Below are 70044 nucleotides of genomic sequence, written 5' to 3' on the forward strand. Positions count from 1 at the left end.
AGGATGCCAAATATCTCAACACTCGCTCCACCTATGCTAAGTTTGCGGCTGTGGCAGTGTTGTTTGTCACGCTCATCTTCTACGTGCGTTTCTGGTGGCTCTGATGTACGTCCAGACAAGGATTTCGACACGAAGCTGGAGTTTCTCCTCGAAGAGCACTTAAACTCATGTTACAGTCTGTTATTACCAGGGTGCCTTGAAACAGTCTTAAAGACTGTTTCAGTCTTACGGACCTGTGTTGAATGTAGACGTTCTTTCTGTGATTTACTCAGTCGTGGGTTATACAATAGAAGCTGAGCTGTAAGTCTTTATTGGGATGTTTAATGGGCTTTTGTGTGATAGAAAGGCTTTTATATATAGTAAATGTGCATACTGGAAACATTAAAGGGGACCCATCAGGCTCATTTATGGTTTCATATTTATAGCTTCAGAGCAGTTTTGCATGAGTCAAAGATCAAATGAAGCTTCTTGATCTTACGCTGGGCCTCAATTAAATTTCATGCAAGCTTCACCTTTTTTAGCTGACTTTTTTCTCATTGGCTGCTGCTCATTAGCAGGTGGGTCTGTGCTCACAGGCAGAGCTGTGTGCCCGAGGTGACCAGATTAGAGATCTGCACTGTTATATATACAAGAGAAAACAAGCATGACAGGTGACCTTTAAGAGCAGAAAGAGTTCGTGTTTCTACACACTGATGTTGGAGATTCTGTTAGCGTGTTAGCACTGATGAGAATCCATGTAAGCATGTGCAGGGGTTAGAGTCTTAAAACTGTGATCAAATGTGAATGTTTGTTTACAAAGTTTACACAAGCGTGAGAAAGTGTTATTAAAAATGTTAAATATTTATCAAGAAATCAATCTGCTTGACTTTTCTTTATATGACACAATTTATGTGAAAATCTTCAAGGCTTCAGTGCTGACGTGAAGTGAATAACACTGATTATCTCTTCATCGTGGCAGCTGTTAGTGGGTGGGGATATATTAGGGAGCTAGTGAACATTTTGTCCTCAAAGCTGGAAAAATGAGCAGGTGTGAGGTGTTCTCGGTCTGCAGTGGTTAGTATCTATCAAAAGTGATCCAAGGAAGGACCGGTGGTGAACCAGCGACAGGGTTACTGATGCACTTGTGGTCCAATCCAACAGATATGCTACTGTAGCTCAAATTACCCAAAAAGTTCATGCTGGTCCTGATAGAACCGTGTCTGAATAAAAGGAGCATCACTTACCAGGGAACACCTGGCAGCATGATGCACAATGGGAGGAAGGCAAGCTGGTGGAGGCAGTGTGATGCTTTGGGCAATGCTCTGCTGGGAAACCTGTCATTCATGTGGATGTCACTTTGACACGTACTACCTTCTTAAGTAGAAGACCATGTGCACCCTTCATGTAAACAGCATTCCTTGATGGCTATGGCCTCTTTCAGCAGGATGATGCGCCCTGCCACAAAGCAGGAATTTGAGAAGCACAACAGTGAGTTTGACGTGTTGATTTGGCCTCCAAATTACCCAGATATCAATCCAACTGTGTCAGCCAGTGTGGTTGTGTTGGTCACTCTCATACGAACAACACGCCCGTGGTGATACTACGATCAGTTCGGGCAGGTTGTTCCATCTTCTTCACTCCCAATTCTGGAGGTAGTCTGATAAAATCCAGCTGTGCTTTTGTGATTAATTGTTGTGGTTGATTGATTTCTCTCTCCTCTGTTTAATTTTAAACAAGTTTTTGACAGATTCATAAACTGTACTTTCTTATTTTTAGGTCAGGTCATCTAATAAATTTCTTCAGAACTGTAAAGACTTTAACTGCTATTTCAATTGATCACATACAAGTTTGCAACTTGGTTTAAACAATTAACAAATTTCTAAAGTATTTGTGCTTTCTTGTTTTTAGTACAGAGCGTCTAATAAATTTGTTAATCCCTCTTTAGACAAACCAAGCAGCTCGTGTTTACACAAACTCAGAGCAAACAAGAGAAACAGAAAAAGCGAGTCGGACCAGCGAGGCTGAGCTGCTTTTTATGATTACTTTTATGAAAATCACTGAGCTCTGACTGTAAATGAAGAAAGACAACAAAGACTCTGTTCATTTTTAAACTGTATATAAAAGATATACAGCCAGCCACTGTGGCATCACCCTCTGGTTTCCTGTTCTTTAATTAGACTAAGTTGTAAGTTTGTGCCAACATAATATTAAGGCCTCGTTAATCGGTTGTAGAGACGTTTAAATATCCTCTTTTTATTGCAGAAAATGTTTTTGATTAATATGCTTCATTAATTTGTTTGAATTTATAAATAGTCTCATCTACTGTTTATTTGCCTGCTGTGATAGCAACGTTGGTCTTTCACCTTCTGAGTCTGTATGTGTGCCAAAGTACTTAAAACGTCCTGATATACTTCCTGTTGCAGTAGCAGGATGTCATTAGTTATGAGTACTTTGGTATGTGTTTACAGTACTGTGCAAAACTCTCGAGACATTCCTCATTTGTATTTATTTTGCTTCCAAGGAACCAACTTTAAATTATATCTTTAGGCACTTTGTTACAGCTTCCTGTTGCAAAAAAATATAATGAATAAATGAATCAGTGAAAAATATCAAAGATTGTCAAGACTGACAAACATAAAATAGTATTTTTGCACCAACAAGGTGATTCCTAAAGAGCAATTAGTTAGAAACTTGGCCTCAGCATGGTGTACTGTGTGTTCTTAAGAAATGTGAGGAAACTGTAGATAGAGAGATAGAATTTAAACAATAAAAACTAACAATAATAACTGGTGCACAGTGTAACTTTTTTCTCTTCTCCGCTGCTGGGTGATGGACCACCATCGGTACAGGTGATAAACCAGTTGTATCACATACTTTGCACACTGCCTCTGACTGACAGCAGAGCTCACTGCAGGCAGACGAGCCATCCCTCGATTTCCATCGGACAGTCAATACGCTCTCCCGGCTGGATAATAAACTCCCCTAGCTGACGGCAGATCCTCAACTTAAAACACCATGATTTTGCTGACAATGATCACTCGTGTGGCAGATGGACTTCCGCTCGCTGCGTCTGTACAGGAGGATGAACAGGTATGAATGAAGGCTGAGGACCCCAGTATGAAGATACCTGCACACCAAACTCCTCTTAGAAAAGGATTTGTTTCTTACACTTGGTGCTCTAGGGGATGATCCATGAGTTTATTGCAGCTTCAGCTCAAGTTGTAATTTATTGAGCAGCACTAGGTATAAGATGTTTTACAAATGAGAAGCGACTGAAAGTTGAGCTGAATATAAGATTTTCTGGTCCCAGAAAATCCTGCAAAAGTACTAATGTGATGGAATATGTGCTAATAACATGATGCGAAACTTAGGAGTCTATCTCTGCCTGTAACTGTGGGGATCATTTTATTACAAGAAATAATCAGATGCAATATTAACAAGGCTGGTTCAGATCACACCGTTACCTCTTTATAAAGTACCCCATTATCAGGTTTAATTATGCAAATAATCCAGATAGAGAGACTACCAGACTGTGATTTTCCAGTGAATGAGAGCAAATATTTTTGTAAATATTTTGTAATTTCACACAAAAAGCTTTAAAAGGAAAAGCATGAAAAAGAAATGTATCTCAGTTTTCCTCCACACAGACATTTTGCAGGTTCCACGTGTGAACGACTCTCTGATGAGAATAATGTATACATGCTCTCATCAGATAGTGTATTATGTACATGTGTTCAACTGCTCATTAATGTAAATATCTAATCACCCAAACACATGACAGCAACTCAATGCACTCTATGCATTTAGACATGGTTAAGATGACAACCGAGCATCAGAATGAGGAAGGAAGGTGATTTAAGGGACTTTGAATGTTGAATGATTGTTGTTGTCAGACAGGCTGCTCTGAATATTGTAGGAACTGATTATTTGTTGGGATTTCCCCACACGGGAGAGGATTATAAAGAATGACCAGAGAAAGAGAAAAATAGCCAGTGAGCAGTATAATGATCAGACTGGCTCAAGCTGACAGGGAAGGCGACAGAAACTCAAATAACAGTTTTTCAAATTCATAGTATGAAATAAAGCATCTCTGAATGCACAAAACATCATATCTTGAAGCAGACAGGCTACAGGAGCAGAAGACCGCATTGGGTGCTGCTTCTGCCAGCTAAGAACAGGAAACTGAGGCTACAATTTACACAAAACTTTCCCAAAGTCATGCAACAGAAGATGAAAAATGTTGTCTGGTCTCATAAATCTTTGTTTCTGCAGCAACATTCAGATGGTAGGCTCAGAATTTAGCATAAAAAACATGCAGGCATAGATCTATCCTGCTTCGTGTCAGTGGTTTATTCTACTGGTGGTGGTGTAATGTTGAGAATATTGGCACAGCTGAGCATCGCCTATCCCCTACCCAACCCTGTGGCTTGTCATGTCTGTCATAATGTTGTGCTGTGGCCATTCATGTGCTTTTTTTTGTGCAGAGGAGTTTTTTTGTTTCCTGTTCTCGTGCTGTCCTACCATGGAAGCACAGCATGAGTGGAGGTCTCTTTTTTTCCTCTTGTACCCTCCCGTTGTTGTGTACATTTCAGTGTTCTTTTCTGTAACGCTACCGATCTCCGACTTGTAACCCCATGTGATGTCTGTGTTATGTGTGTAAGGTCGGGGAGGGGAGGGGGGTCCCATTTTCACTGCACGGCAACCTGCTTGTGACAAATAAAGCTTGATTGATTCTGATTCGTTTAAACACCACCTGAGCATTGTTGCTAACTGCATCCACCCTTTTATTGGCACATTTACTGATGGCTGCTTCCAGCAGGATAACACACCATGTCCCCCAGCTCATTTCATATCAAACTGGTTTCTTGAACATGACATCAGATATTAATCCAATAGAGCAGCTTTGGGATGTGATACAACAGAAGAGTCACATAATGGTTGAGCAACCAACTGAGTTGCTGTCATGTCAACTTGGACCAAAATCTCTGAGGACAGTTTCCGGCACCTTCTGACGTTGCACCATAACGAATTAAAACAGTTTGAAAGGTAAAAGGATCCAACATGGTACTAGCAAGGTGTATAATAAAGTTTCTGAGTTTGTAGGCATTGCTTCTTGAATTTTATACTGTTTACACTGTGTGGGTACTTGGTGATGAATGCATAAATGACTAATCATTTTAACTTTAAGTGAGATAAGAATGAGCTCAAATCTGTTTTTATCTGCCTTTGTCAGTCAGAAAGGGACCTCCTGCTGTACCAGAGCCAGGCCAAGCAGCTGTGCCGTAAACTGGACGCTCAGAGTCCAGAACGTTGTACCCTTGATACCGGGGACAAGAACTTTCAGTAAGATCACACATTTTGTTGATAATTTTGGTGAGGTTTAACTTGAGTCAAATATAACTAATGGTTAGGCCTCGTTTCAGTTTTTTAATATCCCAGGGTGTGTGTTACATTATCCTCTGCGAGGCTTCTTTTCCCAAAACGATGGCTTTTGAATACCTCGAAGACCTCAGCAAAGAGTTTTATGTCCAGTATGGAAAAAAAGTACCCACAGTATCCAGGCCCTACTCTTTCATAGAGTTTGGTAAGACTGAAGTCCAACATCTTTTATCACACAGAGACATGGCGCTAATCCCTGTAAACAAATAAAATGAACATTTTTATAGCATCTTACATCTTGTTCCAGACACATATATCCAAAAAGTGAATAAGCCATCTGTGTCGATCAAACTCCGGAAGACCTTGGCAAGTACTAAAAAAGAGCTGGAAGATATTCAGAAAATAATGGCGGAAAATATTGCTGAAGTCATGCAGAGAGACCCTCTCTGTGGTAAGTGTAGCAGGCGTTGGTAACACATCCCATCAAATGGGAGGTGCTGATTCTATTCAGAATTATGTAGACAATTTGTTATTATTCCAATTTACAAATTACAATGTACATGTATTCAGAGATGTTCAGTTCATCCCAATGTTTCGATTTTATCCCCTCAGATATTGCCAAAAAAGTCAGCAACCTGAGCAGCTTTTCAAAAAGTTGTCGCAGCAACGCCAAAGATGTCAACACCTCCCCCGGCTATGCTAAGGCTGTAGCTGTGGCTGTGTTCATCACACTCATCATCTACATGCGTTTCTGGTGGCTCTGATAGACGCTGGGACAAGGACGTCTCCTCGACCGGCACCTAAACTAATCATACATTGTGTGCCATATACAGCCCACTTTGATGTGAAGTGAGCCGGACCAGTGATAAACATATAAAGTTACAGAATAGTTTCCTTTTTAGCCAACTTGCTTCACATTGGCTTTCCCTCATAAACAGGTTGGTGGAGCTTCTGGCAGCATTTCAGCACTGATGGAGAGTCCATGTAAGCATGTCCAGATGTTAGAGTCTTAAAACTGTGATGTTTGTAATTAAAGTTTAAACAAGTGTGAGAAAGTGTTATTAAAAATGTTGAATATTTACCAAGAAATCAATCTGTTTGAGTTTTATATATGACAGTTTATGTGAACATCATGAAGGTTGCAGGCCCTTTCTATATACACACAAAGAGGGTAAAATAAGTATTGAACACCTCACTAATTTTCTAAGTAAATATATTTCTAGCGGATCTATTGCTATGAAATTCTCACCATGTGTTGTTCAGTTTCCCCACACAGGAAGCATCTTGAAGCTGTAATCACCAACGAAGGCTTTTGTACAAAGCATTCAATTATTTTCAGTATGTACAACACTTTCCCCCCTCTATCATTCCCATTACTACACATAATTTATGACCATCTGTGGTTTGATGTTCTTGTGTGGATTGGACAGGTTTTTACTGACATATGGTGGGAATTTCATGTCAGTAGCACCTTTAGAAATGTATTTACTTAGAAAATTGGTGACATGTTCAACACTTATTTTACACACTGTTTATACAGTGGTGTGGAAAAGTCTTTTATCCCATTCTTGGTTTTCTTTTTTGTATGTTTGTCATACTGAAATGTTTCAGATTGTCAAACAAATTTAAGTGTTAGACAAAGATAACACAAGCAAACACAAAATGCAGTTTCTAAATGAAGGTGGGGGGATTACCCTAAGAGCACAGCGACAACTCATACAAGAGATTACAAAAGACCACAAGAGACAGAACGACATCCAAAGAACTGCAGGCCTCACTTGTCTGAGTTCATAACTCAAGCATAAGAAAGAGACTGAGCAAAAATGGCATCCATGGCACAGTTGCAAGACGAAAATGAAGAACAGGAAACCAAACGAAAAGAAGCATCATGCCAACATTAAAATATGGCAGTAGTTATGTGATGGTCTGCAGATTTTTTGCTGCCTCAGGACTGGAAGACTTGTTGTGATAAATGGAACCATGACTTCCTTCTACCAAAACATCCTGAAGAAATATATCCAGCCATGTGTCCGTGACCTCAAGCTGAAGCACACTTGGGTTCTACAAGAGGACAATGATCCAAAACACACCAGTAAGTCCGCCTCTGAAAAACAAAATGAAGACTTTGGAGTGGCCCAGTCAGAGTCCTGACCTGAATCCGATTTTAAGATCATGAGTGGATGACCTTAAAAAGGCAGTTCATGGTGGAAAACCCTCCAGTGTGTCTGAGTTAGAACAATTCTGCAAGGATAAGTGGGCCAAAATTCCCCCACAGCGACGTGAAAGACTCATTGCAGTTGTTGCTTCTATGGCTGAGCCAACCAGTTATTAGGTTTAGGGGGCAATCACTTTTCACACAGGGCCATGTAGGTTTGGATTTTTTTCCACTTCACACTAAGCATTTAGGAACTGCACTTTGTGCTTACTTGTGTTATCTTTGTCTGATATTTACATTTGTTTGATACGAACCCCCCCCCCCAGAATATCAGGAAGAGTACTGGTGATTCCCAAAATCATCTTTGATATGTTTGTTGTAACTTTTTATCCACCAGTATGCATAGGTGCATAAATATAACTAAACACATTTTCCAGTTCAATTTTACAAATAAAAATCAGAAAAAAATAGACGAGCACTTTATTTTGTGATAAAGATGTCAAATTACAGTTAATTACTTGCATTCCTGAACAAAAAATTCTGTTTTGAATGTTTGAGTGCATTTGCCTAATAAATAAAAATGTTTTGTCGTACTAAAAAGGTTTTTGTCAAATTTCTAAAATATTTGTAATTTGTTTTAGTACAAAGGGTCTAATAAATTTGTTAATCCCTGTATAGACAAACCAAGGAGCTCGTGTTTACACAAACACAGAACAAATAAGAAAAACAAAAAAGCGAGTCAGACCAGAGGCTAAGCTGCTCTTTATGATCCCCAAATGAACAAAGACGACAAAGGCTTACTGCTGTATTAAAGACGTACGTGTGTGTGTGTGTGTGTGTGTGTGTGTGTGTGTGTGTGTGTGTGTGTGTGTGTGTGTGTATGTATATATGTGACATGATCTGCTAGTTCGAAAAGCTTTTTTATTTTTTAAAATTCGAGCTACGCTTTTTTCGCCATTGCCATTTGCCCTTCACACAATAAAACTGAGGGATGTTGGACACCAACAAGGACCATGACTTACAAAATAAACACGCTGTATTAACTAAGGCTGAGAACTGGTGATTGAGTCCATGAACGCATCAGGGAATCATTTATTGAGGTTACAAAAAGAGGGCGCTAAGAGGCATTTTCCTATAAACTTCTATAAAACTGGCAAACACCATAGTCGCCCCCTGCTGGTCATTAGAATAAATGTAGGTTTAGGGTATGCCCATCTTTTTAAAAAAAAGTTTACAAAATCTTGTGGTAGTGGCGTTTCTGCAGCTTTAGTGACAACAATACAGACTCACCTCAACTTTTACAATCAGTTATACTTGGACACTCACTGACACACATTTTACAGCTGCCGTTCAAATACAAGAGCTTCTGTCAAAGTGTGACAATAGTAAAATTCCTCTTTGTTCTCCGGACTGCTCGAGTAAGTCCTGGGTTCTGGGGACGCAGGAGCACTTTTCACTTTTTCCCCAGTTTACATAATAAAAGGAACCCACACTGTAGTTTTTCCTCAGCAAAGTAAAAAAAGCAGAGATCTTCTTTCCATCGCTCAGTGTGATGAATGACTTTGGGAGAACAGATTTATGCCATCATATCAAAGTCGTCCCGCTGCAAAAGAAACACAGTGATGAGCTTCAAGGCATCAGAATTCGGATTCAGTCCTGAAAACTGTCGATTTAAGTAACAGATAATCATTCGTAACTGAAATATGTACATACAAACTCTGACAAATCACTCACCTCTTCATTGTAATTCATCACGTGCTGCTTGATCTTCGAGGAGTCCACCCACGTGACGAAATCTTCCATATTTCTTACATTTAAAAAAGTTACAGTAATAGTGTCAGCATTTTCACATGTGCAGTATAGTGAAGCATCTGTGTCAAAGGCCCTCTGTGTTGGTAAAGATATTGTGAGAAGACTAAATACCCGGAGACCAACCTTGTGACTAGAAACGCTGGGTCTGTAACAATATCCGGGCCAACACGCACATCTGTGACTGAGTCAAGGACAACACTGAATCTGTTTTAATCCTTGAATGAAGACAAATCTGAAGTGTTAAGCATAACAATTTACAGTAACACAGCAGTCAAGGATACGCCCTTGTTCGATGAAAGTAATTGCCGTCTTCAGGTTCTGAGCCATACGAAGATTCAACATGATGCTGGGCAGCCGCCTCCTGCAGGAATCACACAGACAAAGTATACATAGAGGCTTGCATTTATACACAGCACTGTATAAAAGCCTCAAGCCACCTCTCATTTCTTTATATTTTGCTAGGAAGATGAGAAATACATGCAGAGATTTAATGAAACATGTCCAAACATGCATTGAAATACAGTATATAATAAACAGTCTGTACAATTCTAACAAACTTGAAACTCAAAATTTGACCACCTTCATGCTTCAACATAGCTTGCTTGTCATTTCTTTGTGTTCAGGAATATTTCTCCTTGCTTCTGGAAGAACATTCAAAGCTCTTCCTTGGATGTTCGCTGACGTTTGTTCTGTTCTCTATCAAGATGATCACACACTGAGATCCAGACTCTGGGGAGGCCAATCAACGACTGATACTGTTGCATAGTGTGTTCTTCTATCCAGGTATGGATAGAAGCCTTGAATGGCAAATGAAGCCATTGCCAATCACCTGTTTTCCAAGTGGTACTGCATGGTGGATCAAAATCTGATGGTAGTTTTCTGTGTTCATAATTAAATGAAATTTGACAAGATCCCCAACACCACTGGCTGAAATGTAGCCTCAAAGCCAGGAGTGACAAAAGAGCCTTTATGCTTGAACAGTTCATAAGTCAGTTTTAAGTGGCTTAGCAAAACAAAATGATCAGGCACAAGCACTGGACTAAGAATGAGTGAAAAAGCAGCCAATCTCCAATAACGAACTTTCAGAAAGCCTGTAGAACTTTGCACAAGACCACTTTAAAAATTACTTGAAATTCTGGCGCCTCAGAAGCAAAATATAAAAAATGAGGAGCACCTCCAGACTTTTCCACAGTACAGTACACTTTATGAGTTTAAGATATACACATAAATGTACCTGCAGAATGAAGAAGCTGTGACTTTCTCTGTGAGGGACAAATTCTGTCTGGTGGGGATGAGACCAATGCTGTATCTGAGGTGAAGGAAGAAAAAGATTCTCTGTGTAATATCAACAAAGGTTTAGAAAACAATAAACAACACAGCAATCAAAATCTGCTCAAAACCACACAGGAAACAAGCGCAGAGTTAAAAGATGTCAGCTTGAATTAACATTAAGAGGATTTTATCCATATTAAATAACTGTAATATCCAAAACCTTACAGTTTTTCCAGTAATTGATGTGTGCTCTGTGCTCTGAAGCCATCTTTCTCATCCAGGTCTCTGATTTTTCTGGCCAGGTCTCTGACATTCCGACTAAGCTTGTTGTACCTGAGACACAGGAGGAAAAAATGGTGTCTGTGTGATTTGTAAATATCAGCTGAAATATGGTATAAAAATGTGTTTATACGTCTATACAGTGTAAATAACCGATGCTAAAAGCTAGCTAGCGGCCACAGACTCACTTGGTGTAGTCCTCCCTTTTCTCGATGTGATACTTCCGCAACACCTTGACCTCGTGCAGGTTGTTGTCTACCTCCCAGTTGATGAAGTCGACCTTCTTCAACAACTTCTGTTCGTGATACTTTAATTTACGAACCATTTTCACAGCGTTTCACGCCACTTCTGGAGAAACAGGAAGCACGTGCTGTTATTTTTCTTCTTCGTCATCGAGAACTGAAGGTGGTGGCCCGCAACAGCGCCCCCACCCCGCAACCTAACAAAACACGGTAGCACAGATTTATCATCTGTGCTACCGTGTTTTATTGTAACAGAAACCTCGTGGTTTTTTAAAATAATAATTTTTAATACTAATGTAATCGTAATCGTTTGCTTACTCACAAATATCAAATGTGATTGGAAAGTCACTCTAGGTTGTTATTATTAGAGTTATAGATAAATACAGACCATTTACCATTTATTTACCATTTGTAGAAATAACAGTAATTAAAGAATAAATGTACTTATGTAGCAAATCTGTTTTAAAGCAAGTTCCTTCGATGTATGAATTTTTAAATTACTGATAATATCTGAATTCTTTTTTTTTACAGCCCAGTAAATGTTAACAGATAGCTCTTGAATCAGAGGGGAATTGAAGTGCTTTAAATAACTATTCCAGCGAAATATGGTGTAAAGCTGTGCATGTGAATATCGTTTTAGTGATTAGCCTTTGTTAGGGGTATTTATTACATTTTATTATGTATATTTAAAAAATATGTTACATATGTTGAGGACAAAAGAGGGGCCTTTGGTGTGAAACTGTTCCCCCTTCGGTGTATTCTTGTTTACTTTGTCATATTTCGGCAGGTGTCACCAAACTTCTAAACTGAGTCCTTCTCAGCTACACGTGGGTTCATTCATTGAGTGTAGCCTCCAGAGGAGGAGGCACCGCGTCTGCTATATGCGTAAAAATCAAAAGCGTGCCGTGAATTACAGCTGAGACAGCTATGCTGACTGTTAGTTTAGCGCCATGAGAGTCAATCTTTAGTAAAGAGAAAGCGAGGACAGGACCATCAAGAGTGCGGGCGCCCACATCCTGTCATCTACACCCTAAGCTTAGCTCCAGACCCACAGGTAAGTTTCACCGAGATAAGAATTTGCTGTTTAAAAAAGCCTGTTAAACATTGTCTGCGGAGACATCTTTTGTGGCTAACTTTAACAGTGAACACCTTCTGCTTCCTTTTTAAATCTGTGAAGATGCCTTCAGAGACACCGTGTTTCACTATCAGCAACATTTGGGGGAACCATAACCAGCACATACGTCTTTAATTAAACAACGGGGCATTCACTCACTCTAACTTTCACACCTTCCCTTCACATGTGGGTTTGCCCTTCAACAGGTCCGCATCCTTACGAGTGTGATGTTTGCTCAGCTTAACTACCGCCAAACAAATACGTCAAAGTTTTCTGGTGATGGAGGTCAGCTCTGCTCCACGTCACTATATGTAATATTACTCCTTTTCTCAAGATATCAGCAGAGCAAAGCTCCACTTTAGACTTCATTTCTTCACACTGACTTGGAAGTTCTGCCAGTGCTGTGCTACCCTGTCCTGTTGTAGTGAATTCTCTGAAAATCTAAAAGCCCCCAAATGTGGCACAACGTCTCCAAACACTGTCCCTTTGAGTCCGGGTTTATGCGCTTGAGCGGGAGTAGTGCGTTGGCAGTTTCGGATTTCCCGTGAGCGTGCGGAGAGCGTTTGTTGTTTATCAGCTTCAGAATCAAATACGCGGAATAACCGGTTTGTGGATCACTCTTCCTGGTGCTGTTGTCGGCCTGCCCGTCAGTCCCTGAAGTGGGAGCGAGTGCTGAAAGGAATTAAAAGTGTCCACCGTCTGTGCTTTTTCGTGTTTTATTTTTTATGATTCTTGCTTCTCCCGAATTTCGGTGAACTCCGCTGTCGCTCCTTTCCGGCCCACTCATCAACCAATCAGCACTCAGACAGGCAAGCAGACGCAAAGATCATTCGCATCCAGAACTGTGCGTTTGAGATATTCGCCCCCAAACGAAAAAGCGCACGCACGTCTTAAACTGATAATGTGTCTTGAAAAAGTTAAAAAGTGCAAACAGCTCAGTTTGTAACTTGATCTCAATGCTGAGCTGAACCTGACTGTTGAGTGACAGCTTGATACTCAGTGATACTCAATGAGATGCTCTCTATGGCAGAGAAGAGCTGTTTATAAACTCATTTCAAGGAGCTGGCAAAAGATTTCCTGTTCTCTAGTGTGAATCTGCGTGGGTTGTTGATAAGTCTGTGACAAATTAATGTTGACGTCTCATTATTCTGTTGCAGATAACTTTAAATATAAATTTTTTTTTACTGTAGGAAATGTGTTTCATTAATGAATTTGTATTTCTAAATAGTCTCATCTACTGTATATTTACCAGCTGTGATAGCAGTGTTGGTCTTTTCACATTCCCAATCTGCATGTGTGCTAAAGCACTTAAAACTTCCTGGTGTACTTCCTGTTACAGTAGCTGTCACCAGGGTATCATGAGTCACGGGTACTCTGACATGTGTTTACAGTACTGTACAAAAGTCTTGAGTCACTGCCCATTTCTATAATTTTTTTCTATATATTTGCAGAGTTCATTCTAACTTTTAAAGGGGCCTTGAACAGCAGACCTCCAGGCTTTCTAAGGTCTTTCAACATCCATCTTTTTATTTTCAGAGAAACTGGTTTGTTAAGTCATTTTACACTGACCTATGCATGATTCAAGCATAAAGAGGCACCTAAGTTTAAGGATGAACCAGTGTTGTATCTACACAAAACAGATAGCGTAGAAAAGAACCAACTTTAAATTGTATCTTTAGGCATCCCCTTTTAAGAAAAGTCAACATTTTTAATTGAATCAGTGAAAAACACCACAAATAGCAGAGTTTGACAGAAATAAAATAATATTTTTGTACCAATAAGGTGATTCCCAAAGAACTATAAGCTGAAAACATGGGATATCTCAACATCGTGTACAGTGTGTTCTTAGAAAAATGTGAGACGATCAAACAAGTGGAGGACAAGGGAAAAAGCATCTGCCCTGAAAAACTATCTACCGCAGATCATCAGTATCTGAGATTCATGTCCTTAAGAACTAGGAAAATCCAGCAAAGACCTCAAACAGGACCTGCAAGATGCATCTGGCCCTTCAGCTGATCCTACTGTTCACTGAAGCCTCATCAGTAACATTTAAATATTTGATTTAAATGATCATCAAGGAGGAGAAGGTCTGAAGACACTGTAAGGCTCTGTTGGGAGTAAAGCTAGTTAGAAGTGTACAAGATCTCTTTTTGCCTTATATGTTGTATGTTCAGTTTGCATCTTTCAATAAATAGTTGGCCCTAGTTCCCATTTTCTATATAAAACACAAAAAATTAAGTGTGACTCGAGAATTTTGCACAGTACTGTAAGTATGTCTGTGGGCAGAATTTCCAACTCCTCCAAACTGCAAAGCAAAATGCAATCAGAAAGATTTACAGGTGTGTAGTATTGGTCAGAATAAAAGTGACGTCTGAAGGTTGGTAGGGTCTGAGTCACTCTTTGCCTCAGTCTCCAATTCTTTATCATTCCTTATGTATTTGTATTCATGTATTTATTGCCCTCCATATGAGATGTAGATACAACGTTACAAAGATAAACATGGTCCAGATCCATCGTAGGGGTAGCGCAGAGAGACAGGTAACAATTTAAGCTGATATTCATGAAGCACCTACATGCAAATTTAATTCAAAGAGGCTTGAGCCAACCAGCTGTTTCACAACCAGAACCTTCCTGCTGCTGCGAGGCGACAGCGCTAACCACTGCACCACCAGCCAGCAGATCAATATTATTTGCACGTAGCAAAATGCCGGAAAGGTGAACTGTTCATGGTAATTACATTATAGTTTTGTCTAAGTCATTCAAATATTCGAATTAAAATTAATATGACTTAGTGGAGAATAGTTTTCTTTATCTAGGTAAAAGTTTGCCTTTAAATTGGTTTGCATATAGAAATATAACCTTTCTTTACATCTTTTAAACCTTGAGCTGTAACAGTGAGACATTTTTAAGGTTGTAATACTAATGATGTTACTAATTTGAACGTGACACGATCACATACTGTATACTGTCCATTTTCTTTTCATTCATATGTAGGTTAAGCGTGAGCATATTTACATCTGTAATATTCGGGCTGCAGTGGTTAGCATCGTCACCGCACAGCAACATGGTCCTGGGTTTGAATGCACCAGCTAGCTGGTGCTCTTTTGTGTAGAGTTTGCACACTCTCCCATGTCTGGGTGGGTTCTCTCCAGGTACTTCCTCCCACACTCTGACGACATGCATGTTAGCTTTAGTGATTCTAAAGTGGCCATAGATGTCATCGGGAGTGTGAAGAGGACCATCACTTAAGAAAATGGATGGATGGACGTGAATAAGCAAGAACACAGATGACACTACCTAAAAAAAAAAGTTTGAAATATAGTTGGAGAGAGTTGGCAGAGTGTGTTGGGTGTAGACACTGCAGGCTGTAAGGAGGGCACTCACGCACACACTGACACACACAGAAACAGAGAGGGACTGTGCAGCCGTGCCCCTCTGCTAAGCAGAGCTCCTACATAAAGAGGTCACTGTGCTGAAAACATAGCACCTCCTTCTCTGCCACCACTTCAAGGCGTTCATCTTGGCTAGTTGTACATCCCTTTTTGAAAAAACTAAATAGAATTTTTAAACTAAATCCCTGTTCAAATACAACACATATAAATGCTTCACAGCATAACAGAGTCACAAGTTTGCTCTGACATTACTTTTGCTCGAGGTCCGTTTGTTTGAGATGATGTCATGAATCAGTAAGAACAAGAAGGAACTGCAAACTGTGCGTGAGTCAGATTCGGTGTGCGTAATTGTCTGAAGACAGTGGAGAAACAGAGGCCTCGCTGTTAACAGGGATTAACTAATAATCGTGCTGTGCAAACAGTCCACCTGAGCCGATCCCACACTTTCACCTTGTGAGAAAATGAGCAGTTCCTCCTACTACTTGAAGGTGAGCTGACTCTGTGAGTCTTGTGATGAAGGCAAGTGGACGATGCCTCAATTTGGAAATAAAAGATAAAAGAATGAGGACTGTTTCTCTTCAGACGCCCCAGATGCCAGAGTCAGGAGACGGGTTAGCAATTGTCTCATCACTGTCAGCTAAAGGTTCACACTTGTTTAATTCACTCATGTATAAAATCCTTCCTAATTTTAAATTATTTATTTAAATTTTAGGACTTTACAATTTGCTGTGCTTTTTCATCTTTAAGCCACAAACCTCTGACAAGTTTAGACGAGAAATGATTTGTATTTTTTTATAAATGACACCTGTGACAGCTGCCATCGAATGTTATTAGAATTCTGGTGCAAGTGTGGATAAGTAGTGCACAGCTATGTCATTAGCCAGGGTAGATGGAGGCTATGGTTTTCCAGCTGGTCGTGTAACAGTTTCAGCAATGGTTGACCGACACGTTCCTCTCCTGCACTAAATCTGCACTTGTCTTGCTGGAGGACAGATTTCCAATAACAAGACAAAGGAAAGGTGACAGCTGTTTCCGACATGTTCCCCATTACTTTTTATTGTTAGACTGTGTCTGTGAAGGACCAGTCACAGCCTGTTAATCCTCAGTCTCTTCCACTGTTGTCTCGTGCATTTCTGCAACTTCTTAAGTGTTCGAGGCAGAAGTCAATTTCTAGCTCAAGGACACTGCAGCAGCCTTGCTCAGCGTGTCAGGACGCTCTCTGTGAGTCCTTATGTTTGTGTGAACAAGCTGAATGAACCTTTCAGTTCACTCTTCTTTTTTTCATTTTCTTCCTGTCCACCCTAAAAGGCTCCTTCACTGTCTCTCTGCAGAGTCGAACATTCCTCCACAATGGCGCTTTCCTCCAGGCTAAAATACGTGTCTCTGGGGGTTCTGGTGCTGCAAACCACCCTGCTGGTTCTCACCATGCGCTACTCCCGTACCCTGAAGGAGAACGGTCCTCGCTACCTCGCCTCCTCTGCCGTAGTGTCAGCTGAAGTGCTCAAGATTTTTATGTGCACTCTCCTCATCTTCAGTGAGAACAGTGAGTAAGGAGGAAAATCAGTTTTGGATCCTACTTGGGTAGAAAATCCCCAGTCTAGTTAATAAACTTCATAGGTTGAAAAGTACCCCACATGATTTAGCAGGTTGCAGAACCACCTTTAACAGCACGAACTTGTAGCACTCGTTTTCTAAATTACTGACAGCGCTCTCTCTGTTTCTCTTAGATTTTAGCTTGACGGCAATGTACGAGCTGCTGAACAAGGAGATTCTGAACAAGCCCGTGGAGCTCGTGAAGCTGGCCGTTCCTGCAGGGATCTACACTCTGCAGAACAATCTGCTCTATGTTGCCCTGTCCAACCTGGACGCAGCCACCTATCAGGTTACATACAAATGAATGAATGTGCTTGTTCAAGCTCACTGAGTTTGTGTGCGTGAACTGGTTTCTTTATGGTTTCACATGGCTGGTTTGTATTGTGTACATTTCTGCATTCACAGTGTACAGTGGATATCCTGGTAAATATTTACATAAATCTATCTCACAGATGTCATCTGTTCTAATCTCATAAGGCTTGTTTGATTAATTTAAGTGGTACTAAAGCTATACCCTCTGCTATATTCTGTAAATATTAAAGAGGAAAATGCTAGTTATTGAGTTTTGGAACACTGGAAAAAATCATAAAACATATAAAATATGTTTGTTTAAATTAAAGCTTCACATCCCTCATTTCTAAAATGATATTTTTTATAAATAACATTTATAATTGGATGTGAACAAACTCTATAGTGATCTAAAAAAAAACAATAAACCAAAAAAACATACTTTGGAAAACAATTCAAACTGACTGAAACTGTTTTGTGAACTTGGAAAATTAATTTAAAAAATAATTTAAAAAAAATACAGACGACTAGCTGGTAAAAAGGCCATGTTCACTTTTCTTCTTTGTCACAAAGTAACCATTTTCAAATGAACACCAAGATTTATACGTTCATGACATCCAGTTCCAGTTTCTGTCCTTTTTCGCATATACGCAGTTCTTTACATAAATGAATAACGCAATAACATTTTTAAGTAGAATTGTGAGACTATTATTACCCAATTAATAATACTACCCATTTGTCCTTGAAGAAGAAAGTGAATAAGAGGCACTTGGGAACATTTCAGATCATCCTTTTAACAGCAACTCAGTGACAAAAACCTTGCAAATGAAGCTGTCCCAATAGGAATGAAGCACAACAAGTTCAATGTTTATTTCTGGAGTGCAAACACGTGTCCTCTTATCTATCACAGAGAGGATTCTTAGAAATGGCGTGTCTCTTCCATTTTTAAACAGATCTGTCCTGACCCCTGCACAGTGGGCTGCTGAATGAAAGGCATCAAAGTACAGATGAAGAATTAGAATACAGTAGATCTTCCAAAAGAACGAGAAGTAGCTGGAAAGAAGATTTCTGGATATGAATGCATTTTCTGTAACTGTGGCATTTCTATACTACCCATTATTGTGTGCTAAATAATAAATAAATAAAGTTTGTGTTTGTAACACTCTGAAAAATGCGATATGCTTTGAAGAGCACAATAAAAGATAGGAAAATATGACTGTAGCATGAAATATAATTGTGGACACAGTCAAAATGAAAAAGTAAGAGTGTAAATAACAAGAAAAATTAAATATGGCAGAGAAGAAATCGAAAGCAACAGGATGTTATTTAAGAAAAAGAAGGAGCATAGGTAGCAACTTGATCAACTCTACTGTAACTCAGACTGTAGCCAGTACTGTATCAATTTTTATGTGCTGTAGTGAGGATGGGAGTAATCCATCATTTACTTAAAGCATCACTTGTGTTTTTGTGTCTAACAGGTCACGTACCAGTTGAAGATCCTCACCACAGCTTTGTTCTCTGTCTCCATGCTCGGGAAAAAGTTAGGCAGCTACCAGTGGCTCTCCCTGCTCTTCCTCATGGCCGGGGTCACTCTGGTGCAGGTAACAGCGCTCGCCGTCACCACAATTATTACTAATGTTTCATTTCTACCTTTCTAATGGTTTTTTTGGAGTCTCAGTGTATTCATGTGTTTTGATAAAAGCCTATGCCTTTGCACACGCTCATCAGTGTTTCAACCTTCACAGTTGCCCGTCGAGTCTCTGGGTGACTCTGAACAGAATGTAATGTCTGAAAGCTCCCAGTTTGTGGGCCTGATCGCTGTGCTGATGGCCTGTGTGTCCAGTGGTTTTGCTGGAGTTTACTTTGAGAAGATCCTCAAAGAGACAAGCCAGAGTCTGTGGCTTCGTAATATACAGCTGGGTGAGTGGCTATACCTCCATTTATATGACAGGCTGAGCGAGGAATGTATGGTTCGTTACAAACAAACGTTTTCTCAGAAAGTTATGCAGTTCCTGTGAAAGTACACCGCATGATTTAGCAGCTTGCAAGAACTTGTAGCACTTGTTTTTAAAATGACTTTATCAGTCACTCACATTGTTGCAGAGTTACTTTTACTCTGTCTTACAGTGAGGTTTGCAGACAGTCATTTGTGCACAGCTCCCGCAGCACTTCAGGCAGGTTGAGGTCTGGACTTCTTTTATTTTTCAGCTGTTCTGCTGTAGATTCGCTGCTGCGCTAGGGATCATTTAGCTGTCAGACAGATGGGGTTGCATTTGACTCTAGAATACTGTGGTATGTAGAGGATGTCATGGTCGGCTTAATGACTACAATGTATCCAATAATAACATGACTCTAAGTAAAACTAAAGAGAGACTATTATAAGAAATTCAGTGCAAAATTAAATAAGAGCTGTAAGCATGAAAAATGGTGCAACATGCAAGACTTCTCTGTATCTAATTTAACATCATCTAACTGTTGACATTCAGTCAGGGAAAATCTCATTTTATACCAGGGGTTTCTGCAGAGTTTGGACAGCATTTCGTTTACAAGCCTCAGGCTCCATTTGTAAGTTAATGTGCTAACAGAAGGACATGTTATACCTACATACCTACAATACCTACAACCACGATTACCGACACTAACAAGCTGATCTACAGTACGGCAGCAGTGATCAGTGAGATGCTTGGCTACAAGTTGAACAGCCACAAGGGGCAGTACCCTCCATGGAGAAGGAGGCTAGAGGGCAAGATCAAAGTAGCACGGAGGGAGGTTAGCCAACTAACGGAGTTGCAGAAAGGTGCGACAAAGAAGGTGCATAAGAAATACAGCAAGCTGTCCATACCTGAGGCCTTGGAAACTGTCAAGCAAAGACTCACAGCCTTGGCCAGCCGCTTGAGGAGGTACACCAGAGAGATAGAAGGCAGGAGAATAAACCAGCTGTTTTCCACAGAACCAGCAAAGGTGTACTCTCAGTGGCAAGGGAACAATAATAATAAGAGAACAGCACCACCAAGGCTGGAGACGGAGCAATACTGGAAGAGCATATGGGAGAAGGACGCAACCCATAACGGCAATGCTCAGTGGCTAGTGGATCTGAGGGCAGACCACAGCGACCTCCCTGAACAGGGTCCAGTAACCATCACAGTGGCAGATATCCAAGAAAGGGTCTCCAGTATGAAGAGTTGGACAGCACCAGGGCCCGACATGGTTCACGCCTACTGGCTAAAGAAGCTGACTGCACTCCACGAGCGTCTGGCAGCACAAATGAACCAGCTGCTAGTTAACGAGAGACACTCGGAATGGCTAACTGAAGGTCGGATGGTCCTGATCCCCAAGGACCCCAAGAAGGGACCGGTCCCCTCCAACTACCGACCAATAACCTGCCTCAGTACTACATGGAAGCTCCTGTCAGGCATCATATCGGCTAAGATGAACAGGCACATGGGTCAATACATGAGTGGGACACAGAAAGGAATTGGCAAGAATACCAGAGGCGCAAAACACCAGCTACTGGTAGACAGAACAATCAGCCGAGACTGCAAGACCAGACTGACCAACCTGTGCACTGCCTGGATTGATTACAAGAAGGCCTATGACTCAATGCCCCACAGCTGGATACTGGAATGCCTAGAATTGTACAAGATCAATGGGACCCTAAGAGCCTTCATCAGGAACTCAATGGGGATGTGGCGTACAACACTAGAGGCCAACTCCAAGCCCATAGCACAAGTCACCATCAAGTGCGGGATCTACCAAGGAGATGCTCTGTCCCCACTGCTGTTCTGCATAGGCCTGAACCCCCTCAGTGAGATCATTAACAAGACTGGCTACGGATACCGACTACAGAACGGAGCAGTTGTCAGCCACCTCCTGTACATGGATGACATCAAGCTGTATGCCAAGAGTGAACGAGACATCGATTCACTGATCCACACTACCAGGATATACAGCAATGACATTGGAATGTCGTTCGGACTGGAGAAGTGTAGTCGGATGGTAACAAAGAGAGGGAAGGTAGTCAGAACTGAGAGGATTGAACTACCAGAAGGCAACATTGCAGACATAGAGGACAGTTACAAGGCAAATGGAAACCATGAAGAGGCTGCTAGGAAAGCTGCAACCACCAAGTACCTGCAGAGGGTCAGGCAAGTCCTGCGGAGTCAGCTGAATGGTAAGAACAAGATCCGGGCCATCAACACGTACGCCCTGCCCGTGATCAGGTACCCTGCTGGGGTAATAGGCTGGCCAAAGGAGGAGATAGAAGCCACTGACATAAAGACAAGAAAGCTCCTTACCATGCATGGAGGGTTTCACCCCAAGTCCAGCACCCTGAGGCTGTACGTTAAGCGGAAGGAAGGGGGCCGGGGACTGGTGAGTGTCAGCACCACAGTCCAGGATGAGACAACGAACATCCAAGAATACATTGGGAAGATGGCCCCAACTGACCGAGTGCTCAGTGAATACCTCAGGCAGCAGAAACCCAAGAAAGAGGAGGGAGACGAGGAACCATCATGGAAGGACAGGCCCCTGCACGGTACGTACCACCGGCAGATAGAGGAGGTGGCTGATATCCAGAAATCCTACCAGTGGCTGGACAAAGCTGGACTGAAAGACAGCACAGAGGCACTAATCATGGCAGCTCAAGAACAAGCTCTGAGCACAAGATCCATAGAGGCTGGGGTCTATCACACCAGGCAAGACCCCAGGTGCAGGCTGTGTAAAGATGCCCCAGAGACAATCCAGCACATAACAGCAGGGTGCAAGATGCTAGCAGGCAAGGCATACATGGAACGCCATAACCAAGTGGCCGGCATAGTGTACAGGAACATCTGTGCCGAGTATAACCTGGAATCCCGAGGTCAAAATGGGAGATGCCCCCAAGGGTGGTGGAGAATGACCGAGCTAAGATCCTGTGGGACTTCCAGATACAGACGGACAAAATGGTGGTGGCTAACCAACCGGACATAGTGGTGGTAGACAAACAGAAGAAGACGGCCGTAGTGATCGATGTAGCGGTTCCGAATGACAGCAATATCAGGAAGAAGGAACACGAGAAGCTGGAGAAATACCAAGGGCTCAGAGAAGAGCTCGAGAGGATGTGGAGGGTGAAGGTAACGGTGGTCCCCGTGGTAATCGGAGCACTAGGTGCGGTGACTCCCAAGCTAGGCGAGTGGCTCCAGCAGATCCCGGGAATAACATCGGAGATCTCTGTCCAGAAGAGCGCAGTCCTGGGAACAGCTAAGATACTGCGCAGGACCCTCAAGCTCCCAGGCCTCTGGTAGAGGACCCGAGCTTGAAGGATAAACCGCCCGCAGGGGCGTGCTGGGTGTTTATATATATATATATATACATATGTATGTGTGTGTGTGTGTGTGTGTGTGTGTGTGTGTGTGTGTGTGTGTGTGTGTGTGTGTGTGTGTGTGTGTACATATATGTATATATACATATATATACACATATATACCTTTGTACAAGCACAACGTTAGACTGATTTGGTGATTTGGCAAGTAAAACTGTTCTTGGCATATGGATGTGAGTTTCTTGGGATATTTTGTTCTATGTGTATAACAATAAAGATTGAACTGAGGAGGTGCACATTCAAGGTGAGTTTATGGGCTGTATATTGATAAAACTTGATGGCATCTTAGGACTGCAGTCTGCTTTAAGACAGCATGGCTATGGCTCATTTCCTTTTGTTCTTCTTGCCTTATATTGCTCCTTAGTTAAAACACCACCTTTGTCTTACTTGTCCCAGCAAGGACCTGATCTTTATCACTTTCTCTTGTCTCTTTCAGGTTTGTTCAGCTTTGTGTTTGGCTTGACAGGCATGGTGGTGTATGATGGCGAAAGCTTGAAGCAGGAGGGGATTTTCCAGGGATACAACACTATTACCTGCATAGTTGTCGTCTTACAGGTTGCGCCATCGTGTTTCACTACAGTACATCATTTGACTTCCATGAGTTTTATGGCAGTCTTTGTGGAGTTGTTCATGTCTGCCTTTGTGTTGTTTGCATGTCTTCAGGCTCTCGGCGGGCTGATCGTGGCTGTAGTCATTAAATATGCTGACAACATCCTCAAAGGATTTGCCACCTCTCTATCAATCATGGTGTCTACACTCATGTCGTATTTCCTGTTGAAGGACTTTAATCCCACAAGGTAAACACAAGCGCGCTTATGCACAATAAAAAAAATATTAATTTGCTAACACTTTATCAGTGGAAAACATGATATTCTTGAGGGTTTTTTTTTTTTTTTTAGATCTAGCAGCTTTACTACAGGCTGAAATACATTTAGGTCCTTAAGTTTCTGACAAAGAAACTTTGTTTGTAATTTTGCCTCTTGCCTCCACCACAGTCTATTTTACAGAAAACAATCATGATTTAAAATCCACTGTGGTGGTGTAACGAGGCGTGCTATTAAAAACTATCATTATCCAAAAACTTTTGGACCTACCTGTGTGTCAGCAATTGACACTGATTATCAGGAAACCAGTTAAAACAGAATCCAGATGTCTTTTAACAGTCACCTGACTGCGCTGACCACCTTCACATTTGTGGATTTTCATCAGGTTTTGTGTTGATTAAAAAATAGTTCTTCCATCACAAACTCCAGTTTAGCGTTTTTGGTTTTAACTAATAAAAATCTGCCTTATTTTAATACTAATCAGCAAGTCTTTGCTTCCAAACATGTTAAACTGTGCAGTGAAAAGTTTTTGCCACCTTCCTGATTTTGTAGTTTTTTGCATATTTGTTAAATTTAGATGTTTCAGATCATCAAACGAATTTTAGAATTAGAAAAGATAAGCCAAGTAAATAACTGGGTTAGTTATTAAAACGTAATAAGTGGCTGTGCCGCCTTCGGCAGAAGCAATCTGCAAGGACTGCAAGACATGGTGATGCCGCATAAGCCGAGAAACCTTGAGCTTCAGGGCATAAACTCATGGCCGGAGATTCTTCTTCAGGATTTTATGGTACAGAGCAGAATTCATGGTTCCATCAGGGAACAGCAAGTTGTCCAATTCCTGAAGCAGAAAAACAGCCCCCGAACATCACCACCACCATGTTTGACTGCTGGTATGAAATTCTTTTAGGAGATGCATGTAACAGGAATGAAAGCTTCCAAGAAGTTCACCTTTCGTCTCGTCACAGAATATTTTCTAAAAAGTCTTGGGAGTCATCAAGATATTTTTGGTAAATATAATATGAGTCTTTATGTTCTTTTGGCCAGCACTGGTTCTTGCCTTAGACTCTCACACTGATGCTATTTTTGCACAGTCTCATTTATGTTGTTCACTTGTGGAGTGACTTTAAGTCAGACAAGTTAGGCCTGCAGTTCTTTTTGACCAGGGGTAGGCTACTCCGGGCCTCAAGTGTCGGTGTCCTGCACGTTTTAGATGTGTCCTTGATCCAACACAGCTGATTTAAATGGCTAAATTACCCCCTCAACATGTCTTGAAGTTCTCCAGAGGCCTGGCACTAAACTAATCATTAAAACCTGCAGGACACCAGCACTTGAGGCCTGGAGTTGTTTAACTCTGCTTTAGATGGTCTTCTAGGTTCATTTGTGACCGTTGATCATCTTGGAGTAATTTTGGTAGGATAACTGCTGCTGAGAAGATTCACCACTGTTGTAAGTTTTCTGCATTTGTGGATAATGATTCTCACCGTGGTTCACTGAAGTTCTAAAGCCTTAGAAATGGCTTTGTAACCCCTTTCCAGACTAATAGATGACTTTTTGAGATCTTTTAGCCTACTTCACTTCACCATCCAGCTTCTGTTTAAGGGATTTCTCAATTCAGCTGGTCTGGCAGTAATCAGGCCTGCGTGTGATGAATATACTGAACATGTCAGCTTTCCAAAAACAATGTGGAAAATCAGAATTAAGTCACGTCATAACATAACAAGAAAGAAATCCTGAAGAGGGCAACTACTGTTTCGCTATCTTCTAATCAGCAGCAATGTTTTTGAAAGGCACTGTATTCAAAATCTTGGCAAAGCTCCACACAGAACTAGTAATAGTAACAGTGATAACTGTCATACACACAAGTTGCCTCACGTGTTGTGCTTCCAACTTAATGCATTTTCTTTTTCTCTGTGTCTCTCAGCGTATTTTTTCTAGGTGCAGTGCTGGTTATTGCTGCCACATTTCTTTACGGCTATGAGCAGAAACCTGCCAGCAGCAGCACCAACAAAGTGTAATCAGAGACTTGCGTGAATTGTGGCTCTACGAACTGTGACCAGGAATTTGCCACATGAACAATTTCATTACAGAAAAAGTAAAGACAAGTTACTGGGAAATACAGTCTTTTGGAAGTGGGCCTTCTCTGAAAAAGTGCAAAATGGATGTTAGCAGTGACTCATGTGAAAGCTATTGTTTTGAGCATATCAGGTAAACTTAACACTACAGAAAAGCAAACGGCGTAAGGCGAACAGGAGGACATGATAAGCAAACCATATCCTTGCTGGCAAACTAATGTGAAACTAGTTCACGTGTGTCAGTATTAGAACTGTGACGTTCCACCTCAGGAGGTACAGATGCTACATTTAAGCTTTGGGTTGCTAAAGAATTGTAATTTTAAAATGATCACGTCTTTTGAAGAAGTGGCACATAATTTTAGTGCAAATGGAAAGTCCAGCCATCCATTCACTTCCGCTTATCCTTTTCAGGGTCGCGGGGGCAAATGGAAAGTGTTTCTTTAGATATCAGCAGAGAAGTTTTGAAAAAGCACAACAGCATATTGCACTTACTAGATCCCCACAAGCACGTGCTAAAATAATAATAACAAAGGAGCGCGTCGTATCAGATTTTTATAATCTGTCTGGATCCTCCACCACATTGCCAAGGTGCTCTACTGGAGGCTGTTTGAGTACAGCGAGCTCTCATGTTCAAACAAACAGTTTGACATGATTTGCGCTTCATGATAGGGTCGATTATCTTGTTGGAAGCATCAGAAGATGGGTCGTAAAGGGATAGACAGGTTTAGCAACAATACTCAGGGCTGTCATACATACAAGGGCTTGTGTTCTGCTTAAAGCGTGCTAGGAAAATACCTCTAAAACTATCATGTATTAACTGTAACCCCAGTTTCTTAGCTGACAGCAGGTTCGATGTGTTATGCATTCAGAGATGCTCTTCTCCCTACCTTGACTGTAACAAGTGTTTATTCGAGTCGCTGTTGTCTTCCTGTCATTTCAAAGCAGTCTGATCATTCTCCTCTGAACTCAACAAGGCATTTTCACTACTGTGCACAGTTTTCTTACCTGTTTGGATCATTCTTTATGAACTGTAGAGATAGTTGTGTGTAAAAATAAACCAGCAGTTTCTGAATTACTCAGACCAGCCTGTGCAAAGTCAATGAAATCACTGTACTTCCACATTCTCACACTCAGTTTTCAGCATCTCATCCTGAATATGTCTACATGTCCTAATGAGCAGAGTTGCTGCGATGTGATTGGATGATCGTAGATATCCAACGAGCAGTCTGACAGGTGTACCTAATGAAGCTGCCGCTGAGTGTACGCTTAAGATGGGTTACATTTAACATATTCCAGACACTGCCAAGCACGTAGAAAAATTAAAATATGTTGCGAAGCGGTCAGACTGACTTCATCTTTTTTTGTTGTTTTTTTTGTTTCATACAGAACAACATATATATGGCAAACAATAAAGAACCTCAGTCATAAACCAGATGTTACATGCTGGATAAGACAGATAACGTCTTCGTTCAGAAACAAACAAACAAACCAAAGCATATATTGTAAATCACAAAGAAAAAACATTTGGGCACTTTGGGACCTTTCGTAAACTTTCTATAAGTCAGTCATTTAGTCTGTTTAAATAACCAGTTCTTGTCGTCCATGTGGTGTTCAGTTTGTTTTGAAGGGGCAAAAACATTTTTATTTCCTATGCTTGAACATTTTTTCTGAAAGGGCAAAAGAGCTGTTTGTATTATCAGTACGAGGAGCTCGTGTGGTTTTTGGTACTTTTCTTTCTTTCTTTGACATTAGTGGGAGGTTTTCTAAGTAATAATAAAAACATTGTTTGGGAACGAAAGAACTGCGATAAGAAATACTGTGTATTCATTTACAAAGCAAACGGGAGGCGAATCCTTGACAGCACTTCCATCTAGTGGTGGAAGGAGGAGTAAACGTGCTGCAAAGAGGAGGGGTTACCTCTGTCCAAAGATGCTGAATGTCCTTTTTTCCCTTTTTTTAAAAAAATAAGAGATGAAATTTCACATAAAACTGAAACGACTGCTTTGACCTTGTTACTCACAGTCTGAACATGTATATCAAAAGCGCTCGTTTTAGAGTTATTTAAATTCAGAAAAACAAAAAGAAAAGCTCTTTATGTAACAACAAATGAATAAATTAAACTCTTTTTTTATGCTGAAACAACCAGCGCTGCCTTGATCTCATCTTACATCAAAGTCTCCCTGCGTCTGTGTGTGTGTGTGAGCGCCCCCACACATACACTCTCTCTAATCCTCGCACACAGATGTCGGCACACCCATGAATATTTTGAACAGTTCTTTTCGTTTTCTTTCTTTTTCTTTTTTTCAGTTCCAGTTGCAGTGCACTCATGAAAACCAAACTGGTCTCTATAGCAACAGATGGCTGAATGAGCCGAGGTGCTGTGACCAATGAAGATACACTGAATTAATATGACCTATTTTAACCTCTGTGTACTTTTTAATTGGTAGCAACAATCATTTTTATTCAACATTGATCCCAGCAGATAAAAGCAGCATAAAATAAGATGGCAGGGCGTTGGTGGGAGAACTCATTTAGCCTATTTTCCTGTTAATTTTGCAGTGTTTCCAGCAGTTTTACTCCAGACACAGACAATGTTTGCATAGTTGTGGATCTCAGAAAGGATTTGTGACTTCGGTATGGCCCTAGCCTGCGTGTATGAGGTGTGCAGCCAGGGGAGAAAAGAGAGCGGGCATATGGGAAGGTGAGGCGTGAACCTGGAGAGAAGCACAGATGGAAGATGAGTCATGTGACTTGTGCAGAGTGGCAGGCAGGGACCTGGACGGAGGCCCAGGACGGGCCGTGGCCACGACGCAGTGAAAGTCTTCATCTGCGTGTTTATCTGCAGAAATCTGCCGGACAAATAATCAGTATGACGTCACAGAAGCAGCGCTGGCACGGATCCAAATAAAACCCATTTTTAAAATGGTGTCTGGCTTAGTTTCACACCGGCAAAACCATCACGGGTACATTTCTATTCCCTGGATTGTAGTGCAACATCAAATGTAGCCTCGGGACAGTTTGGCCTCGCTCCACCTGTGATATATGTGCCGACTGCTATCGCCTTCTTGTTTCAAATCTGTTGTCCGGCACTGCTCCAAGTCATTTACGCTGCACTTATTGAACGCATAGCTGACATTATTTATTTAAGGTAGCAACAGATCTGGCTCATCCCTCTGACAAATCTGACACCCATCCAAAACAAACAAAACAAAAAACAAAACAGCATCAGCTGCACAACTGAGGCAAGAAACTATGCTGGGTGCGTACGTTTGGTGTATTAGCAGAACTCAAGTGAAAACTACAGCAGGCTGTTTTTTTTTCTCTTCTCCCAGACTTTTATGCCAAGTGGGTGCTGTTGTTACAATCTGGTCGATGTACGAGTTTATTCTTCACCTAAAAAGATTTGTATAATACTTTGTCTCTTTTAAATGATCTGTATACATCCTTTAATACTGAGATTGCTGAAGGCCTTTGTTGGCACTGATGAGGTTTACCAGCCCTCTGTATTTTTTGTTTTCTTTTTGGCTGACTTTTCAATCAAAATGTCTTCAGGTAACAAGTTATACAAAACAAATGCTATTCGAAAGTTCTCCAAGGAGAGGTTTTTTTTGTGTGTTCCTCTCATTCTCATGCAATAGGGTCTACATAAGGATGCAGGATGCAGTTCTTGTTGTGGTCTAATACCTCTGCGATACATCTAAAAACAGCTTTTCCTTCTCAGCTAAAAGGCAGGCATAACTCTATATTCCAGTCCAAAGCATGTGAGGGGGTTCAAACAAGCTTTGATGCAGCTCCAGGTCCTTGACAAATAGTTTGCTGTGGACTTCTTGTGCTACGTCAGATCCCAGATGTAATATCCGTACCGGCTAATTGCGATAGTCCATTTGAATCATTCAGGAAGAAGAAGCCACGGAGGGGTGGAGGGGGGGGCCAACCATTGGGCTTACTTTCCTATCCATTTACACCCCCCTCCACTTATTTTTTTTCCAAAAGGGAACAATCATATTTTTGTGTGTGCAAACATTTCACTCTCTTATTTTGGCGGTATGACGACGAGCGGCGCCCCTCTCCGCGGCCTCCACATTAGCACTTGGGCATCGTTGGCGTTCGGCCTCCCCAGCGCGTTGGGAGGGATGGGTTCCTGGTAGTTGAGGATGTGCGGTTGCTCCTGGTAGGGGCGGCCCACCAGTGAGGCCCGAGAGCCCAGCGGCATGTCTGGATCCACGGCGATATCCACCCGCATCCGCCACCGCACCGTCTGCAACACTATACGCTCCTGGAAGAGGAGACAGAGCCACCGTGTTAATATGGTCGATGTGCTTGCTGATGATCTTTTAAGACCAAGCTGCTGACACAAAACTAAAACAGCTGTGCTTTCCTCGTGTTCTTTAATAAAATATCTCTTTCAAAAGACAACACATCCTGATTCACATGTTGTGCTGGACTGACTTCTGATGCCGCTGCTACATCAGGAGAGTTGAAGGTAATGATGAGATATTTTGTAACTTTACACCAGACTGGGAAAGTGCAGGAGAAAGTGATTACATCATAGCCAGTGTGAAATGGGAGAGTGGTTTCTGAAGATATACGGCTGTTTTTCTCCCCCCTCCCCCCATCTTATCGTGATGTGGGCCAAAGGCAGGATCGCTGTGTTTCGGGCCTACCTTCGTGACAGAGTTCATGGCCACCAACCAGGTGATGAAACTCTGGTCCCTGGTGATGTGGGTCAGCATGGGTGTGTTGCTGTTGCTGATGGGGACAGCCCAGGTCACACTGGGGTAGAAGTTGTCGTTCATGCTGACCGTCAGACGGGACGGTTTGGATGTAGGGCCGGTGAGGGTGACCGTCTCTGTGGTGTTGCCGTACCAGGGGTAGCTGACACCATCCGAGTCACTGATGGCCTTGACCCGACCCTCTCGCAGTTCTGGTAACTCCCAGCTGGACCTGCAGCAGCGGACAAAAGAGGACACAGAGAAGCAGAGGATGAGAGACTTTGTTTGTGTGTGTGTGTGTGTGTGTGTGTGTGTGTGTGTGTGTGTGTGTGTGTGTGTGTGTGTGTGTGTGTGTGTGTGTGGCAGTGCCAGGTACAGGGTTTTGGTCTAGATGTGTGTGTGTGAGAGAATCACATGCACACCTTAGAGGCCCACAGTAAGCAAGAGAGGTTTGATGGCGTCTTCTACACACTTACATGCCAATATCGCCATAGGTATTGTAGAACTCCATCTGGGTGCAAGCTTGGATCCAGCCCACCACCCAGGTTTCGTTGCGGGGCACTGGTGGCATCACGACTCCCGCTGAGGCCCTGAAGTAAGGTGTCTTGTAGCGGAGCACAATCGGTGAGTTCTCCTCAATGATGGTGGGACACTGGTCAATAGAGGCGGACACCTCATACACTACAATGTTCTCCCGTCTGATGCGGGGCTTGCATGCGATGCTCTGAATACAGCCCATAGTGCAGGCGACAAGCAGAATGAGCAAAGCCAGAGAAGACGGGAGCCGATGATACCTGGCCAGTATGCACATCAGTCCCCTCAGGGTTCCACCCTTGCCTCAAGAGCAGATCTAATCCTTTAATTGCACATAATCACTGATTGGATAAAGGAAGAAAGGGGCGAGAAGAAGAAGAAAAAAAGCTAGGGGAATAAGCAACAGTCACCATTGATGAAAAATGAAAACTTCCACCATAATATCTTTAGGATGATATGGAGGTGAGACAGCAGTGTTGACTTGGGGGGAAGTATCGCAGATCTTCGCAGCCTCCTCCCCCCGGTCTGCCTGCTGACTGCCGCACTGCCCTTGGCGCTCGTCCCCAGAAACTGCAATCCGGCCTCCCCTGGGCTGCTGCTGCTGCCTCTCCGCCGAGCGTCCGCAGGCTCCTGTGTTCCCCGTCGTGTCCGCACGTCCGGCCGCACGTCGGTGCCCCTTGATCCTGCTGCTCTGCTCCCGGCTCTGCGCTGTCATGTCAAGTGGCGACAGGGCAGCCAGGTGCGTCAGAGGAGGAGGGGGTCTGGATGCCTTTTGTTTGCTCGGCTTTTCCCGTACTAGCCCTACATTCGCGAGGCGCCCTCACAAGCCAGAATCGGGGGTCCTCATCACTTTAAGCCCGCCATGAAAAGGAAGCTTCAGTAAAAAACGAGCGAGGACGATGTCTTACGAAAGCGAGCCACCGGGGCCGCAGAGGGTTATTTTAATGTTTCTCTTTTTTTTCCCTTTCCTCGCAGCGAGTTTCCATTCTTGGGGATGCATGAATGGTGCAATATGAATGGAGGCAGCGAGGCGGCATAAACGTGCAGGCGGGGAAACAGCGACTATACCGTCAGGCTATCGATCTCGTTGTTGCCGCTCAGCCTCACGGGCCGGAGAGCATCCTCTTCCCGCGGAGGGTCGAGTTGTTCGGTTTCGAGGTGCTGATGCTGTGTGGAGGTAGAGGAGGGAGGGGCGTCACCCGACCTCTGCATTGAAAAAAAAATAACAAGTGCACGCGGGCGTGTCTACGAGCATGCGTCACGCTAGAGTGGGACGCCATTGGTGGATTTGCTCGATAGCGGAAGTAGTGTCGTTTGACATCAACTCTCACTGACACGCATACACCGGCCAGCTCGGCTTATTAATACTATCATTATATATCCATACGTCGCCGGGTCGTACCCGCAGCCGGTGGCGCTAGTTTATGATCGGCCGTTTGTTCGGTAACTTGTCGCAGAAGGTCCCGAGTTTGCTGTACCGGGTGTCGCTGGTGATGAAGCCGCAGGTTGTATTCGTGCTGGGCGGGCCTGGCGCCGGCAAAGGAACTCAGTGCTCCAAAATCGTGGAGGTATGAGAGAAAGGGCAATGAAAACGGCCCTCTTCATCGAGCAGGGTTGTGAATGACGTGGTGCAAATGTGGTTCAGGGGGATATGCCTCTTTTTTTTTTATTGTTGCGACTTCAGTAGGATCTTTTATTATAGGATAGTATCCCAGTTTTCTGTCACTTCCGGTTGTCCTCTAAAACGAACCTGTGCGTTAGCCAGGCAGCTAGCTTGTTCACCTCACAGGATATCCAGATTAAGTGCCGAAAGAGAAGCAGGAGCTATATTTTAATATATTTATTTCTTCAAGGAGACTCGATGAGAATAATTCTTCACAATTGAGTGAGAGCAGCAAAGAATAAGGTATTTGTGGAGTCCTGCGACTGGATGAATGGGCTAAATAATACCTGTTTACGTAGAACAAACAGGAGATAGTGTATTGACTTTTCTTCAGTGCTGTCATCCTATCTGTGCAGATGGGGTTATGTAATGTCAGTGCGAGTCTGGAGTGCACTTGGCCACACTAGCCTTGACTTTGAACGATCAGAAACAAATAATGACATAGACATAGACAGGTATTGGACAAGGAACTAATCACCCCATCCTGCTGATAAGGCAAGGCACACGTCAACACATGTCAGTAATATCTGTTGTCAGGAATGTAGTAAGAAAACATTTTTTAAAAGAATCAAAGTATTGGGGGAAAGAGGCTGTTGTATATTACTGGAAGTTTTCTTTAACCCATAATTTATTTGTTCAGTCGGGCCAGAACAAAAAGTTATTTTATTTATTTCATCAGATCATCCTGAAAGTCAGCAAAGCAAAGCCAGGACTCGTAATGAGGCTGCTGCTTTGATGTTTGTCTGAAGCTCCTGAAGCTGCAGCTCTACTGGGGGCCGCCGTGGATTCTTTGATGTGTGTTTGGCAGACACAGCTTCTTTGAGAGAGAGACTTTATAGCTACCCTTGTTCACGGATGTTACTGGGTGTTGGCTGCCATGCTTCAAGTGCAGCGATCGGGCCTTGTGGCAGCTAGAGGCATAGAGGCTCCTTTCATTCAGGACTGACTCTTTTTTTCTGCTCAGCCTGTGAGTTAGAAAGATTTATGCTGTCTGTAAAGGCTGTCGCAGTGTTCACAGAAATGTACACACCTGGAAAATAGTTTTCGATTCTCATCACTGTTACTTGATTCAATTTAGAAATTTGTGTGTTTCTTAGAGTTATGGCTACACCCATTTGTCAGCTGGGGATTTACTCAGGGAAGAGCGAGCCAGAGAAGAGTCAGAGTTTGGACAGCTCATTGCCAACTACATCAAAGAGGGCAAAATCGTCCCAGTGGAAATCACCATCAACTTACTCAGGAAGGTGTGTATTCAATACAGGTTGTAAATCTGGTTCGCCTGGAAAGAGATCCTGCAGGTCAGACCTGTTTTCAACTACACTTTTACACTATTTGTTCAAACAAAAAAAATTCTACAAAACTGAGTTTTAACTTTTAATATTTACATTTTTCTCCAAAACCCCGACTTTGATTCTGACATTTTAGTCATTTGAATGTAATGTGAATGATTTCTTTCTGTTTATCATTCAGGTTATACTGCTTTGTTTTTCTAAACTAAAGAGACAAAAATGTATTGTAGTTGTATGTTAGATACCTTCTGCTAGAGTTTACTGGTAGTGTTTCAGAATCACTTTCTTGGATGACTGTGGTCTGTTTGCTGCACTGAGAGACTAATTTTAATTTTAAGTATGTCAGCATCATGATATGAACTGTTACAGATGCAAAAAAAAAAATCTCAAATGCAAAATATTTCCTGTTTGTTCTTCCCGTTTTGTTAGGCCATGGAAGCGACGATGAAGGAAAACGAGAATAAGTTCCGGTTTCTCATCGATGGTTTCCCCCGAAACGAGGACAACCTTCAGGGGTGGAATAGTGTCATGGATGGAAAAGCTGATGTTAAATTTGTGCTTTTCTTTGACTGCAGCAATGAGGTAAGTCATGGACCTTTTATTGTCCATTTCACAGCAGGGATTGCTGTTTAAATGAGGATACAGAGAAATCATTTAACATTTATTTGCTTCATTCTCATCTTCTGTATTGCTACCACCTGCTGAAGTAGAGTGATGTCAAATTGTTGTGTAGTCACCCACAAAACTAAAGTGTAAAAAGAGCATGTTCTTACATCTGGCAAATCATCTTAAGTTTTTAGATTTCAGTGGGGAAAAAACATCCTGGAATTAAAAGTTCTTAAAAGTACTTTTGGTGGAAATGTGGTTCTGCTGTGCTGAGCTGATGTTTTGCGAGTTATTTTGCACTGATTTTGACTCTTCTGTCTGCAGGTTTGCATCAACAGATGTCTAGAAAGAGGAAAGAGCAGTGGGCGAACAGATGACAACAGGGAGAGCCTGGAGAAAAGGTGCAGTTCTCTACTGAGGAACTAATATCTGGAGTCAGACCTTTAATCTGTTTTAATTTAATAATATACCACTGAGTCGTCCATTTCCTGTGTTCGTTTTTTCCCCTCTATAGGAAAAACATGCATGTCTGATCATTATAGATTTGTCTGCCCCATTTAACTTACTGGTGGATACCTGCACAAATGTTTTTGACCTAATTTATGTCTGCTTGGAGTCCCTTGTGTCATCTGACCCCGATAACATGCCATATTTTTCTTCATTGCAGAATCCAAACCTACCTGCAGTCTACACGACCAATCATTGATCTGTATGAGAAACAAGGCAAGGTGCACACTATAGATGCTTCTCGCTCAGTGGATGAGGTGAGTAAACAGCGTCGGCTGCAGGAAAACATTCAGGAATGCCTCCCATAGAGGCCAGTTAAGACCAGTTAAGGCAAACAAGCCCTGATATATGAGAGAGATTATGTGAAGAATGCTACTTGTAGATTCAGTCCCCCATCATGCACCCAGGATGTTTTCAAGTTGTAATTTTTCACATTTTAGATCGAATGCTGTTGGGATTGTCGGGGGGAACTGGTAGTTTGCCCAAACAGGTATTTTGACAGGTTTTCGTGCCAAGGCTGCCATCATATGGTGGTTGTGATGTTCAGTAAATCCACCAATCTCCCTTTCAGGCTCATTTCCTTGTGCACCTCTGCATCACTATTTTTAGATAAGGCCTCTTCTGCAGTTTCACATTGGGCCCAAAGTTTCCCAGAGAAAATCATCGCTGGTGATGAGAGCTTATCTCATCACTTCTCACTCAACTTTTCAGAGGAGGAATCTTTCATCCCAGCGTTTTCTATTCTCCTGTCGTAAACATTTAACACCGTCTCGCAGCAGTTCATGAAATAGTCATGACCTTTAGTCTACTAATTCATTTCCCTAGACACAAATCTTACACTTTTTTCACGCACGCACAAATTTCCAAACAGTGTTTTGGTGTACCCGTGTCCATGCGCACAAAATGACCTTTTTCCACTTTTAAAAGTGGAAGAAGAAAAAAGTGCTGGAGCAAGTTATTTGTTATTTCTCATGCTACAAACCCAAATCTGAGTCACACTAATCAGAGAGTTTAAGACATTTTAGGGGTTTTTTTTAATAACTAAATTTTTTTTTAGAATTATTTGAATATACATTAGCCCTTTGACAGACTGGCCACCTGTCCTGGGTTTACCTGGCATGTCTGTCATTTACTGCATCCAAAGATTTGTTACCCATGTGACATCATCCACTTTTATCTGCCACTCGGACACACTTGACGGACATCCAGCACTCATCGCAGACACAAAAGTGCCCATAAAATGACTTGTGGTGTGCCCCAAGGGTCGGTTTTAGGCCCTGTACTTTTTAATTTGTATATGCTCCCTCTTGGCGGTGTCATCAGAAGGCATGGAGTGAACTTCCACAGTTACGCTGATGTTGTACATCTACGTGTCTCCTGATGACACCAGACCAATGGATGCCCTTTTTAACTGTATTCTAGATATAAAATCTTGGATGGCAGAAAACTTTTTACAGCTTAACCAGGACAAAACTGAAGTTTTAATCGTCGGTCCTGAGGCTCAGAGAGTCTAAATTACAGGCATTTTCACTATGTCCTTCACTACAAGTGAAAAACCTGGGTGTTATTTCCGACTCTGAGCTTGGTTTTATCCCACATATTAAACATGTAACCAAAATTGGATTTTATCATCTAAAGAATATAGCCAGAGTCCCGCCTATTCTCTCTCGGGCCAACATGGAGATGCTGATGCATGCTTTTATTACCAGTCGCATTGATTACTGTAATGCCCTGCTCTCTGGTCTTCCTAAGAAGAATATTTCAACTTTACAACTCTTGCAAAACTCTGCAGCTCGTGTGCTGACGAAGACCAGAGGGCGGGCCCACATTACACCGGTTTTAGAATTGCTCCATTGGCTCCCCGTGTGTTTCAGGATCGATTTTAAAGTTCTTTTATTGGTTTTTAAATGTCTTAATGGTCTCGGGCCTTCTTATCTCTCAGATCTGCTTTTACCATACGAACCCTCGTGGACCCTGAGGTCCTCTGGTACTGGCCTTTTGATTGTTCCTAAAGTCAGGACACATACTCACGGAGAGGCAGCTTTTCAGTGGTATGGTCCTCGTCTGTGGAACAGCCTGCCGGAGGAGCTCAGGGCCGCAGAGAACGTACATGTTTTTAAGAACAGGCTCAAGACCCACCTTTTTAATTTAGCTTTTACTTAGCGTTTATTTATTCTATGTTATCCTGTTAATCTATTTATATTATTAAATTAGGTTCTACATAATATTTATTGTATTTTATCTTTTTATTCTGTATATACTATTATTAGGTCATATCTCCAGTGTTTCCTCGGAGGGGGCTCTCTGCACCGGGGTTGTGATCGACCGTGGCTGCTGTGGCTCTTCTCAGCCTGGCTGGGGGGCTTCTTTGCCTCCCTCCTGCTGTGTGCCCAGCCTGGAGGCTGCGGTCTGTGACCAGCTCCCGGTGCAGACGGCTCCCTGTTATAGTGTTTCCTCACCTGGCTCATGTGTGCCCAGCCTAATTTTGCCCAATTTTACTTTTCGAGTGTAAATGTGTGTGTGTGGGGGGGGGGCGTGTATCCATGACCGCTTATGTTAATGAGAGTGTGGGGAGTGAAATGGAGGGCGGGATGGGGTGGGCTGCTTTTAACCATGTAAAGCACTTTGTGCTGCATTTCTGTATGAAAAGTGCTTTATAAATAAAGATTGATTGATTGATTGAAGTATTCGGAACAGCCGCTCAGGCATGTCAAAGAGGCGACCTTTACTGGATTTCCAGTTTTTATTGAGTTTTTGTTGCACCTGTCATTTAAAAACAGTAATACATAGCCACGGACGGCGAGATAAGCTTCACCTGCAGCTCTTCCAGTAGTTCAGGCTTTCTAACACGTTGCTTTTTGTCTATTCCAGGTGTTCGCTGATGTGAAAGCCATCCTAGACAAAGAGGGTTGAGTTTCGCCAACTGCCAACATTCATTTATCTTTTATATTTCTTTTTATCAACTGCATTTACACTATAATAAGTTTATATGTTCATTCATATGACTTTTTACATTTGGTTAATTTTGACTTTGTAAACGCTGTACTGTTTATTTGTGAGGATGTAAAATGTGTATGAATGTGGAGGTAGCAATGGCAAGCGGCTACCTGTGATGAACTAGTTATTATTCAGAAGAGCTCACAGTGTAGTCTTTCCTCATAGTCTGAGGCCTCAGCTTAGAGACACACTTCTTTTGTCAAAGGCACTCGCAGCACTGAAAGTCTAAGAAAAACTGTACGTATGACAAATGTTTTCAGGGGCATTGATAGAAGCTATCTCGCTCTTGATAAAAAATGTTTGATCTGATGACAAGGAAGGAGTTAAGTCTGTACTGAACCACATATAGCCTCTCTGCCATCCAAATAAAATGAATACAACATCCATCTCATGTTTACTGGACAGCACTACAGCATGAACACTCGCTTTTGTGCCGTGTGTCAGTATCTGCTACATGTTCCTGTGATAAGCTTCAATTTGGCGATGAATGCCCACATTATTATTCCAGAATGCGCGTCATCACGCCTATGCGAGCTGGGATTAGTGATAGTGAAAATGAAGATTAGGTGAAGTTAAGTATGCGCTGTGTACGTTTGTAAGTTCTTTTAAAAGTGCCGTCTCTTTTGTGTTACCTCTGTCGACACCGCAGTGGATTTTAAAACCAATCAATATGTGACTGAAATGCCGGGTCCAAAGTAAAGCACATAGTTTTAAATACAAGAATTGTTTTTAGTACTTGGATGAAAATACTGTAGAACAAATGGATAAATATGTTTTCCCCTTGAGACCCTCTCCAAGGCCTTTGCTGCAGCTGCCTTCAGTTACTGCTTGATTGCGAGTTTGTCCTTAAACATCATCTGCTGGGTTGAAAATCAGGTGACTGACTTGACCATTGAAGAATATCTGATTTCTTTACCTTAAGAAACTCTTTGAGTTACTTTGGCAGAATGCTTCTGAGTCATCATCCATTTCAAACGCTGCCTGGTGAGTTTGAAAGAATTAACCAAAATGGTCCCTGGCAGCTCACACAATAGTGTTGTCTATACAATATTTGTCTGAATCTGCGCAGAGAGTATAGCCCTGAACACTTTGTTTTTCATCCTGCTGCTTCTATCAGCAGTCACATCATCATAAACACTAGTGAGCCGGTTCCACTGGCAGCCATTCATCCGCATGTCACAATACTGCCTCCACATATAATGAGGTGAGCTTCAGATCAGATGAGCCGTTTCTCCCCTTCTCCACACGTCTCTCTTCCCATCATTCTGGTACAAGTTCATCTTGGTTTCATCTGTCCAAAGATTCTCTGATGTTTTCTGGAAAAGTCTAATCTGGCTTTCTTGTTCTTGAGTGTAACCAGTAGTTTCAGCCTCACTGTAAACCCTCTGTATTTACATCCGTGAAGGTTCCTCATGATTGTAGACCTCGACACTGATACACTCATCTCCTCAAGAGTGTTCTTGACTTGGTTAAATACGCCCAATTACAGCGTCGTTCACTTTAATCAACATTTCTTTTTGACATTCATCATATTGTGAGTTTCAATTAAAAGATACCAAATGCATGGAATAATCATGAAACTGGCGTCACCAGGCCAGGAAACTGCACCTCCAGTTAATTTTAAGCCTCTGAATGTGGCTGTAATTTATGAGGTGCCGTAAGGGACATTATTACTGAAACGCTCTCACACACACTACTGAAATTTTAGCTCTCACTCACACTACTGAAACGCTCTCACACACACGACTGAAATTTTAGCTCTCACACACACTACTGAAACACTCTCACACACACAACTGAAACGCTCTCACACACACGACTGAAACGCTCTCACACACACAACTGAAACGCTCTCACACACACTACTGAAACGCTCTCACACACACTACTGAAATTTTAGCTCTCACACACACTACTGAAACGCTCTCACACACACGACTGAAATTTTAGCTCTCACACACACTACTGAAACACTCTCACACACACAACTGAAACGCTCTCACACACACGACTGAAACGCTCTCACACACACAACTGAAACGCTCTCACACACACAACTGAAACGCTCTCACACACACTACTGAAATTTTAGCTCTCACACACACTACTGAAACGCTCTCACACACACGACTGAAATTTTAGCTCTCACACACACTACTGAAACACTCTCACACACACAACTGAAACGCTCTCACACACACGACTGAAACGCTCTCACACACACGACTGAAATTTTAGCTCTCACACACACAACTGAAACGCTCTCACACACACAACTGAAACGCTCTCACACACACTACTGAAACGCTCTCACACACACAACTGAAACGCTCTCACACACACTACTGAAATTTTAGCTCTCACACACACTACTGAAACGCTCTCACACACACAACTGAAACGCTCTCACACACACAACTGAAACGCTCTCACACACACTACTGAAATTTTAGCTCTCACACACACAACTGAAACGCTCTCACACACACTACTGAAATTTTAGCTCTCACACACACTACTGAAACGCTCTCACACACACTACTGAAACGCTCTCACACACACAACTGAAACGCTCTCACACACACTACTGAAATTTTAGCTCTCACACACACTACTGAAACGCTCTCACACACACACAACTGAAACGCTCTCACACACACTACTGAAAAACCAAGTCATTTCAGTTGAACAGGAAGGCATTTCAGTTGAACAGGAAGGTGTTTCAGTTGAACAGGAAGGCATTTCAGTTAAACAGGAAGGCATTTCAGTTGAACAGGAAGTTAATTCTTGACAAGGAAACTGAAGGAAAAAGTGTTAGATTTCAAACAAACCACTACACAGATGTCTACTCAGCAACCTGTTAGTTAGGGGTGGGTTTTTATAATCGATTTATTGATTAAAATCGATTCTGGCTTGGATAACGTGAAATCGATTCATTAAAATCCTGAATCGATTTTTTAATATAAATTTATTTTACCCGAAATGCCAGAATCTCTGGTGAAACCTCACAAAATTTCAACAACCACCAAACAGCTAAGACAGTAAATGAGAGCAGGTACGGCTTCTGCACAAAGACGTAAACACACAGCGCGGATCAGAATCAGTGAGATGTCGCCTTTCTCACCCGACAGCACGGACACGGTCGGGGCTGAAAGCCGACAGCTCGCTGACTCTGATCTGTCGGCAGGTCCGCGCTTTGTTTTCACCCCGTTTTTGCGCCGATTCTAAAGCTGTTAGTTTTATCTCTCTCCAAACAATATTGACTGAACCAGCAGCAAAAGAAGATCCAAACTGCGCTTCACATAAACATCGTCATGAATTCCCTCACTGTTTTGCTTCCACCACGATAAAATCGCACGTCATGCACAGCCCTCTCTCTCTCTTTCTCTCTCTCTGTACTTCAAGAACAGTTTCCCGTCTAAAAATCTGTTTTCTGTATTATTCGCTTGCTTGTTATGCACAAGTCTACTGTTGTTTACAGCGCAGTCGGCCGCTGTTTTTTTTTTCCATTTTACATACTTCCGAAAAGAAAACCTAATTTCTGCCGTTCAATACTGAATAAATTTAAACTTTTTAAAATTATGCAAAATGCAAAACGTTAGCCGTGTCTCTAATAAAACCGCTGTAACGTCAGAGGTAACGTTCATATGGTTTTCTTTCGTTTTTGATGTACTGCAGAATATTTTTTATAAAATCCCAGGCCAGGAAAACCACCTTCATGTTTTTATGTGTTTTATCTTCAGCTACTTTGGCACAAAGGCATCTGCTGTGATGCTCACACCTTTGATAAAGTCTTGCGTGTGTCAGCTTCCTTTTTTTAAATACAAAAATATGTAAATGTACTGATCTGAATTATAATATTTCTGACTGTCAAAATTCCCCATAATCAAATCGAATCGAATTGAATCGAATCGTGGAACAAATCGATTCTGGACCTTAGTGAGACAGCTGCATTACTTAACAATATATTAGCCTCAGCATAAGTCAAAATTTTGAATAGCGGGAGACGTGCATTATCCTGGTTTTTTTTTTTGGCATATGTGTTTTTTGTCTTTTTTAGCAAAGAAAAATATCTTAAAATCATCAATAAAACCAGGGAGAGAAGGCTTAGCGTTCCTCCATTTAGCACAATGGATATGATATTTACTCAAAAGTATGATGATGTTAATAATGTCTGAGACATCCAATGCTAGATGATCCATATAAAAAAATTATGATGTAATTCAAACAGTGGCACATCATTAATATTTAGGGAAATCCAATTTTTTAAGTTGCACCAAATACATTGTGTGATAGGGCATAGGAAAAAAAAAAGATGTTCTAGGGTTTCATTTTCATCAGTACAAAAAGAACACTGATCCACCTCAAAGCCAAATCTCTTTTTTTAGAAATTCTGCCACAGTATTAGTTTTGTTTAAAGTGTGTTTCTTTAACTTTAGGTAGAATAGGCTATTTCATAAATTTTTAGTATGCTTTATCCAGTGTAACTAAATTAGAACCATGCCATGTAACCATTCTGTTGTAACTATGAAATATTTTGTCTTTGAAGAAACTACTAACAAATTTCTTATTGCATTTTTATCAAACAGCTGACATTGCCCTAGCAATAAATTTGGGAGCACTGATGAGAAATTATTGTATATCATAAAAATTTTAATCAAATGAAGCAGAGGCAGTGGGACCAGTTCACAAAATTTGTTATATTCTCTTTGAGAACAGTTTAGACAATATTTTTCTGAAAAGTCTGTGTAACTTAGAATGACACCGTTATCATCCAACAAATCTGTTATGAATATAATATTTTTGTTCAAACCAGTCACTCTTGAAAATTGATTTTTGATTAAGTGTTATTACCCTATTATTCCATAAGGTTGAATTATGGGGAGAAGTTGTGGGTAAATCTCATTTTCCCAAAAATGCAACGTCTGTTTTGGAAAGTTTGATATCTTTATGGGGATTTTATTTGCCACAAAATCACATTTCAAAATAAAGTCTAATCCTGTATACTATTTTATTAAACAAGAATCATGGGATGTGGAGCTAAGTAGAGTCTGGCTGTGACAGACAAGATTTTAACCATTTAATTCTAAGGGTGCCAACCATAAATTCCAATTCTGGAGTTTTGATACCACCTTTATTGTATCCCTTCACAAGCTGAGATCTTTCTATGTAATGGGTTTTATTCCTCCACAAAAATTCGAACACATTTCTATTTATGGTTTTCATGGTATTTATCGTTTTTTTATTTCTTATATTGTTTACGTGGCGCAAAAAAGGTTGGGGACTGCTGTACTAGCAGGTTGCTGAGTAGAAATCCTTGTAGTGTTTTGAAATATACCACTTTTTCCATCAGTTTCCTTGTCAGGAAACAACTTCCTGTTCAGCAGAAATGCCTCTGGTTTCAGTGGTGTGTGTGAGAGCGTTTCAGTAGTGTGTGTGAGAGCGTTTCAGTTGTGTGTGTGAGAGCGTTTCAGTAGTGTGTGTGAGAGCGTTTCAGTAGTGTGTGTGAGAGCTAAAATTTCAGTAGTGTGTGTGAGAGCTAAAATTTCAGTTGTGTGTGTGAGAGCGTTTCAGTAATAATGTCCCTTACGGCACCTCATAGTAATTCCTGATTAGACCCCTTGGATTAAAGATGAAAGTCTACACTTTTATTTAAAATTATATGCCACCTTTGTGACAGTGAACAGATGCAAAACATTTTTTAAAAAAGTGTCATTGTCCAACAGTGTATGTATCTGACTGGATGTAGTTTGTAGACAAGCCACAGCTCCTCGTTTCCATCCTAATAAACCAGCAGGTGGCGCCAAACATCACAGTATATGCTCGGTGAAGTGCAATTTTCATAATATGTCTGTTTTAATATGTCATAAAGAAAAGCTGATGAAGTAAATAAAAGAAAAGAAAAAAAGAAACTAGTTTGTGTTATTGTTTGGAATTTCACTAACTGAGTAAAAACATAGAAAAGGGTGCTGGCAGCGTTTGTCCTGTGATATTTCTGGAGCTTTGTCTTTTAATTGTTTATCTTTTACTGAACTGATGTAGTAATCAAAGCATGTGCGTCTCTGTCAGTAAGAAGAATATGTACCTTCAAATGTACATACATATCTCAGCATTTCATTTAGCCATTGCATTATTGGTCTTCATAGGAACTGATTCCCTCCGTCACTAATTTTTTTTAAAACAAATATAAGCTGACAACAAAGACTAAGTAAGAGCCAGAGATGAGGTTTGATATATACTCTACATTTCCCATGTCTACAATATTCAGTTATGAATTTTAAATGCTGGGATGACTCATTGCTTGAATCATGTTTCTTAAAAATAATGAAAACAAATGCTGCATTGTGTGCTATATAATAAACATTTTATTTTTGTGTTTGTAATAAAATCTGTAGTTACAGACATTTGCTTACATATTACTAATATTCCTGAGTGTTTTAGCTTGAGGCCTGGTGTCTGCATTTAAAGAGCTACACATTACAGAACAGAAGCTTTCAAAAAAAACAGTACCTTGACATGCTTTCACATAATAACAGGGCAAAGTACCAAATGCGAAACGGGAAATGCATCACAGAAGCAGTTCACTGCAGCAGTCGTATTGTTGACAGTAAAATGCCTTAATGGGCAGTCAGAGAAAGCAGCTAGCAGAAACGTGTGACTGTAAGGCACTAATGATTCAACTGGTTAGTCAGATTGAACTATGACACACAAGGTAAAAAGATTATCAAAGTTTAATGATCCTGCTGAGAAAAACGGATCAATGCAGAACCAAATGCAAAAGAATTCAGCCAAGAAAAATAAAAAAAAATATATAAATAAGAATGCAAGTGCTGAGAACTGATTTTAACAAGCTTTTTTGACATGTTAAGTAGAAATACGTGAATAAAAGTAAGAAAATATATGAATTACAGCATCATGTGCATGTGCAAAACAACAACATTAAACCAGAAATGAAAAGGGGAAACTGTACAATACAATAAAAACATTTGCTTAAATGACTGACGAGCTATGCTTATTGCAATAAGTACCACAACCTATGACACAACAAAACAACAATTCCTGGTGTTACTGACAGTCAGTAAAGCTTACTGCATTAAGAAAAATGTAAATATATTCGTACTCTGCCAGCAGATGGCAATCTTAAAATATATATATTATCTTATTTACAGGCAAGCCTTGGCAAACAAACAAATAACAGCGTAAGACTGCAAAAGACCACATTAACGGGCGAAGTCATATCTACAGCTGAAGCACAAGTGTAACAGTGATTCTCAATGTGTACGAAAAGGAGAGCTGTCCTTCAATTCAGACACTGTGTTGAATGATTTGCCAAAAAAGAAATTTTAAATTCACATAAAAAAAAAAAAGTACATTCTGTCGTTAAACATTCACAAAGAACTTACATAAAGTATGTGCATCACGTACAAATACGTAAAGGGCAACACAAATTCCTGGTTGTGTTTAGAAAAAAAATAGAATTTTTGACGGCATGCCGGCTGGTGAAAGAAAAAAGTTGGGGTTTTTTTTGGGGGGGGGGGAGATGAAGGTCTGCAGCACGCTCAGCAGGAGTTCGCCAGGCCTGTAAGGATGTTGCCAGGAGACCTGCGATACTGAGCCTTGGTGTTAGTGACGGCCCCGTGCTTCTGTCGCAGGTGAAGCCTCAGCTGACTCTTGTGTCTGAAGTGGAGGTCACATTTTTCACACTAAAGTAAAGGAGAAATAAAAGCATTATTTAGAATCCCTGTTTATAAATGGACAGCTCAGATCAGCTAGCTCTTTCGAGGATTACCAGTCAGGAATTATAACTATTGACAGGCATATGGATCACCGGCATGATGGGATTACTCTGTTTTTAGCCAGCAGACACGTTGGATAAAGAGGGGAGGGTGATTAGGAAGCTTACATGATAAGGCTTCTCTCCTGTATGAATGCGCATGTGGCTCTTGAGTGTCTGAAGGTGACGGAAGTGCGTTCCGCAGATCTCACAAGGGTACGGTTTCTCCCCCGTGTGAATTAACACATGTGCACGAAGGTGGGCCACCTGCGGGAGAAAATGACTAATGTTAATAATGAGGGTACACTTGAAATTTTTCCTAAAGATGAGAAGGTGTTTTTTTTTTTGGGGGGGGGGGGGGGGGGGGGGGGGGTTCTTCTCCTCACCTGGACGAATCGGGACCCACACGTTTCGCACTTGTATGGCTTTTCTCCAGAGTGGATACGAGTATGAGTCTTGAGATTGGCTGGCCGGTTAAACTGAGCTCCGCAGATGTTGCAGTGGTATGGCTTTGCACCTGGAGGTTAAGGAAAGCAGGTGAATACAACAACTCCCTTCCTTGAGTTCTGAAAATGAGGCAGAGCCTGCAGTGACTCTTACCTGTGTGAACAGTCTTATGGCTGGCCAGGTTGCCCTTGTAGCGGAAGGCAGCCTGGCAGCAGTCACACTTGTATGGCTTGTCGCTGTGGACCTGGGCCATGTGCTCTTTGAGAGAATCTTCGTCTGAGAACTTTGAGTCGCACCCGTTGCAGATGTAACTGTTGTTTTCTGCAAAAAGAAGTAGAAATAAATGAAAATGTGACTAACAATGACACAAAATCAGATCAAAAGGCTTCTTAGAGCTTAAAGACAAGCTAACAGTTTAATATTTGTGCGTTCCTCTTACCACAGCTGGAGGTGGAATAATCCGAGTGTAGCTTGGTGGAGTCATCTTTGCTGTATGAGTCAGGAGACAGGTGGCCTGCTTCCATACACTGAGGGCTGTCGCAGCCACATGTGGAGCATCTGTTGTTGCTGCAATGAGGAAGACGAGCAACATTAGTATGAAGTTACTTTAAGCTCCTTAACGTCATAAAGCGCTGATTTCACATTAGATCTGTCTGTGAGCTGCACTTTTACCTGACACTGCTGCAGCTTGTGCTGTCCACACTCTGAGACCTGGGACTTTCTTCTTGATGGTCACCAGCTCCTTCTTCTGCCTGGGCATCGCTGTGTCCTCCTGCCTCACTGCTCTTGCCAGGGCTTGGTGTAGGGGACATGGCGCCGGTAGCATTAGCGTTGTTTCCTTGAGCCTCCTTTTCATTCCCATCCGAAGTCTGGTTCATAACGATGAACTTGTACTTCTTCCAGTTGCGGGCCTTCATATCTTTGGGGCAGTCTGATTGCCACTTGAGGCTCATGCTTGCATTTCTGCTGCTGCTCGACTCAGTGGGTGAGTTTGGCTGGCAGTCAGATCTAAGGGGGCTCTGGGGGCTGCAAATGACACCTTTGCTAAAGCCTGGGGACGTTCTTACACAGTTGGTTTGTGGGTGCTGAATGCTGTCTTCCTCCATTGGAGGAACAGGTCCTTGAAAGCTGCTGTGAGCTACTGCCGGGCGGATGATACTGGGGAGGTAACCGACATGGGATGGGAGTGAGTGGGAGATAATGGCATTGGACTCATTGTGAGCCATGTTGGTGGTGGGTACTAGTGAGCATCTAATGTTCGGAGAACCTTCTAATTTCTCAGCAGCAATACAGACGTCACCATAGACGTGATAGGAGCCAGACGTGTTGATCCCCCTGAAAACACTGGGCATGTAGCCTCTGGACTCGTGAGGAAGGGGCATGTTTGGTGTACAGTTGTTTACATAGTCGGGCCTTAAAGCAGAGATTTCTTCAGCCAGATGTAATGAGTTCCTCTGTATCTCTTCACTCTGCACGCTCCTGTAAAAACACATTCATCTCTAAGTCAGATCTCTTTAGTTTTTCCCCCAAGACAAGGCATTTTCTTTTATTTATTTTTTAGGTTTTTACCTGGACTTAATGAATCTGTGGCAAGTGTTGGCCACGTGTTCCATCTGGAGGTAGATGGCTGTATTCAGGGTGGTCACGACCACAGTGTCGTTAAGGTTCAGACAGGATGTGTACATGAAATCTAGAAGGATGGAGAAAGCCTTGGGGTCTACTTTGGGGTCTAAGCTGATGGCACTGAGGTTTGCATTCTCAGGATCCATGAACACGGAATAAAAGAAGCCACTGTAAAACAGAAAGAGAGATAGTTTGGTATGAGCTACGAAACCAAATTTCCCAATTCCAACTTATTCACTATAAATAATGACATAGTAGTTACATATATAGTCTTGTGTTGGTGAACTCGAGTCAGATCTTTTGACAGTGTATACCTGCAAGCCACCAGGATGGCCTTGTGAGCTCGGAAAAGCTGTCCGTCCACCTGTATGGACACATCGGTGAGGATGTTCCTGCTGCGCAGGTGGTTGAAGTTGAGCAGGACGTCGCCTGCATGGCGTGTGAACTGAATGCAGTCGTCTGCAGTCGTGGCCATGCTGTCATAACCTGTGCAAAAGTTGTAAAGGGTGTGATCAATATGGAAAACTCTACAACTGACCCACTGTGGGCTGAATGTAGGAAGAAAAAACAAACAAACAAACAAGGTGAAAATACAGTTACACGATTTTATTGGTATGAACGTTTCAATTATTCCACAAATAAAAACCTGGAGTGACAGAAAATTTTAATTGGTTCAAAACATGCTGCTGCTGTTCAGTATGAGCCACGTAGCTTCAAAACAAACTTCAAACCAAAACAGTAACAACGTTAGGACAAAAGGAGGCGCCATTGCAAAGAGAAACGCAAATAAGGGAGGCTCACTAAACCTTTACAGCCCTGCTCTGACAATAATTGAGCCTATATGACGGTGATATTACAGAGTACAACCTCTAATCAGCATTTCAACATATTATGGAAAACAGCCGCACTGCTTCACTGGGTCAATGTCAACACAAGCTTCTGTCAAGTGGCAGCAAATCTTGACCGCGGGAAATAAAGCGCAAACATAAAACAGTAAAACCGGTGACTTAGTGTGTCCGTGTCGCAAGTGTTTAACTCGTCTCGTCTTTCCGCTGCAGCGGCACAGCGTGTGGACAAACACAGCAAACTATCTGCTGGCAGCCCACAGTCCGTGAGCGCGTTTGACGTTGAGCACATTCCGTCCCGGCTGCTCAGATTAGGTTGCCAGCGCGCACAGAGGTTTCCTGTTCCCCGATTTAACTGCAATTCATCTCCTTTAACCCATTAACATTCACTCCCCCTCACCCCACCCAAACAGTTGTTTCTAAACCTTCGCAGTTTCAGACTAAACCGAGGCGGCATGATTTCGTAGGATGTGATTTCAAGGAGTGGCGGCTGAGTAATCTCGCTGCTGTGCGTTAAAGCCGAGCAGGTCAGCGCGAGCCCTGTCAAGTATGGAAATACTACTCAGCTGTCATGTCCGAAGGGCTGTCGCGAAGTTTCGTAATATGTTTTCATTGTGTTTAAACACCGATTGCGGAGTTAGAACTGATGGTTTACGAATCAAAGATCAAAAAAAGTAGTCGGCTCAGTTTGAAGGGCACAATTAAACAAGTGAAAATAGTGTCGACAAAAGAAATACGCAGAGGAAATCTAGATGTTGACTGAACTAGTCCGACCGGTCCTGTTGCGCCACTGTTTCCCGGTTGATATGTAACCTCGATCATGTGAAAGGGTGGTATCAACTAAACAGCTTTTTTAAAATAATAATAAATAATAACACAATAAGACAAACAGGCCTCGTGAGCTGGAATAAACACATAAAAGGAAAGTTTAAGACCGTCTTTACTAACTATCCCATCTGAACAGCTACCACGGCTCACATCGTTTACTTCACTCCTGGCTAACGGAGCCATAAAACCTTCGCAATAATGAAAATAAGTGGCACAGAAATTAAAGGAGAAAGAAAGACATAGAGGCGAGGAAGCCACACGAGCATCTGCTACTTCTCTACACTTCTGAGGGTAATGCTGAGAAAATAGGAAGGGAAAAAAAGTCACCTTGTAAAAGTTTCCTCGAAACTCTGTGCATCACTAGTTCTGAGAATCCAGTTCTGAGAATCCAGTTCTAAGAAACAGAGCGGCTCAATTCTCGGAATTTCAACACAGGGCCGTACCATCCTCCGAGCAGCGGAGGAGCTGCTCTCCGCCGCCGGCGGCCTTTCAGCCGTGGGCCCGCAGCACTGCGGGGAGTAACCGACATTTGATCAATAAACGCCGGGATTAAAACACAGCTGTGGGGTTATTAAAGCCCGTGTCAAAAATCGCAATTTTTAATGTGTTTTTTTTATTTCCCGTCTGACTTCGCATCCCCCGCGAAGTGGATCAGTCCAAGTACAAGGTCAGCTGACCGAGTTATAAATACCGAGGGGAACATGAGCGCCTGCTGTAGCTCTAAAACCCTCCCATACGCCTAAGAAGAGTTTAGATGTCATCTCACACCCAAATAATTCAAACGCTAATAGCGGCTTACTTGTTTGTTTTGTTGTTGTTTTTAACACGTGGGTTTCATTTCACACTCGGCTTGCCCTAAAAATGCCTTTCCATCGCTGGTTAAACTCGATTAAGATCACTTCAAACTGAAGCATTTTCTTTTGATCTAGTAGAAAAGTTCTACTGATTATTTGTTCATGTGTTAGAGATCATAACCAAAACGCGATCTCACATCATACACACATTTTGTGTGAAGAATCGCACAAACACTGCCTACTATAAAGGCCTACTTTAGTGTCACACATGGGCTGTCTAAAGCGATGCATGTGCATGTGTACAGCCCTCAACTCTCCACAAGGCTGAGATACACTCGTCTGTGTTCCAACCACTTCCTGTCTCACCATCAGCAGCTGCATTTTAATCTGGTTTACACTCAGAACACCCCGGGGACTAATCGATGAGTCAACAGATCTTGAACTAATTGATAATTATTGTGCAACAAAGTTCCTGAATAGGTCCTGAACTGTTTTGAAAGTCTGAAGATATTAACGTCACGGTATGAAAATTATGAACAGACTGCGGTAAAGTTTATGGCATGTTCCTAGATGCACATGCACTTCACTAATGGCTCACCCCCGATTAACTCAGTGCAATCTGCAACTCATTATCTGCTTCCTTGTACCAGATATTTGTTATTGTTTTTGTCCTCCTTTAGGTGCGGAGATAGTTTACTTATTAGTGAGAGCTCGGGATTATATGTACACAATAATCTGCTTTCTAACCTGTTCACACCAACAAATATCGCATTTCTCCCCGAGCATTAAACTTCATCTGGGATGTAGGGAGAAGGATATTATATAAATAACATAGTGCATGAACTTTGAGTTGTACTCATTCCTTCTTGAATGAAAACACCATCAACCCTACACAGGTCACAAGTCTGTCACACGATTACAACATAGAGCCAGACAGCCATTCACAATTACTGTCAGTTCAAAATCATCAATTAATCTAACATTCATGTGGGAGGAAGTACAGAGAGAACCCGCACAGGTTCTCTCTCTTGCAACAACAGGATATACATGCAAACTCTGCACAGAGTTTGCATGTATATCATCAGGGGGTCCCTTTGTCCCTCTGTGGGGGGTCACTCCCACTAGGTTTATATCTGGGACTCTCCACCATTTGACCTTAGAACTGAAGAAGCTTCTCGGATGAGAGGTGAAACGTCTTCAAGCAACTTAAAGAAGTCCAGACGCTTTTCTTTGCAAGCTCCTTTGACTACGATGACCTGGATGACTGAGAACCTTCACAGACACACAGAGAGGGAAGGTTAGCTGGTGGATTCAAACAAAGGACCGTCTTACTATTAGGAAATAGTGCTTCCCAGAATGGCCATAATCCACTTTTATTATCCACACCTTCAGTCACTTTTACCGTACGTCCAGTGTCAGCACTGCTCTGTTTGCATAGGTATTAAAACACTTCAGCATAGCTGCCAGCAAATCCAAAGTAAATGGTGCAGAAAACATCATCAAAGCCACATTTTACATGTAGTACATTTTAACTGATTGTTTATTTTCTTTTAATGTCACATATGACCAATCTTATATTGTTAAATGAAAAATGCTTCTAAAACACAACTAACAATGCAAAACAGAAACAATAAATTGTCAGACTGATTTTTTTTTCAGTCTCTCCTCTGCAGTTTAGTGTTTCTAAATTAAAGCTCATCAGGTGGCTATGGCAACAAAGTGCTCTATTTCTAGTTGTTTTCACTGTCGATGTTTTTCCCCCAGTGGTTATCTTTAGGTGCAAGTTTCTGTGGGTTGTTCGTCTTCACATCCTTTGAATGAATGACAGACCAATCTCTGTAGAGTCACTCGCGTTGGCAGGAGAAAAAAAACACACAAAAAAAGACATCGGATTTCCTGGTTCGGTTGTTTACTTGCAGGCAAGAAGAGGTTGCACAGATACGATTAGTCAGCTTATATCAGGTGCAGCGTCCATGTCCACATCTTTCAGAGTTAGTAACAAAAGCTTTCGTTTGTAAATTTGTATCCTCAGAGCCGTGTCCGATCACATCCTTATTAGTATCAGTGTGCTTGTTTTCTGAAACCGCAGAACATATGTAACTGTTCTCAAGGGCTAAGTAGTAATAATTATGACACATAAACTGATATCAGCACGTTATCAGTTGGTTAAGAAACATGTTTCTGATTACATGCATTTGTTGAATGCAGTGGGAAACAATATTCAAACTGACTGCTTTCTCAGGTTCTCCTCAGGGTCCAACTAAAGAATGTCGTGCACGTCATGAACACAACTTCACAGGTTTAGCCAGTCAGCCAGCCTCCGGAACAAAATTGTTGCTGTTCTTCTCTCCTGCTTGACCGGTTAAAGAGGCTGTGCGCTAACAAGCACCCCTCCCCACCCATCTACATGAACTCCACTGACCCAGGGCCTAGACGCAGAAGGATATCAACATGTCTGTCCCCAAACATGATCCAGGTACATGGTTGCCTGCCAGGGATCAAGGGTCACGTCAATAAAATATGACTCTGATTCTGACATGTGGGGCTAGGGGGAAGCATTCACTTCTGTTGAACTAACCACATGCACTTGAATTTGGGCTGTTGCATGCACAAGTGAACAAAGTCTTGCAAGATCAGTGTCTGCAACGCAATGAGCCTTTTTTCTATTGGTGGTTTTTTGGTTTGTAAAAAAAAACAAAACAAAAAAACAAAACCTCAAAATGATCAAATTTGTTGTTAAATTTGTCTACGGTGAAGCAAAGAGGCATAGAAATTCTTGACTGTTAGAAGAACAGCACAAATCTTAATGCTACTTTCCAGCAGCTCTCGAAGTGCGCGCTGCAAACAAACCATGCAACACTGAACACATAAAGTCCAAGCACAGTGACCTTTGAGCTGCTTTCATGCACTCTGCAGAGACTTACTGACAAGTACATATTTAAAGTGCTGGTGGTATGCGTGAAAATGACTGAACTTCAAGAGACCCAGGTGCACTGAGTAAACTGGGCCAAGCTGCTAATAACGTGTTGTCCCGTAAAGATAAGGAGAAGCCAGCAGTTTACAGAACGGGTCATATTTTTCTGGGAGTATCCTGTAAATTTGTACTTTCAGGTAATAAATTGAAAGAGAGTGGCTGATAGTTTCAGGTGAAAATAAACAAGACAGACACCTAAAAAACATTCATCCAACTTTAGAAGGAGGATTAATAATTCAAGTCCTTTTCTTTTTATTTAAATAAAGCAAAAATAAAAACATGAAAGAGCCTGATTTGAGCAGGCAGCACTTTGGCATGCATGTAAGTTTTGAATGATAAAACCACCTGTTGCAGCAGTAAGAAGAAACAAACTTTGTAGACTGACTTGGAATCAGATTGGCAATATTTTGTCCGTTTCTGTCAACTTTTATGAGGAGGTGGTGACAGAATCTTTTAAAAAGTCCCTGCTTAGTTTTGCTTTTATTTTTGTTTTGGTTATTGTAACTGTGCCCAACCTCGTTTCATGTTGGCCAAAGCTGGAGCTTTTTGTCGTTGTTTACAGGTGCACAGATAATTTGAGCATTGAAAGGAATTCAGAGCATTGCTGTTCTATCTCAGTTCACTTGAGCATCGGATCAGTAATGAATTTACAAACAAGGCAACATATGTTACATCACCCAAGTTAATTAACTGTAACCAGTCATTAACATTGAGATCCATTTAGAGGCAACACTGCACAAAGAGTTCCTGAGAGCGACTGCAAACAGGCCAATTTCGCAATGTTCTTCAACACCGGCAAAAGTATAAATCGCGTTATTTGGAACATGTCGTTGGACTCGGGTCATTCGAGGACAGTGAGTCGTGTTCCTCGTGGTCCAACCTCGAATTAAACGCTTGGAGGGGATTCATGAATGGTGGCTTTGTTGAGCTAAGCCAAAAATGCATCCTCAGTTGTAAGTGGTTAAAACGATTGTAAATAAAGATGATGACCTTTCCCCACCTCTGTGCATTAAAGTCATGTGGAAAAATAAGGGCGTCTCATGGGAATTGTTGAAACAGTGCCTGAGTGAAAGGGCACAATGGTGGACACAGGAGAAACTGGCTTTTTTCCATAATTTATTCAATAGAAACATCAACAATGTCAGATTTATCTCTGAGAACAAAAAGTGAAGCACTTCTTTGGAGACAGAATCTAGCGAAATATCTTGTCCACCACTCCTCGTTATTGGCTCGCTGAAATGTTTGGGGGTTTTCTTCCATCTGCTATCTGTTCACAATGTCTCCACATTTCAGTGGCAATTGAATGTGGCTTTGACTGCACTGTTACCTAACCCTCCTCTTGGTGAATTTGCGACTGTTCATTATCATTATCACGTAAGAAGGTCCACGTCATTGCTTATGTTCAACGTGCATTTTTTCTAAGCAGTTATGTTGCATACTACAGAAATAACAGATAAGTTGAATGCAAGCTGGCGAACATCCCAGGTTCAAACCAAGCCCAGACCATAATATACCCACCACCGTGTTTCATAGTTGATATGAGAGCCTTCTCCCGAGAAACTGCCTACTGCCTAGTGACTCATCACTCCAGAAAATGTTACTAAAATCCAAAAAAGCCTGCTCTTAGTCCCTGTTTAATTTTTGGATTTCATAAACACAATGCTGTGTATTGTAAAGCACTTGCTGTGAATAGCATCCCATAAGCAAATTTTGCCTCTTTGCTTGTTACGTTCGTATTCTCGTGTTCATTTTGCTCTAAAGTTTGTAGTTAAAAAAGTTTTCTCGTGACTCGTGGCACGCCTGGCATGCAGGTCAAACTCTTGATATCTGCAGGCAAATGCACTTTGACACCAACGGCTGCAAGAAGTTCTAGAGACTTCTCTTTTGCATCTTTTGCTGTGTGCTTCCCTGTAGTTGCAGACAGCCCTGGTCAAATTTTTAGTTGCATGAAATCTTCCCACACTTCACTCAATTGTCTTCAAAGCGGAAAATTTTTTATAAACAATATGGAGGTTTTTTTAAACCTCTCGTCCAACTCAAAACATCCAAAACTGTTTTACTAAAGGCCCTAAAGACCCTTTAAAAATGCCCTTAAAAACTATATCAAAATTCTAATTTCCTTTGGCATTTCTTTGAGTGTATTTACTTTATGTACGAATACTGTGGACAAGTGTTTGCTTGCTGAACTATGTTTAAAAAGGCCAGGGGCATTTGTTTTGCACATGACTACGGTGTATGCAGAGTACTATCACTTTGAGGACAGCACACACTGCCCAGAGTGATTATCAAGCTGTCCTCTTCTGTCCTTATCTTTGAAATCTTTAATTTATTTTCATTGTTTTGAATTATTTTGTAGCCCTATTCTGAGCAAGCACCGTCTAAATGAAGGTGTTTGTAGTGACACACTGAGTGGAAAACTGCAGACGTTGATCAGTAGCCAGTAGCACTCCACACTGTATATAAATGCCACTTGTTTTGCACATATTCAACTCTGTATATTTTATATATTTTATTATTATTATTATTATTATTATTATTTTATTTTATTTTTTTACTATTTAATTTGTAAAAATGTGTACACACACACACACACACACACACACACACACACACACACACACACACACACACGTAGGAAAATATTTAGTATACACATCCAGAAATGCATACACTATTATATATTGTACATATATTTATTAGTTTCAGGTTGGCCATTCTTGTATTTTGCTCGTTTGTGTTGTTGTGTTTGCACATCTCTGTTGCTTGTGGGGCTCGCACACAAGAATTTCACTCGCATGTGCTGTGCCAGTGTGCCTGCACATGTGATGTGACAATAAAAAAGTGATTTGATTTGATTTGATTTGAATTTATAGTCAGTAAAAGAACAAAGCAGCTTCAATGAAGTCATAGCTGAACACAGTCTACCTTGATATGGAATGCGAGGCAATAAATGCACCGAGTCAATATAAACACAGATTGCAACACTCTGCTTCTCAGTGCCTGTTATCTGTGGAAAAGTACCAGAGTACACGGTGTCAGTGTGGCTGATTCCCCTGTTGTTTTACAGCAAAGCCTCTGGGAGGATGACGGGGGGGAAGGGCTGCACAGAAACAAGAGGTGGTGTATGTGCATTTCAGTGTGTGGCTGTGTGTGTGTGCGCGCACTTGTGAGTGTCCGTGTGTGCGTGGAAGGTTGCGTGTGTGGGAGAGGGAGGGAAGGGTTTTTTTTATGTGAACCTAAGTGCCTCACCGGCAGTTTTGCTTTGAAAACATTGACAATAGGGCGGTTAGGAAAATTTGGATGAGGAAAATGAATGAGGAACGATGTCTTTCACTTAAACAATTAGGCTCCCTCTAGAGACAGGACAAGAGGAGGGGACGTTTATTTAATGGGCAGCTCCCAAAGGTGAAAAATTTGCAGTTATGAAACTTTTTTTTTATTTCCAAAGCTGGGTGATATAACTGCCTGACAATAACATGTAAGATAATTGCTGAGAAAGTAAATACTCAGAGTAGTTTAGCTTTAACCTGAACGCTACTCCAACAGAGGTCGATCATTTTGTTAATAATTTTACCTCCTCACTACGTATGACTTTGGATACTGTAGCTCCGGTGAAAACTAAGGCCTCAAATCAGAAGTACCTGACTCCGTGGTATAATTCTCAAACACATAGCCTAAAGCAGATGACTCATAAGCTGGAGAGGAAATGGCGTGTCACAAATTTAGAGGATCATCATTTAGCCTGGAGAAATAGTTTGTTGCTTTATAAGAAAGCCCTCCGCAAAGCCAGAACATTTTACTATTCATCACTGATTGAAGAAAATAACTTCAGGTTTCTCTTCAGCACTGTAGCCAGGCTGACAAAAGTCTGTTGAGCCAACCATCCCTTTAAAATAAACAAATCAAATTTTAATAATTAGAGAAAAAGTTAACCCTAATCATCTCACATATGTAATATTATCTACAGCTACTTTCAGTACCATTGATATTCATTTAGACTCTTTTTTTCCAATTGATCTTTCTGAGTTAACTTCAATAATTACTTCCTCCAAACCATCAACGTGTCTTTTAGACCCAATCCCTACAAAACTGCTCAAAGAAGTTCTGCCATTAATTAAATCTTCGATCTTAAATATGATCAACCTATCTCTAATAATCGGCTATGTACCACAGGCCTTCAAGCTGGCTGTAGTTAAACCTTTACTCAAAAAGCCTCTCTAGACCCAGCATTAGAGCGATTAGAACATGCTGTAGGTATTACAGGTACTGTGCTGCAGTGGTTTGTATCATATCTATCTAATAGACTCCAATTTGTACATGTAAATGGAGAGTCCTCTTCACACACTGAGGTTAATTATGGAGTTCCACAGGGTTCAGTGCTAGGACCAATTCTGTTTACACTATACATGCTTCCCTTAGGCAGCATCATTAGAAGACAGTATACATTTTCACTGCTATGCAGATGACACCCAGCTCTATCTATCTACAGGGAGTGCAGAATTATTAGGCAAGTTGTATTTTTGAGGAATAATTTTATTATTGAACAACAACCATGTTCTCAATGAACCCAAAAAACTCATTAATATCAAAGCTGAATGTTTTTGGAAGTAGTTTTTAGTTTGTTTTTAGTTTTAGCTATTTTAGGGGGATATCTGTGTGTGCAGGTGACTATTACTGTGCATAATTATTAGGCAACTTAACAAAAAACAAATATATACCCATTTCAATTATTTATTTTTACCAGTGAAACCAATATAACATCTCCAAATTCACAAATATACATTTCTGACATTCAAAAACAAAACAAGAACAAATCAGTGACCAATATAGCCACCTTTCTTTGCAAGGACACTCAAAAGCCTGCCATCCATGGATTCTGTCAGTGTTTTGATCTGTTCACCATCAACATTGCGTGCAGCAGCAACCACAGCCTCCCAGACACTGTTCAGAGAGGTGTACTGTTTTCCCTCCTTGTAAATCTCACATTTGATGATGGACCACAGGTTCTCAATGGGGTTCAGATCAGGTGAACAAGGAGGCCATGTCATTAGTTTTTCTTCTTTTATACCCTTTCTTGCCAGCCACGCTGTGGAGTACTTGGACGCGTGTGATGGAGCATTGTCCTGCATGAAAATCATGTTTTTCTTGAAGGATGCAGACTTCTTCCTGTACCACTGCTTGAAGAAGGTGTCTTCCAGAAACTGGCAGTAGGACTGGGAGTTGAGCTTGACTCCATCCTCAACCCGAAAAGGCCCCACAAGCTCATCTTTGATGATACCAGCCCAAACCAGTACTCCACCTCCACCTTGCTGGCGTCTGAGTCGGACTGGAGCTCTCTGCCCTTTACCAATCCAGCCACGGGCCCATCCATCTGGCCCATCAAGACTCACTCTCATGTCATCAGTCCATAAAACCTTAGAAAAACCAGTCTTGAGATATTTCTTGGCCCAGTCTTGACGTTTCAGCTTGTGTGTCTTGTTCAGTGGTGGTCGTCTTTCAGCCTTTCTTACCTTGGCCATGTCTCTGAGTATTGCACACCTTGTGCTTTTGGGCACTCCAGTGATGTTGCAGCTCTGAAATATGGCCAAACTGGTGGCAAGTGGCATCTTGGCAGCTGCACGCTTGACTTTTCTCAGTTCATGGGCAGTTATTTTGCGCCTTTTCCACACGCTTCTTGCGACCCTGTTGACTATTTTGAATGAAACGCTTGATTGTTCGATGATCACGCTTCAGAAGCTTTGCAATTTTGAGACTGCTGCATCCCTCTGCAAGATATCTCACTATTTTTGACTTTTCTGAGCCTGTCAAGTCCTTCTTTTGACCCATTTTGCCAAAGGAAAGGACGTTGCCTAATAATTATGCACACCTGATATAGGGTGTTGATGTCATTAGACCACACCCCTTCTCATTACAGAGATGCACATCACCTAATATGCTTAATTGGTAGTAGGCTTTCGAGCCTATACAGCTTGGAGTAAGACAACATGCATGAAGAGGATGATGTGGACAAAATACTCATTTGCCTAATAATTCTGCACTCCCTGTATGAAGCCAGATAACACACATCATTTACTTAAACTGCAGGAATGTGTTAAAGACATAAAGACCTGGATGGCCGCTAACTTTCTGCTTCTTAATTCAGATCAAACTGAGGTTATTGTACTCGGCCCTGAAAATCTTAGAAATATGGTATCTAAGCAGATTCTTACTCTGGGTGGCATTACCTTGGCCTCCAGTAACGCTGTGAGGAACCTTGGAGTCATTTTTGACCAGGACATGTCCTTCAATGCACATATTAAACAAATATGTAAGACTGCTTTCTTCCATTTGCGCAACATCTCTAAAGTTAGAAATATCCTGTCTCAGAGTGACGCTGAAAAACTAGTTCATGCATTTATTACTTCCAGCCTGGACTAGTGTAATTCATTATTATCAGGATGTCCTAAAAACTCGCTGAAAAGCCTTCAGCTAATCCAAAATGCTGCAGCAAGAGTCCTGACAGGGACTAGAAAGAGAGAGCATATTTCTCCTGTTTTGGCTTCCATTCATTGGCTTCCTGTTAAATCCAGAATTGAATTCAAAATCCTGCTCCTCACATACAAGGCCTTAAATAATCAGGCCCCATCTTATCATAAGGACCTTGTAGTACCATATCACCCTATTAGAGCACTTCGCTCTCGCTCTGCAGGCCTACTTGTTGTTCCTAGAGTATTTAACAGTAGAATGGGAGGCAGAGCCTTCAGTTTTCAGGCCCCTCTTCTGTGGAACCAGCTTCCAGTTTGGATTCGGGAGACAGACACTATCTCTACTTTTAAGATTAGGCTTAAAACTTTCCTTTTTGCTAAAGCATATAGTTAGGGTTGGACCAGGTGACCCTTAATCCTCCCTTAGTTATGCTGCAATAGATGTAGGCTACTGGGGGATTCCCATGATGCATTGAGTTTCTCCTTTCAGTCACCTTTCTCACTCACTATGTGTTAATAGGCATCTCTGCATTGAATCATATCTGTTATTAACCTCTGTCTCTCTTCCACAGCATGTCTTCATCCTGTTTTTCAACTCTCACCCCAACCAGTCGCAGCAGATGGCCCCGCCCCTCCCTGAGCCTGGTTCTGCCGGAGGTTTCTTCCTATTAAAAGGGAGTTTTTCCTTCCCACTATCGCCAAAGTGCTTTCTCATAAGGGGTCATATGATTGTTGGGTTTTTCTCTGAATCTATTATTGTACGATCTACTGTACAATATTGAAGCGACTTGAGGAGACTGTTGTTGTGATTTGGCGCTATATAAATAAAACTGAATTAAACTGAATTAAAATCTCGGCCACCATATAATTATCAGCCGGTCTTTAAGGATCCTCAGAGTGACTCCTTTAGGCTAGCTAGCTGTTGTTATTTTTAGCTGTAGTAAATGATTCATTTTCCTCCACAAGAGCTAAGAAACACTTTTCCTTTCCTGTATAATATTTTGCTGTTTGATGTTTGTCACGGTGGCACGGTGGTTAGCACTGTTGCCGCACAGCAAGAAGGTCCTGAGTTCAATTCCACCATCAGGCTGGGGTCTTTCTGTGTGGAGTTTGCATGTTCTCCCCGTGTTTGCGTGGGTTCCTTCCGGGTACTCCGGCTTCCTCCCACCATCCAAAGACATGCAGCTTGTGGGGATAGGTTAATCGGATAATCCAAATTGCCACTAGGTGTGAATGTGTGAGTGAATGAGAGTGTGAATGGTTGTCTGTCCCTGTGTGTTGGCCCTGTGACAGACTGGCGACCTGTCCAGGGTGTACCCTGCCTCTCGCCCTATGGCAGCTGGGATAGGCTCCAGCGACCCTGAAAAGGATAAGCGAATGGATGGATGTTTGTCAGGTCTTCTCAATCCAAAAATTCTAAATAAATAATTCTAAATAATGTACTAAATTGTTTAAGTGAAGCTTGGCCCCTCAGCCATTTTGCTAGCTTAACTACAAGCAAAGCTAGCATCTTTTTTTATATAGTAACAACCTTTTGAAACCACCTATTATAAACCAGGCAAAGACCCCACAATCCAGGTAAAACCCAGACCCCTATGAGCAAGCACTTGGAGACAGTGGGAAGGAAAAACTCCCCTTTAACAGGAAGAAACCTCTGGCAGAAGGCTAAGGGAGAGGCAGCCATCTGCCACGACCGGTTGGGGTTGAGGGGAGGAAGACAGGACAGAAGACACAGTGTGGGCGAAAACCAGAAATTAATAAACAGCTTAATTAAAACACAGGCCTGAGGCGCTCTTTTGCTTTGCTCATATATATAGCAGAGACACGTACAACTAATTGATCTTATTCTGAATATCATCATGTTCACCACTAGTATATAGTCATGAAAAAACTTGCTTCTAAACACTAAACAACCGAATGATACTAAATATATATTTATATATATGTGTGTCTATGTGCTACATACAAACCTGTTAAGCTACCAGTATTACATCCAGTCATGAATGCACAGATTGCTGAGTATTTTCAGTGTGGCTTCAAAAATGATGAAATCCTTGTGTTATTAGCTGAATCAAATGCCGTTATTATCATCAAACGAAAAGCGCCAATTTTTTACGATCCGGTTTTTGAGTGCGCGTTACTCGTTTCTCGGCACCATATGCTTCCGGGTAACAAGAAAGTGACCTCATTCACCTAGATTACTGATTGGCAGAGCTAACTCGAAATTTCAAATTATGGATACTTGTTTATTTGTTTTTTTCAGTGGCTGAAAAAGGCTTCCATATACATAAATAATTACCAACGCTCACAAAATATTTAACATTAAAAATACAGTTTTAGATTAAATTTAGCAGTACTTGCTCTGGGGTTCACTCAGTCCTGAGCACCTGAAAATATCTTCAGGTTTACTGGAATGACCTGTTGTCTGATATTCAAACACTTTGTTTCCTATTCTTTTTCCTTATTCACTAGTGACTATAACAAAACTGTTGCAAATCCAAATGTCAGTGACCGTTAAGTTACGTACACGTGACGGACACTGAACATGCGAAACAAATGCACACAGATTTTTAGGGACAAGATGAAATTAATATGATTTGTAAAGCAAAAGAATTTGAATTCATAATAAATATTTATTTTTTAAAATGAAAGATGTTAATACCTGTGATGATGTTCGTGTTATATTTTATTCACCCGTTAAGCAGGAGACAGGGCGCATACAGACAAACACAATCATTATGACAAGATAACAAAATGGTTAATTATTTGCATTCCAAAACTAAAGCATTACACAAAAAAATCAAACCTGAGATATTACGACATGAGATTGTTACCAGTTATCACCAGCTGCCCCCGAATGATTTGTAGCACATCCCTTCAAACGATGTCCTGTTACGCCCCTATAAATAAAGTTAGGACTCATTTAAAGGAGTAATAAAAAACCCTGTGTATGCAATCCATGTTTGTGTAAGCCTGTTATCACACATCTTTTCACTGCCCCTTATCTGCTTGTTACTGTAGCAACAAGGAAATGCCAGTAGTTACCCAACCAGCTGGATGGACATAAAAAGCATAGCTTCTTGTTTGAGTTAAGAAGATATATTTTTGTACAAAGAAAAATAACAATGCCATGAAAACATTTGTCTTTATTGTAATCACTGTGATTAAAGTAAACGACGCTCTCTTCTTACTGTCATCATGTGTTCCCTTTTTTTCTGTTTCCCCAACAAACCATTTTGCCCGCTGAAAGGTAACAACCTGTTTGATGTGTCTTCTGCTTTCCCAGATATTATTTTGGAAACACAACAACTCAAAACTAAGTGGACAGTTGTGTGAATGTAAACAGTGGCTCTGGATTACGTTTGGAGATACAGTACTGTGAAAAAACCCCAGAGAAATTAGTGCACCAATTTATTTTAACACACAAAACACATGGATACACAGCAAAAAAGGCAAAAGCAGATACATTTCCAACAAGCTTGAAAGTCAATAACTGGTGTGACTACCTTTATTCTCCAACACATCCTGAGCTCTCTTAAGCAGTTTTCTTATTGTTTCTTTAAGTAGTCTTCAGGAATAGTTCTCCAGGCTTCCTGATGGACATTCCAAGCTCTTGAGAATTGGATGCTTTCAGAGATGATGTGCCAAGGTGAATAAAAATTGGCAGTTTCCTGTGTTCATAATTCCATCAGTTTTAACAAGTTCCCCAGCATCCCTGGCTGAAATGCAGCCCAAAACCATGACAGATCCTCCACTTGGTTTAAAGATGTCTGTACCTCTCTCCTGACCTTCCCTGAACATACTGATGATGGTTTCTATTTTTGAAATTTGGTTTCATTACTCCTTTAGACTTGTTGGTGCTGATTTTCAGTCCAGTTCTTGAGTAATTTGGCATACCTCAGCCTTTTCTCCCTGTCTTCCTGACAGACACACTTCCACTGAGACCTTTACAGAGGCTTCAGTGAACAGTAGATGTGTCCGCCAGAGGACCAGATGCATCTTTCAGTTTCTGTTTCAGGTCTTTGTGGGATGGTTTTTCTAGTTTTTGTTTTCTTAACTTTGAGACACTGTTCCTCTGCTGTAGCTCAGTTAGCTCAAGGTTTTAAGGACTCCATGCCTAAATATCACCAGTTGTCAGCTAATGGTTCTTTGGGAATCAGTTCACGGTGCTTTGGTTGGTACGTCTAACAAAAGGCATAGAGATGTAAAATTAGGGTCTTTGCTAAAATTGTTGTTATGTGTAGACACAACACTGGTTCATCCACTGAGTAAGGTGTGGGGGGCGGGGTTGGCTTGAATGATTCATCAATAATCACATAAACAAACAGAAAATCAAGTAATCAAGTAATCAAGGACTGAACTGAAAAGGAGTGAAAAATCAGCCAATGTCCAAAGAGAAATGTTGAAACATTGCTCAAGCCCGCTTTGAAGAAAAATTTAAAGAAATAAGCAGTGGCTCAAGACTCGCACAGTACTGTAAAACGTAAAATTCTCTTGGATTCGGTAAAACCGTTGCAGCTTTTATTTTAATATTCAAGAAGGATCATATAGCAGGTGAGTGCGATTAAGTTCTACATTTATGGACTTGTTCATGTGTTTCCTTATTTGGAGTTTTGTTAAGAAAAAAAATCTAACACGAGGCCATTCTTACATTTAATATCAAGTAAAACCTGTAATACTTTAATCAAAATGTTTCACGTGACACCAAGTAGTTGATAGTAGCAGCCTATATCTTATCCAGTGAATCTGTAGTTTGCAGTTGTGCTATAATGGACTGTATCGGGTGTAAACCTGAATACTTTTCATCATGCACTTTGTTCCAGAATCCACCTCAAACACAACACACCACCTGCACAATTTATTCACTTCCTTTGGGGGAAAACTTGAACGGTAAAAGCTTTTCAAAGGATGGATTGTATTCCTCTGCATGATATTGTTGAGACATTTTTGTTGTACCGGCTCCCTGAGCAGTTCAGCTATTTATTGTGATTTGATTGGCGACCACTGAGGTAGGCATGACAGGACTTCTAGTACGTTCTCAGTATGCGGGAACGTGTTGGACATTTCCACTTGTATGTTACGTTGCTGACAGCCACACCCTCGTTCTCATTTCCAGTGAAATTCATTGTCAGCTTTTAATGCCTGCTGGTAACTAAACGGAAAGCATTCCATGCATGTTTATGCTACAGCTATGACCTTGCATGAACATGAACATACAACATTTCTGCATGCTGGCAACATGCAGGTTATTGAGTATCTTGTCACTGAATGTATCCAGGATAACAGCCTTAAAAGCATGCAGATTGTGGACAACTGCACTGTTAGAGCTGTTGTTTAATTACACCTGAGAATATTGGATCAATGTGTAATCTGAGAGTTATTTTTAGGAATAAGTTAAACAACAACAAATATATATATATATATAACAAGAAAAAAATATCTGCAGGATTTTACTGTGAGATTTTTTCTTCCTTCTCTGGCTGCAATGCCAACTCATAACACAACAGCTGCAGAGACTCTTTTTGTTAAAGCATGTTTGGAATATGAGTTTTTTTCCCCCCTCTTCTCTCTACAACAGCTTATGATTTATGACACATAATAAAAGGAAAACATCTATCCAATGAAAACAGGGAACAAAGAGTACAATGCTGTTTCTGCACTGGAGGTATTAAAAAAACAACAACGAGGTTAATATGCAACCTCTGTTAATTTCAGATAACAGATAACAACATTCAAGCAATATATATAACTTTTTCTGACTGAAGCAACAAGTGGCCTCGATGATAATTAAAGGATTGTGGTGCATTTAAACGTGGTGGGCTCTGAGTTCAAGAAGTCAAAGCTTCAAAAACATAATTTCTTAGGAAAATAGGAAAATAAATCCATTTTCTTATCCCCTTATCCAATTCAGGATCGCAAAGGCAGGGGGCTGCACCCGGGACAGGTTTTCAGGCCCAAACACAAATCCTACCATTCTGAACAAGCAATCTTTTCTTGTTAACAGCAACAAGCAGCTTAGTGTTATATATCTTAAATTAATCTGTAAAGTTAGCTTATCTTCATGTGAGCAAAGCCTTATAGCTTAATAATGAAACAGCTAGCATTTAAATCTGAACTGCACTGGCATGGCTCAGTCAACAACTTGTTCCAAACCTCAGACTCGTGCAAACGCACACACTTCAAGTTTAGGCATCGCCATCTTAGTGTTTTGAAGAGGTATAACCATCACTGGAAGAAAGAATGGTGCTAGCGTGTGTTAGCTTACTTGGCTATCAAGCTGTAGCCACAATAGACTTTGATAGCAACTGTGATGCTAATTTTGGTTAGTGGAAAAGAGACTAAAAACAGAATGTGGCCCAATAACTAACAAAACCAGTGAACCCCCAAAATCAGAGATGTCAAACTTTTTTACATCACTGGCTACTTTGACTTGAAGTAGGCCAGAGCTGTGAACCGCCACGTTTCTTTCACTGTTTAACTGCACACTGGATCCCTGAGATATCTTCAAGGATGACAAAATAAGTGCAATTTCAACAGTATGTGTCAGTTTCTCTACACAATAGAGAGATGAAATGAAGGAAATCTGTCTATAGAAATAGTTTATAGAAAAAAAACCCGGCAACTTTTGTGTATCTAACTGTTTGTCTATTACTTACTTTAGTGAAGTATGAATGGCCATGGGGGAGTCCTTCAGAAGTACAAGATCTATGTCCTCCTTCATATTTTCCAGTGGGTGGGATTGGAGTCTTTGGCGGGCCGATTTTGGCCTCAGAGCATAAGACATAAGGTTCAATCTTAAGGTAGCCAAGCTCTAAAGTATACTCTGTTCTCACAATTTACCTGAGGAGCCTAATTCTTTGTAAACAGATTTTAGAGAAGCATAAACTAATTAGGCAAATGTTTACTGCGGTCAACAGAAAGCAATCATTTTCATTTAATTAGGCAGGTTTGTTACAGATTGCGTTTCATGGTCTGCTTGAGATATTTCTTAGGTTTTAGGATAAATGATCTGTGTCTTATTGCAATTTATCATTCAGTCATTGCATAACCACAAAAGTTGCCCCCTAAGGGCCATTAGGAAGAATCCTAGTTAAAAGTATTTCATGCATTGGCTTCACTTTTCAAACTCGGGCTGGAGGCTGAATCCATATTTTATCTGCAGTAGTAACAGCATAACACATAGCAAGTGGTCTGTGATGCTGTGTTGTGATGTGTTATGCACTCTTGCAGGGGAAATCGTACCTTCTCCACAGATGTAAGATCCACAGAGTAAGACCAGATGTTCAGAGGGCAGTTGGAAAGGGAAGACAGCTGAGCCATGCTTCCTATTACGTGCCAATGTACCATCAAAATTATTTTGAGGAGGTTATTACAACCTAACATTTGCATAACGTTGCTCCAAACGTTTTAACTGCCACTCGGGAAAGAACTTGTATGGCACAGCAGCGCAGTGTCTGCATTTCTGAGGGGCTCAGTGGGAAATTTACGTGGTTCGGTTTGTGCCTGACAACTATAAAATACACCGTATGCTTAGTTGTGTGCTTAGTTTCAGGAATGCTGGTGCAAAACATCAAAAAAATGGGAGTGTCATTCTCTCGGAGCAGATGTTCTGTTTTTAATCATCCACTAAAGCGTTTGATGCTTCAGTACTTGGAGTACTGCACACTCACCAAATGCCACTGTGTTTTCTTTGTCAACATGTTTTGAGGGGAAAAAAATGACTGCAGTTTCTGACTTTATTACTTTATTATCGGTTACATCTGTAAAGGTGGACCCACATGGGGTGGTAATCTTTCTACTACTCTGATATGTCACAGGTCATAACACGATATACTTCAATGCACACCCAACGTAACAGATTGAGTAGATTTGAATAACTAGATAAGTCATATATATATATATATACATATATGAGTCATACAACTCGTAACACTTCGTTTATTGCACTCATTGACATTTTATTCACTATCAGATATATAACCGAGATATGACTGTATAACAAGGCCATTGCTTCTTCTACTTAGCCGGCTAGCCTTTAATTTGCAGCTGTTGTCGGCAATTGTCTTTACATTTGTTAGACTACCGGAAAAGCTCATGCTTTGGTCTTCATCCAGTGCAACAGCTTTCATGCGACACTGGCTTCTAAACAACGATGCATCGATGTACATTTGCATTAGCAAAGTAGGATCACAAAAGTTGGTCCATAATGTAATGGTGTACATATTTACCTAACAAGCAACAGATCCCTGGTTTTATGCTCACTAGCAGAAATAAATCTCTTTGGTCTTGTGTCAGGAAAAATCTGCCAAATCAAATATGTGGAGCTGCCTGCTGTGGCGACCCCCTGTGAACAAGGGAGCAGCAGAAATAAACTGCTTTTTCATCTTCTATAATGATCATAAAAGTAGCAAATACTATTGAAACTGGCTTTTATCATTATAAGATGCAGATATGCAGATGAGATATGCTATGAAATATGCGTAGCAGTTTCCAAGCTTGGAGATGGGAATAGGAGAGACACCAAAAGTGTAGATGTCTCTCAGTTCCCCATTTGATCTGTGGAAACAGTTAATATACAGCAGGCGGAATACTGCCCTCAGCATAGAGACCAGGAAACATTCAATCTGTCTCTGACTAAAAGCTCAAGGTAAATTGCCATCATTACGCTGAAATCTTTTGTGGACTGAAATGAGATACAATACGGCTACCAGTTAATAAGATCAATAAGCTTCTGGTAATGTAAAGCTCTTTCTCCAGAAATTCATTCCTTATGCTAAGCTAACAGCTTTTTCGCCACTAGCCTTATATTTTACACCGTCTGACTCTCTCATCTCCATCCTCTGCTTTAGTGTACTTGTCTACTTTTGTGTTTAGCAAACAATTATTAGAGTTGCAGCCTGGAGGGTTCTATTTTTCTTGCAGTGATTTTATGAGTTCCCTGTTTCTAAGCGACAGAATAAAAACCATTTCAGCTTGATTTGCATCGCCGCAGAAGTCTAAATGAGGTCCATAAGATCCGAGGAAATCATAGCATGTTGAGGAATTGGATCCCGGCAGCCAAAAACCTCAATGAAGCCAAAGCTGACCAAAAGAATTCAACTTGCGCTGCATGAAGTTTGTTGTCCAACGTTGTGGAACATATTGGCACATTTCATAGTGTTTAGCCCAAAATTTTATCTGCAGTTTCAAATCAGATTAAATGTAATTATAACAGACATTGTAATGCTTATTGTTGCATCACTGCTTTCTTTTAGAGAGTACTGCTTGACCTGAAAACCGTTGACTTTTTGATGTGGCCGCCGTGGATATAGTACATCGTGTACACATTGACATATATTCAAAGCAATCCATCTGTTTTCATTGGTCTGTGAAGTAGCTGCCAGGTGCTGTTATTGTTGCTTTTACAGGTGTAGTCATATGAACCTTAAAAATGTTTAATCTGCTGCTCATTTGACTGCTACTATGCGCTCAGTGGCGGATTGTTTATTATGTTGTAAACATGCTGTAATAAGCCTTTGCTAAGAGGCCGCTGTGTTTCTGAATGATATGTGCTCTGTTCCCTTTGTGTAAGCTCGGGCTCAAATTCCCACCTTTCAAGGTCGGGTTATACACCTAAGTGGTAAACCCAGTTTGAGGAACGCGAGCTGAAACATGATACCATGCACAATGTGCAGCCGGTGTACCCTGGAGTATTGATAGGAAGATTTCTGTGAAAAATGCATTAGTTATTGCAGATATTTACATTTTATTTTATTACCAGGAAAAAGTCTGTCAGAGACTACTGAGAACAGGGAAAGGAAGGAAGGAAAAGAAAGAAACAAATCATGTGAACAGCCTCTTTCACACCGGGGTCAAAGCATAGAATTCCAAGTCATCTCTTTGGTTTCACAAGACTCACCACAAGTGTAACCTGAGCGAGAGGTAAACAAGTCCTCTGCACAGCAGAGCGGGGAGGTGTGAAAGGGGGTAGTTCTGTACATGAGACATTTCATCAGGGTTGTTTGGGCCTCCTGTCTCGGCACTACATTTGACACCTGCAGGTGACAGACTCTCAGGACAACTCAGTGTCCGCTGCCTGGATCAGTTTTCTCCGAGGTGCGATAACATGGACAAAAGACAAGGAGGAAGAAACATAATAAGTTTAAGCCCCTGGCTGTAATCCATACTGTTCATACTGTATCCAGCCGGCACTCATTAAATGAAAGCCATTCTCCAAATTTCTACTAT

General features: G+C 41.3%; 7 protein-coding genes across 10 annotated transcripts in view; 4 read left to right on the top strand and 3 right to left on the bottom strand.

The window, feature by feature from the left end:
• Window positions 1-842, top strand: part of LOC308412434 (vesicle-trafficking protein SEC22b-like) — a 4166-nt gene extending 3324 nt beyond the window's left edge. Inside the window, exon 5 of the mRNA XM_080906792.1 lies at window positions 1-842. This exon is cut by the window's left edge and continues 51 nt beyond it. Within this exon, the coding sequence (XP_080762918.1) occupies window positions 1-104 (104 nt within the window). The 3' untranslated portion in view covers window positions 105-842.
• Window positions 843-5463: 4621 nt separating this feature from the next.
• On the top strand, window positions 5464-6122 carry LOC308413053 (vesicle-trafficking protein SEC22b-B-like; the record flags this gene model as incomplete). Its single annotated transcript, XM_080907838.1, has 3 exons — window positions 5464-5563; window positions 5666-5809; window positions 5971-6122. The coding sequence occupies 3 exons, from the start codon at window positions 5464-5466 to the stop codon at window positions 6120-6122; spliced, it is 396 nt and encodes a 131-aa protein (XP_080763964.1).
• Window positions 6123-8342: 2220 nt separating this feature from the next.
• imp3 (IMP U3 small nucleolar ribonucleoprotein 3) lies at window positions 8343-11270 on the bottom strand. The gene is made up of 7 exons (XM_080907089.1): window positions 11065-11270; window positions 10823-10930; window positions 10560-10634; window positions 9607-9686; window positions 9449-9500; window positions 9248-9320; window positions 8343-9116 (listed from the first exon to the last, which is right to left on the bottom strand). The coding sequence occupies exons 1-7, from the start codon at window positions 11199-11201 to the stop codon at window positions 9090-9092; spliced, it is 552 nt and encodes a 183-aa protein (XP_080763215.1). The 5' UTR covers window positions 11202-11270; the 3' UTR covers window positions 8343-9089.
• A 692-nt stretch (window positions 11271-11962) lies between these two features.
• slc35a3b (solute carrier family 35 member A3b) lies at window positions 11963-26450 on the top strand. Of its 4 annotated transcripts, XM_080907924.1 has the most exons (8): window positions 11963-12172; window positions 16956-17167; window positions 17352-17506; window positions 18984-19106; window positions 19251-19425; window positions 23301-23419; window positions 23528-23661; window positions 25610-26450. In XM_080907924.1, exons 2-8 carry the CDS (start codon window positions 16975-16977, stop codon window positions 25701-25703), a joined length of 993 nt encoding a protein of 330 aa, XP_080764050.1. In that variant the 5' UTR covers window positions 11963-12172; window positions 16956-16974; the 3' UTR covers window positions 25704-26450. The 4 variants fall into 4 exon arrangements, with proteins under 4 accessions (XP_080764050.1, XP_080764048.1, XP_080764047.1 ...); XM_080907922.1 differs by having other exon boundaries at window positions 16933-17167; window positions 23301-23661; XM_080907921.1 differs by having other exon boundaries at window positions 23301-23661.
• A 2024-nt stretch (window positions 26451-28474) lies between these two features.
• Window positions 28475-32177, bottom strand: fam78ba (family with sequence similarity 78 member Ba). Its single transcript, XM_080907686.1, has 3 exons — window positions 30949-32177; window positions 30425-30704; window positions 28475-30036 (listed from the first exon to the last, which is right to left on the bottom strand). Exons 1-3 carry the CDS (start codon window positions 31281-31283, stop codon window positions 29794-29796), a joined length of 858 nt encoding a protein of 285 aa, XP_080763812.1. The 5' UTR covers window positions 31284-32177; the 3' UTR covers window positions 28475-29793.
• A 121-nt stretch (window positions 32178-32298) lies between these two features.
• Window positions 32299-38467, top strand: cmpk (cytidylate kinase). The gene is made up of 6 exons (XM_080861833.1): window positions 32299-32574; window positions 33767-33913; window positions 34388-34540; window positions 34889-34965; window positions 35232-35328; window positions 37943-38467. Exons 1-6 carry the CDS (start codon window positions 32431-32433, stop codon window positions 37982-37984), a joined length of 660 nt encoding a protein of 219 aa, XP_080717959.1. The 5' UTR covers window positions 32299-32430; the 3' UTR covers window positions 37985-38467.
• A 5958-nt stretch (window positions 38468-44425) lies between these two features.
• Window positions 44426-49975, bottom strand: bcl6ab (BCL6A transcription repressor b). Its single transcript, XM_080861273.1, has 9 exons — window positions 49913-49975; window positions 48227-48398; window positions 47859-48080; window positions 46962-47768; window positions 46729-46856; window positions 46443-46610; window positions 46229-46359; window positions 45972-46109; window positions 44426-45771 (listed from the first exon to the last, which is right to left on the bottom strand). Exons 1-9 carry the CDS (start codon window positions 49941-49943, stop codon window positions 45628-45630), a joined length of 1941 nt encoding a protein of 646 aa, XP_080717399.1. The 5' UTR covers window positions 49944-49975; the 3' UTR covers window positions 44426-45627.
• Window positions 49976-70044: the final 20069 nt, after the last annotated feature.

Source organism: Rhamphochromis sp. 'chilingali', assembly GCF_963969265.1.
Source record: "Rhamphochromis sp. 'chilingali' genome assembly, chromosome: 16".
Classification (NCBI taxonomy): domain Eukaryota; kingdom Metazoa; phylum Chordata; class Actinopteri; order Cichliformes; family Cichlidae; genus Rhamphochromis; species Rhamphochromis sp. 'chilingali'.

Coding starts and splice junctions, on each gene's coding strand:
- imp3 (XM_080907089.1), bottom strand. CDS start 11,201: ATGGTTCGTAAATTAAAGTATCACGAACAGAAGTTGTTGAAGAAGGTC. Junction 9,687..10,559: donor ACAGCTTCTTCATTCTGCAG/GTACATTTATGT, acceptor TGATTCCTGCAG/GAGGCGGCTGCCCAGCATCA. Junction 9,501..9,606: donor TACTTTCATCGAACAAGGGC/GTATCCTTGACT, acceptor ACTCAGTCACAG/ATGTGCGTGTTGGCCCGGAT.
- slc35a3b (XM_080907922.1), top strand. CDS start 16,975: ATGGCGCTTTCCTCCAGGCTAAAATACGTGTCTCTGGGGGTTCTGGTG. Junction 17,507..18,983: donor TGGACGCAGCCACCTATCAG/GTTACATACAAA, acceptor TGTGTCTAACAG/GTCACGTACCAGTTGAAGAT. Junction 23,662..25,609: donor AAGGACTTTAATCCCACAAG/GTAAACACAAGC, acceptor TGTGTCTCTCAG/CGTATTTTTTCTAGGTGCAG.
- fam78ba (XM_080907686.1), bottom strand. CDS start 31,283: ATGTGCATACTGGCCAGGTATCATCGGCTCCCGTCTTCTCTGGCTTTG. Junction 30,705..30,948: donor ACCTATGGCGATATTGGCAT/GTAAGTGTGTAG, acceptor CCGCTGCTGCAG/GTCCAGCTGGGAGTTACCAG. Junction 30,037..30,424: donor CCATGAACTCTGTCACGAAG/GTAGGCCCGAAA, acceptor CTCCTCTTCCAG/GAGCGTATAGTGTTGCAGAC.
- cmpk (XM_080861833.1), top strand. CDS start 32,431: ATGATCGGCCGTTTGTTCGGTAACTTGTCGCAGAAGGTCCCGAGTTTG. Junction 33,914..34,387: donor CCATCAACTTACTCAGGAAG/GTGTGTATTCAA, acceptor CCGTTTTGTTAG/GCCATGGAAGCGACGATGAA. Junction 34,541..34,888: donor TCTTTGACTGCAGCAATGAG/GTAAGTCATGGA, acceptor TTCTGTCTGCAG/GTTTGCATCAACAGATGTCT.
- bcl6ab (XM_080861273.1), bottom strand. CDS start 49,943: ATGCACAGAGTTTCGAGGAAACTTTTACAAG. Junction 47,769..47,858: donor CACAGATTCATTAAGTCCAG/GTAAAAACCTAA, acceptor GTGTTTTTACAG/GAGCGTGCAGAGTGAAGAGA. Junction 46,110..46,228: donor GTGGGTCCCGATTCGTCCAG/GTGAGGAGAAGA, acceptor TTTCTCCCGCAG/GTGGCCCACCTTCGTGCACA.